The 65,491-nt window shown below is 47.1% G+C and overlaps 2 protein-coding genes across 4 annotated transcripts; one reads left to right on the top strand and one right to left on the bottom strand.

The window, feature by feature from the left end:
• Positions 1-8,706: 8,706 nt before the first annotated feature.
• NRM (nurim) lies at positions 8,707-28,328 on the bottom strand. Of its 2 annotated transcripts, none has more exons than XM_069729283.1 (2): positions 28,146-28,328; positions 8,707-10,328 (listed from the first exon to the last, which is right to left on the bottom strand). In XM_069729283.1, the coding sequence occupies exon 2, from the start codon at positions 10,212-10,214 to the stop codon at positions 9,351-9,353; it is 864 nt and encodes a 287-aa protein (XP_069585384.1). In that variant the 5' UTR covers positions 10,215-10,328; positions 28,146-28,328; the 3' UTR covers positions 8,707-9,350. The 2 variants fall into 2 exon arrangements, with proteins under 2 accessions (XP_069585384.1, XP_069585383.1); XM_069729282.1 differs by lacking the exon at positions 28,146-28,328 and adding an exon at positions 14,748-14,823.
• A 10,856-nt stretch (positions 28,329-39,184) lies between these two features.
• Positions 39,185-63,426, top strand: GARS1 (glycyl-tRNA synthetase 1). Of its 2 annotated transcripts, none has more exons than XM_069729280.1 (17): positions 39,185-39,438; positions 49,050-49,151; positions 49,544-49,646; positions 50,855-50,996; positions 51,371-51,459; positions 51,611-51,687; positions 51,781-51,926; positions 52,206-52,355; positions 54,287-54,449; positions 54,527-54,691; positions 55,027-55,135; positions 60,153-60,297; positions 60,478-60,563; positions 61,242-61,351; positions 62,084-62,177; positions 62,840-63,030; positions 63,159-63,426. In XM_069729280.1, exons 1-17 carry the CDS (start codon positions 39,229-39,231, stop codon positions 63,282-63,284), a joined length of 2,208 nt encoding a protein of 735 aa, XP_069585381.1. In that variant the 5' UTR covers positions 39,185-39,228; the 3' UTR covers positions 63,285-63,426. The 2 variants fall into 2 exon arrangements, with proteins under 2 accessions (XP_069585381.1, XP_069585382.1); XM_069729281.1 differs by having other exon boundaries at positions 55,027-55,139; positions 60,157-60,297.
• The last annotated feature ends 2,065 nt before the right edge of the window (positions 63,427-65,491 follow it).

Below are 65,491 nucleotides of genomic sequence, written 5' to 3'. Positions count from 1 at the left end.
CCTGTCCCCCCGCTATTCCCCAGCCTCTCCCCTATGTCAAGCCCTTCACTGGCTTCCTATCGCCCAGAGACTCCAGTTCAAAACCCTCACACTGACATACAAAGCCATCCACAACCTGTCTCCTCCATACATCTGTGACATGGTCTCCCGGTACCTACCTACACGCAACCTCCGATCCTCCCAAGATCTCCTTCTCTACTCCCCTCTTATCTCCTCTTCCCACAACGGCATCCAAGATTTCTCCCGTGATTCCCCCATACTCTGGAACTCTCTACCCCAACACATCAGACTCTCGCCTACCATAGAAACCTTCAAAAAGAACCTGAAGACTCATCTCTTCCGACAAGCCTACAGCCTGCAGTGATCCTCAACCTACTGAACCGCCGCACAACCTGCCCTACCCTCTCCTAGTGTATCCTCACCCACCCCCTGCAGATTGTGAGCCCTCGCGGGCAGGGTCCTCCCTCCTTATGTACTCGTGTGCCTTGTTATCTGCTCATGTTTAATGTATTTGTCTATATTTGCCCCTTATCCACATGTAAAGCGCCATGGAATAAATAGCCCTATAAAAATGTATAATAATAATAATATACAGCTCTGGCAAAAATTAAGAGACCACTGCAAAATGTTCAGTTTGTCTGATTTTTCTCTTTATAGGTATATTTTTGAGTAAATTGTTCTTTTATTCTATAAACTTCTGACATTATGTCTCTGAAGTTCCAAGAAATAAATTTTGTATTTATTTTCTGAAAAGGAGAAATGGTCAAAATAAAAAAAAACCCGATGCTTTCAGACCTCAAATAATGCAAAGAAAATAAGTTCATAATCATTTAGAAACAACAATACTAATGTTATAACTCGGGAAGAGTTCAGGAATCAATATTTTGTGGAATAACCATGATTATTAATCCCAGCTTTCCTGCGTCTTGGCAGCTTTCCTCCAGTCTCTCACACTTCTCCTGGTACAATAATGTCAGCAGTTCTTTGTGTGGTGGCTTGTGACTATCATCATCCTCCTGATTACATTCCAGAGGTTTTCAGTGGGGTCCAGGTCTGGAGATTGGGCGGCCATGACAGTGATGTGGTGGTCCTTCATCCACACGTTGATTGACCTAGCTGTGTGGCATGGCGCATTGTCCTGCTGGAACAACCAGTCCTCAGAGTTGGGGAACATTGCCTGAGCCGAAGGAATCCGCTGTTTTTCCAGGATAACCTTATATGCGGCTTGATTCATACGTCCTTCACAAAGAACAACCTGCCCAATTCCTGCCTTGCTGAAGCCTCCCCAGATCATCACCTGGTTGTCTAATGGTTAGACGGAGACCTGTACAAGCCGCAGTGTCTGCCCCCACTGTGAGATTTGGTGGAGGATCGGTGATGATCTGAGGAGGCTTCCGCAAGGCTGGAATGGGGCAGGTTTATCTTTGCGAAGGACGTCAGTCAGTATAATAAAACGTATCACTCTTATCTTTCAGGTGGGATTGAGGGCAGATATTCAGCATTATAGAATCCGGGAAAGAAGCCCTGAGAGACCGCATCTTATAGCGGCCAAAACAGGTGACAGGTTCGCTTTAACGTTGGTAAATCTCTGTTTTTAGAACATCACAACCTATCGTGTTCATTAACTCTGATGTCGGACATTTTAGAGGGGTCGACAATCATCACACACCACAGATTACATTAGAATGAATGAATTCTTGCGACCCCTGAACATAATTTTTATAAATCTGATTTAAGCTTTTACAGTAAAGAACCAGAATAAAAGCCTTTTTCTAGTACTGAAGAGAAGGAGCTCTTATTATGTAGGAACATTTCGCTAGACCCTTAGGGAACAATAAAGCTTCTTCTCTGTACGGAAACATCTGTTGTCTTCTAATAGTAAAATCAGCATGAAAACGTTTTTATTTAGAGATAAATCTTTTTCTGCAGAGAACCAGCAATAATACTTCATACACAAACAGCACTGACGCTTTTCCTGTAAAGAATCAATTCCTATTTTGATACCGCTTTTTGCTTTCCTTTCGTAGACATCCAGTACTAACACATTTACTGCGGAGAACCAAGACCAGCGTCCTTCTATTTGATAACGCTTTTCCTGGAAAGAACCAGAACACAGTTTTGTGGGTAAACACCATAAAAAAGCCTTTTCTAGAGAGATCCAATACGGAAGCTCACTTGGTAGAGGACCAGCAATGCTTTTTCTGCAGAGAATCAGAAAGAATACTCTTAAGTATAGATAAAACAATGTTTCCTGTGAAGAACTAAGTCCAACAACGTTTTCTATGTAAAACCTACACTAAAACCTTTTTTGTTGAGAACTAATAGTAAAGCTTCTGTTGTGTAGCAGTGCAAATCTAAAGCTTTTACTGCGAGGAACCAGCACTTTTACCTTTCCAGGCTTATTTTCTGCAAATAAATTTAGGAATTTAACATTTTTTTCTTTAGATATTTAACAGTAAAGTTTATTCTCCAATGTATGAGCACTAAATTATTTCCCATAAAAGGACAGCCACTATTCCGTAGAAAGTCAGCACTAATGCTGATCCACTCCCGCCTGGACTACTGCAACGCTCTATTAATTGGCCTCCCCCTCACTCGACTTTCCCCTCTCCAGTCCATCCTTAATGCAGCAGCCAGGGTCGTCCATCTAGCTAATCGTTATTCGGAAGCGTCCGTTCTTCACCAGTCGTTACACTGGCTGCCCATTCATTACAGGATACAATTCAAAGTACTTGTTCTCCCCCACAAAGCTCTCCACAGTGCGGCCCCCCCCATACAGCTCCTCCCTCATTTCTGTCTATCAGCCTAACAGACCACTGCGCTCTGCAAATTACTTTCGATTAACCTCTGCACTAATCCGTACCTCCCACTCCCGACTCCAAGACTTATCCCGCGCTGCACCAATCCTCTGGAATGCTCTACCCCAAGATATTAGGACCATCCATAATTTGCATAGTTTTAGGCGCTCGCTCAAAACACATTTGTTCAGAGCAGCCTATCATGTTCCCTAATCAAAGTTATGTTAGTGTGTGTGTGTGTAGCCCATTCACTATCTCCATCTATCCCCCACCCCCTGAAGATGGCTGGACCATCACTGTAAATACACACCTGTACTTTGTATCTCCCCCACCTCATTGTAGATTGTAAGCTCTCACGAGCAGGGGCGGCTTATTTTGCTTTAATTATTGTATTGTTAACGTTGTTACTTATGACTTTTGTGTTTGAAACTGTTAAACTGTAAAGCGCTGCGGAATATGTTGGCGCTATATAAAGATTATTATTAATGCTTTTTCTATAAAGAACCAGCAGTAGATTATTTTGTAGAAACCCAGCACCAGTGCATCATCTGTCTCCTTCCCCACCATCCACAACCTGTCTCCTCCATAGGTCTCTGAACTAATCTCCCCTCACGTGATCTCCGGTCCTCCCAAGACCTCCTTCTCGCCTCCACACTTATTCGCTCCTCATCCAACCGCCTCCAAGACTTCTCCCGAATATCCCCCATCCTCTGGAACTCTCTGCCCCAACACGTCCGACTATCAACCACATTCGGATCCTTCAGACGGAACCTGAAAACTCATCTCTTCAGGAAAGCCTACAGCCTGCACTGACACCGCTGCTGCCTCATCACTACCGAAGCTACCGCCTCACCGACACCGGAGCTACCGCCTCACCAACACCGGAGCTACCGCCTCACCAACACCGGAGCTACCGCAACCCTCAACCTACTGTCTCCTTCCCCATAATCCTGTAGAATGTAAGCCCCCAAGGGCAGGGTCCTCGCCCCTCTGTATCAGTCCGTCATTGTTAGTTTACTGTAAGTGATATCTGTAACTTGTATGTAACCCCTTCTCATGTACAGCACCATGGAATCAATGGTGCTATATAAATAAATAAATAATAATAATACTCCAGAGCTGCACTCACTATTCTGCTGGTGCAGTCACTGTGTACATACATTACATTACTGATCCTGAGTTACATCCTGTATTATACTCCAGAGCTGCACTCACTATTCTGCAGGTGCAGTCACTGTGTACATACATTACATTACTGATCCTGAGTTACATCCTGTATTATACACCAGAGCTGCACTCACTATTCTGCTGGTGCAGTCACTGTGTACATACATTACTGATCCTGAGTTACATCCTGTATTATACTCCAGAGCTGCACTCACTATTCTGCTGGTGCAGTCACTGTGTACATACATTACATTACTGTTCCTGAGTTACATCCTGTATTATACTCCAGAGCTGCACTCACTATTCTGCTGGTGCAGTCACTGTGTACATACATTACTGATCCTGAGTTACATCCTGTATTATACCCCAGAGCTGCACTCACTATTCTGCTGGTGCAGTCACTGTGTACATCCATTACATTACTGATCCTGAGTTACATCCTGCATTATACTCCAGAGCTGCACTCACTATTCTGCTGGTGCAGTCACTGTGTACATACATTACTGATTCTGAGTTATCCCCTGTATTATACTCCAGAGCTGCACTCACTATTCTGCTGGTGCAGTCACTGTGTACATACATTACATTACTGATCCTGAGTTACCCCCTGTATTATACTCCAGAGCTGCACTCACTATTCTGCTGGTGCAGTCACTGTGTACATACATTACTGATCCTGAGTTACCCCCTGTATTATACTCCAGAGCTGCACTCACTATTCTGCTGGTGCAGTCACTGTGTACATACATTACTGATTCTGAGTTACCTCCTTTATTATACTCCAGAGCTGCACTCACTATTCTGCTGGTGCAGTCACTCTGTACATACATTACTGATTCTGAGTTACCTCCTTTATTATACTCCAGAGCTGCACTCACTATTCTGCTGGTGCAGTCACTCTGTACATACATTACTGATTCTGAGTTACATCCTGTATTATACCCCAGAGCTGCACTCAATATTCTGCTGGTGCAGTCACTCTGTACATACATTACTGATTCTGAGTTACATCCTGTATTATACCCCAGAGCTGCACTCACTATTCTGCTGGTGTAGTCACTGTGTACATACACTACATTACTGATCCCGAGTTACATCCTGTATTATACCCCAGAGCTGCACTCACTATTCTGCTGGTGCAGTCACTGTGTATATAAGGAGGGTCCTCGCCCTTCCGTCTTGCCCATTTGTTCAGTCTGATCCGTCTGCGCCTCTAAAGGTACCGTCACACTAGACGATATCGCTAGCGATCCGTGACGTTGCAGCGTCCTCGCTAGCGATATCGTCCAGTGTGACACGCAGCAGCGATCAGGCCCCTGCTGTGCTGTCGCTGGTCGGGGAAGAAAGTCCAGAACTTTATTTCGTCGCTGGACTCCCCGCAGACATCGCTGGATCGGCGTGTGTGACACCGATTCAGCGATGTCTTCACTGGTAACCAGGGTAAACATCGGGTAACTAAGCGCAGGGTCGCACTTAGTAACCCGATGTTTACCCTGGTTACCATCCTAAAAGTAAAAAAAACAAACAGTACATACTTACCTACCGCTGTCTGTCCTCCAGCGCTGTGCTCTGCACTCCTCCTGTACTGGCTGTGAGCGTCGGTCAGCCGGAAAGCAGAGCGGTGACGTCACCGCTCTGCTTTCCGGCTCACAGCCAGTACAGGAGGAGTGCAGAGCACAGCGCTGGAGGACAGACAGCGGTAGGTAAGTATGTAGTGTTTGTTTTTTTTACTTTTAGGATGGTAACCAGGGTAAACATCGGGTTACTAAGCGCGGCCCTGCGCTTAGTTACCCGATGTTTACCCTGGTTACCGGCATCGTTGGTCGCTGGAGAGCGGTCTGTGTGACAGCTCTCCAGCGACCAAACAGCGACGCTGCAGCGATCCGGATCGTTGTCGGTATCGCTGCAGCGTCGCTAAATGTGAAGGGGCCTTAAGATCATTGTGAGGGAAGAATATAATGAGATTGTCACAGGTCTGATCTGAGGCCGCCATTGTTATGTATCTGTCTGTGCAGCAAGTCACAAGTAATCAAGTGATGGAAAAACATAGCGACATGAGAGCTGTATACAGAAAACGGTGTTTGTAGAAATGAAGCAGAAATTATGGTGGGGACACTGGCCGCCAATGATCGGAGTCTTACATAATCTGCTGCTCGCTTGGTTGGCGGCTGCGCAACAAAGCTAAAATTATAGAGGAATTCCACTATAAGGCCGCAGACGCTACAACTTGCAGCTGGGTCCCATTATTGTGCACGGCTTCCATTAACTCTTTTCTGCTCTCGTTTTTTTTGTGCCTTCATTTGTTTTTTTCATCCCTTTTTTTTTTTTAAATTCCAACTGCAGTGAAAAAGATTTATAAAAAACAAAACAAAAACAAGTGCGTTTTATGGTTTTCCCCACACGATGATAACGAGGCGGCGATGTTTCTCCAGGTGAGCGCGTCAGTGGCGATATTCCTTATAGATGCATCTCTATAGCACAGGATTAAAAAAAACAAAAAATACAAAACATATTACAAATTTGTTACAATAAAGTTTGACTTGTATCTCCATTTAAATTTTTCCGTCAAGCGGGATGGGTGAGGGCTTTTTTTTTTTTTTCGTGGGCAGTTGTGATTTTTTTTGGTGTTATTTTGGGATACACATGACAGTTTGATCACTTATGTATTTTTTGGTGCGGCATGCAGAGGGTCCTCCCAAGACCTCCTTCTCGCCTCCACACTTATTCGCTCCTCATCCAACCGCCTCCAAGACTTCTCCCGAATATCCCCCATCCTCTGGAACTCTCTGCCCCAACACGTCCGACTATCAACCACATTCGGATCCTTCAGACGGAACCTGAAAACTCATCTCTTCAGGAAAGCCTACAGCCTGCACTGACCCCTCTGCTGCCTCATCACTACCGAAGCTACCGCCTCACCGACACCGGAGCTACCGCCTCACCAACTCCGGAGCTACCGCCTCACCAACACCGGTGACATTTTCTCTACCGGTTGAATCATTTTTGACAGGCCGGACTTTGGCGATACTGAATCTGTTTTTTTTATTTTTGTATTGGGGAGGGTGTAAGGAAGTTGAAACTTAATTGATTTGTTATTGTTGCTCACCTGGAGGTCTTGGCTCTTGGAAGAAGAAAAAGCGAAAGGTCAATAACAAGTGTTGAGCGAATCCTTAAGGGGTTAAAGTGATCCTATAGATGTGTCCTGCCGTTATGACCACACATACGTGACCGCTGCAGCCAATCACCGGCCTCAGCAGTGATATCTTGACAATCTACTATATAATTGTCTAAGGGTCACTTCCGTCTTTCTGTCTGTCTTTCCTTCTGTCTGTCACGGATATTCATTGGTCGCGGCCTCTGTCTATCAAGGAAATCCAAGTCACTGATTGGTCGTGGCTGTTTTGCCACGACCAATCAGCGACGGGCACAGTCCGAAAGAAAATGGCCGCTCCTTCCTCCCCGCAGTCACTGCCCGGCGCCAGCATACTCCCCTCCGGTAACGCACTCCATTACCGCTGCTATTAACCCTGTGTGACCAACTTTTTACTATTGATGCTGCCTATGCGGCATCAATAGTAAAAAAATGTCATGTTAAAAATAATTTAAAAAAAAAAAAAAAAAACCTGCTATACTCACCCTCCGTTGTCCGCTGAGCCACGCGCGGCCTCCGCCATCTTCCGTTCTCATAGATGCATTGTGAAATTACCTAGAATACTTAGCGGTCTCGCGAGACCGCAAAGTCATCTGGGTAATTTCGCAATGCATCCTGGGAACGGAAGATGGCAGCAGCCGTGCGCGTATCGCCGGAGCTTCAGTGGAATTAACTATTTTTTTATTTGCTTATTTTTTAACAGGGATATGGTGCCCACACTGCTGTATACTACGTGGGCTGTGTGATATACTCCGTGACTGTGCTGTATACTACGTGGCTGGGCAATATACTACGTGGCTGGGCAATATACTACGTGGCTGGGCAATATACTACGTGGCTGGGCAATATACTACGTGGCTGGGCAATATACTACGTGGCTGGGCAATATATCATGTGGCTGGGCAATATACTACGTGGCTGGGCAATATACCACGTGGCTGGGCAATATGCCACGTGGCTGGGCAATATGCCACGTGGCTGGGCAATATACTACGTGGCTGGGCAATATACTACGTGGCTGGGCAATATATTACGTGGCTGGGCAATATATTACGTGGCTGGGCAATATACTACGTGACTGGGCAATATACTACGTCACTGGGCAATATACTACGTGGCTGGGCAATATACTACGTGGCGGGGCAATATACTACGTGGCTGGGCAATATACTACGTGGCTGGGCAATATACTACATGGCTGGGCAATATACTACGTGGCTGGGCAATATATTACGTGGCTGGGCAATATATTACGTGGCTGGGCAATATACTACGTCACTGGGCAATATACTACGTCACTGGGCAATATACTACGTGGACATGCAAATTCTAGAATACCCGATGCGTTAGAATCGGGCCACCATCTAGTGCTTATATAACCAGGCCAGCAATTGGCTGCAGCGGTCACGTGCTCAAAATCATTTCTTCAGGACTGTTCACACAGACCCGAGGAATCACCGTAGCAGCGAGTGCTGGCGATGTACCATAAATGAAACACTGTCACCCATCTGCCATGTCGTATAGCTAATACCGTTCTTTATCACGCTCCTCTGCAGCCGCCGCATTTCCACAAATAAGCCAAACTACATGTTAAAAGTTTTTTTTTTAAATTTACTATAAGATCAAAGCAGATATAGGAGCTGGGGGGGGTTCGGCTATAATTGGTTTAAAAGAAAACTTTAAAAAAAAAAACAAAAAAAAACGTGTTCGAAAATACAAATTTTCCCTCCCCAGCGTCAGGCTGCTGCAGAAAGCCAGAAATTACCAAATCGAAAAATATAAAAATATGTCTCTAGTTTTATCTAAAAGTCCATAGAAGTGGATGGAGGGCGCCGTCCCAGCTGCACTATAGCCCGCAAGTGTCCGCAGTTCTTCCCACAATGCACTTGGTCTCCATTCCTGCACTTTTCCCATTGGTAAGTTGATCGATTACTTTTGGCCTGGGGTCCGGAAAGCTCCCAAGTGAAGATCCCCTTAAAAATATGACTATATTTGCCTCTGCAAACACTGCACCAGCAGGAGCAGCCGGGATAGGCGAGCTCAGAACGGGGCAGCTGGCAGAATTATGATTTCTGCTCTGGATCGGGCTAGAGATCTTGAATCTAGGCGATTGTCGTGACTGAGCAAGGAAAGAGTCATCAATCCCAAATATCTTGGTCTTAATTTAGCCCCCAGTAAAGCGGTCCGGATCCCTCGCCCTCCGTGCCGCCCGCTGGTACACCCGCTCTCCCAGTTCAGTCTTTTTTCCACAATCCGCCATGCTGGGCGCTCGCTTCCTCTCGCGAGAACAGCGTAAACTTCTTTTCCAGCTGGGAGCGGAGGTAGCTGTAATCCTGCACATCCAGGCGGTGCACCAAGGACAGGTACAGGGTGAGAGCGGAGGAGAGGAGCAGGCGATCGGGGGGTAGGGAGGGCACCGCCCAGAGGATGACCAGTAACTCCAGGTAGATGGGGTGCCGGAGGTGGGCATAGAGCCGGGCAGCCCGGGGTGACTTGTGAGACAGGGGGTCCCCCATTCCCAGGCAGTGGTAATACACCTGCTTGACCCCCATCAGTTCTGCGTAATCGAAGATCAGGAGGACGCTGAATATCAGGAGCCATGATACGGTATGGAGGAGGGCGCAGAGCAGGGGCAGCCAGGCGCTCCAAGGGGCCGTGGTGACGTTCCACAGGTAGGGTCCTCGCGGGAAGGGCTGCCAGTAGCGCATCAAGATCTGGAGCGACGCAGCGGTGCACAGTATGTACACAGATCTCTGCAGCACCCCGAAAACTTTCACAACCGCCTCTTTTACAGCCGGCCAGGCCATGAGACTGTGCTGGACGACGAATATGATCAGCAGCGCAACGTTCAACCCAAGAGAGCGCAGGAACGAGGCGTCGCCAACGGCATCTCGCCACAGCAGGGGCCGCTCGTCCTCCAGTCCGCCGCTGATGTTCTTAAATATGGCGCCAAAGGAGAGAAAACGCACAAACTCGGCCCCAGTGCCAAAGCCGGCCACGAAGCAGAGGAAGGAGGCTATGCCCAGGGCTACACAGGTCGGCCTCGAGGGCACCGGGGAACCAGGGTGAGACGCTTGGGAGTCCGCCGACATCCTCATATTTCCTGTAGACTCCAAAGAACGTGGCGGGACTTCATCAGGGTTTATTCCTCAGTGCCGTGCGCGCAGCCTCGGGGGCGGAGACCCTCCTTACTGGGAGACGGGGTCTGCAGACTAGGAAACAGGAAGCAAGAAGGAATGCAATTAACACAGAGTGAGATTTGTGCTTTTGCCTCGAGTCATGGCAGCCGCCCCTGCAAAAGTTGCTGCTCCTTAGACCTCCCATCATCCTATTTCTAGGCAGCAGGTGGCCCACCGCACCGCCTGTCGCCCACCGCACCGCCTGTCGCCCACCGCACCGCCTGTCGCCCACCGCACCGCCTGTCGCCCACCGCACCGCCTGTCGCCCACCGCACCGCCTGTCGCCCACCGCACCGCCTGTCGGTCCACAGTGTGATCCCTGGTCTGCGGAAATGTGGCAATGATCAGCCAAGAAACAAGCAAAATGTAGACAGTCAGCCACAGCCCCCAGCCCGCCACCACAGCCCCCAGCCCGCCACCACAGACCCCAGCCCGCCACCACAGACCCCAGCGTGGTGGGTATACGGCTCAGCAGCGCAGCCGGCACGCGAGTCACTGCTGCGATAAGACCAATCTCCGATCCCAGCAGCTTTAACTTCTTAGTTGCCGCATCTCGGAGGTTGGAAATGAAAGCTCATATCACGCAGACACAAAAAGATTAAAAAATAATTAAAATAACATATTTTCCATCACCGCGTGCCGGAGCGTCCAAACTAATAAAATACTAGCATATATATCCCATACGATGAACGTCAGAACAATAAAAAAATATTGGAAAAAAAAAAATTTAAATGGCAGAATTGTTGTTTTTTTGGTCACGTCAAAAATGGTAAAAAATACAGATGGTAACAGGAAAAAACAAACCCCTCTCCCAGATACAACTGTACAGATCAAAAGATTAAAAATTGGAAAGGAAATGAATGAGAAGCAAAGAGGAGCCCTGCTGGGACCCTAAAACGCCCCCTGATCCGGGGGTTGGATGGTTCTTGTGTCCACATCGCCGGGGAGAGAGGAGGCCGGACGCCGGCACTAATGACTGACCGTCTCCTTACATCGGGCGCCGCTCGTTACATCTCCGCTCGATACATCTCCGCTCGATACATCTCCGCTCGTTACATCTCCGCTCGTTACATCTCCGCTCGTTACATCTCCGCTCGTTACATCTCCGCTCGTTACATCTCCGCTCGATACATCTCCGCTCGATACATCTCCGCTCGATACATCTCCGCTCGATACATCTCCGCTCGATACATCTCCGCTCGTTACATCTCCGCTCGATACATCTCCGCTCGTTACATCTCCGCTCGTTACATCTCCGCTCGTTACATCTCCGCTCGATACATCTCCGCTCGATACATCTCCGCTCGATACATCTCCGCTCGTTACATCTCCGCTCGTTACATCTCCGCTCGATACATCTCCGCTCGATACATCTCCGCTCGTTACATCTCCGCTCGATACATCTCCGCTCGATACATCTCCGCTCGTTACATCTCCGCTCGATACATCTCCGCTCGATACATCTCCGCTCGATACATCTCCGCTCGTTACATCTCCGCTCGTTACATCTCCGCTCGTTACATCTCCGCTCGTTACATCTCCGCTCGTTACATCTCCGCTCGATACATCTCCGCTCGATACATCTCCGCTCGTTACATCTCCGCTCGTTACATCTCCGCTCGATACATCTCCGCTCGATACATCTCCGCTCGATACATCTCCGCTCGTTACATCTCCGCTCGTTACATCTCCGCTCGTTACATCTCCGCTCGTTACATCTCCGCTCGATACATCTCCGCTCGATACATCTCCGCTCGTTACATCTCCGCTCGTTACATCTCCGCTCGTTACATCTCCGCTCGTTACATCTCCGCTCGATACATCTCCGCTCGATACATCTCCGCTCGTTACATCTCCGCTCGTTACATCTCCGCTCGATACATCTCCGCTCGTTACATCTCCGCTCGTTACATCTCCGCTCGTTACATTTCCGCTCGTTACATCTCCGCTCGTTACGGCCACAAATACCCAGAGGCGACTCACGACCGTTCCACCGACTACTACCGCTACCTAGAGAAGACGGCGGGGATCTCTGGAGCGTCAGCTCTTGTGTCCGGCAACTTTTCAGGATAGTTGGAGGCTGCAACTTCTCGTCAGACAAAAGATTCATTGTCCACAGACAAAGATTATAAAAGACATCAATATATTAAGGAATTTCTGCTCCATCTGCAAGGTACACCGGGCCCCATGCTCCAGTCACCACCAGAGCTGCAGTCAGGATTGTCAGCACCGGTCACATGCTGACCACAGAACTCTCCGTGCAGAACAAAGCGGAAGCTGGCAGAATTCTGAATGCAGCTCTGGAGCCGACTGCACATCACAGGTATACATTGTATGAATAGCAAAATAATGATGGCAGAGACCCCCGGGGTGACAGCAGCGCCGTATCCATCCCCAACATCACACCACGGAGCGCACTTCACTCCGATCAAATACAGAATTACTTCAAGAACTTCACAATCACACAGAGATCTCATATATAGAGGTGTGTGTGAGTGTGAGTGAGTGTGTACGCTCATCTACGCCCGGGACACAACTCCATCTACTCTTATCCCCCGATACGGTGTGATGAGCGAGGAACCATGGGCAGCGCCCAGCAACGCATGCAGGAAAGTACGACCATCAGGTACGACCACCCTGCACCATCACATGATCAATAACCAAAACAGACAGACCCGGGACTGGGGGGCATCAGATCAGCGAGACAGTGCAGACTAGCCGCGTATCTAATCCTATCCTGTGTGATACTGTCTGCTGAGCCGCGTATCTAATCCTATCCTGTGTGATAGTCTGCTGAGCTGTGTATCTAATCCTCTGCTGTGTGATACTGTCTGCTGAGCCGTGTATCTAATCCTCTCCTGTGTGATACTGTCTGCTGAGCCGTGTATCTAATCCTCTCCTGTGTGAGTCTGCTGAGCCGTATATCTAATCCTCTGCTGTGTGATACTGTCTGCTGAGCCGTGTATCTAATCCTCTGCTGTGTGATACTGTCTGCTGAGCTGTGTATCTAATCCTCTCCTGTGTGATACTGTCTGCTGAGCCGTGTATCTAATCCTCTCCTGTGTGATACTGTCTGCTGAGCCGTGTATCTAATCCTCTCCTGTGTGATACTGTCTGCTGAGCCGCGTATCTAATCCTCTCCTATGTGATACTGTCTGCTGAGCTGTGTATCTAATCCTCTCCTGTGTGATACTGACTGCTGAGCTGTGTATCTAATCCTATCCTGTGTGATACTGTCTGCTGAGCTGTGTATCTAATCCTATCCTGTGTGATACTGTCTGCTGAGCCGCGTATCTAATCCTCTCCTGTGTGATAGTCTGCTGAGCTGTGTATCTAATCCTCTGCTGTGTGATACTGTCTGCTGAGGCGTGTATCTAATCCTCTCCTGTGTGATACTGTCTGCTGAGCCGTGTATCTAATCCTCTCCTGTGTGAGTCTGCTGAGCTGTATATCTAATCCTCTGCTGTGTGATACTGTCTGCTGAGCCGTGTATCTAATCCTCTGCTGTGTGATACTGTCTGCTGAGCTGTGTATCTAATCCTCTCCTGTGTGATACTGTCTGCTGAGCCGTGTTTCTAATCCTCTCCTGTGTGATACTGTCTGCTGAGCCGCGTATCTAATCCTCTCCTATGTGATACTGTCTGCTGAGCTGTGTATCTAATCCTCTCCTGTGTGATACTGTCTGCTGAGCTGTGTATCTAATCCTCTCCTGTGTGATACTGACTGCTGAGCTGTGTATCTAATCCTATCCTGTGTGATACTGTCTGCTGAGCTGTGTATCTAATCCTATCCTGTGTGATACTGTCTGCTGAGCTGTGTATCTAATCCTATCCTGTGTGATACTGTCTGCTGAGCCGCGTATCTAATCCTCTCCTGTGTGATACTGTCTGCTGAGCTGTGTATCTAATCCTATCCTGTGTGATACTGTCTGCTGAGCTGTGTATCTAATCCTATCCTGTGTGATACTGTCTGCTGAGCTGTGTATCTAATCCTATCCTGTGTGATACTGTCTGCTGAGCTGTGTATCTAATCCTCTCCTGTGTGATACTGTCTGCTGAGCGTGTATCTAATCCTATCCTGTGTGATACTGACTGCTGAGCTGTGTATCTAATCCTGTCCTGTGTGATGCTGACTGCTGAGCTGTGTATCTAATCCTGTCCTGTGTGATACTGTCTGCTGAGCTGTGTATCTAATCCTATCCTGTGTGATACTGTCTGCTGAGCTGTGTATCTAATCCTGTCCTGTGTGATACTGACTGCTGAGCCGTGTATCTAATCCTCTCCTGTGTGATGCTGACTGCTGAGCTGTGTATCTAATCCTCACCTGTGTGATACTGTCTGCTGAGCCGTGCATCTACTCCCATCATATCATCCTGCCCCAGAGTGATTCCGCACTACGACCCCCATCCTCCTCCCGGTACTATATAACATGGTGACTCTCGCTCCTTCTTACCTGCTCTGGGAGAACTAGAGGAGACCTCTCCCGCCCAAAGAAATCTGCAAAATGAGGCTGCCCCCTCCCACAATGCACTGGGGCCCTGGAACCAGAGGAAGTATGGAGGCTGCAGAGGGACAAAAATACCTGAGCGGCCTCTAGAGGGAGCTCCTGCTACAGCAAGGATGGAAAGAAATGTGGAGCTGTGCACCTAATACAGTATCACACTGGAGAGGATTAGATACACAGCTCAGCAGACAGTATCGCACAGGAGAGGATTAGATACACAGCTCAGCAGACTGTATCACACTGGAGAGGATTAGATACACCGCTCAGCAGACAGTATCACACGGGAGAGGATTAGATACACAGCTCAGCAGACAGTATCGCACAGGATAGGATTAGATACACAGCTCAGCAGACAGTATCGCACAGGATAGGATTAGATACACCGCTCAGCAGACAGTATCACACAGGATAGGATTAGATACACGGCTCAGCAGACAGTATCACACAGGAGAGGATTAGATACACCGCTCAGCAGACAGTATCACACAGGATAGGATTAGATACACGGCTCAGCAGACAGTATCACACAGGAGAGGATTAGATATACAGCTCAGCAGACAGTATCACATAGGATAGGATTAGATACATGGCTCAGCAGACAGTATCACACAGGAGAGGATTAGATACACGTCTCAGCAGACAGTATCACACATGAGAGGATTAGATACACAGCTCAGCAGACAGTATCACACATGAGAGGATTAGATACACGGCTCAGCAGACAGTATCACACAGGATAGGATTAGATACACGGCTCAGCAGTCAGTATCACACAGGACAGGAATAGATACACGGCTCAGCAGTCAGTATCACACAGGACAGGATTAGATACACGGCTCAGCAGACAGTATCACACAGGAGAGGATTAGATACATGGCTCAGCAGACAGTATCACACAGGATAGGATTAGATACACAGCTCAGCAGACAGTATCACACAGGATAGGATTAGATACACGGCTCAGCAGACAGTATCACACAGGTGAGGATTAGATACACAGCTCAGCAGACAGTATCACACAGGATAGGATTAGATACACAGCTCAGCAGTCAGTATCACACAGGAGAGGATTAGATACACGGCTCAGCAGACTGTATCACACAGGAGAGGATTAGATACACGGCTCAGCAGACAGTATCACACAGGAGAGGATTAGATACACGGCTCAGCAGACTGTATCACACAGGAGAGGATTAGATACACGGCTCAGCAGTCAGTACCACACCGGAGAGGATTAGATACACAGCTCAGCAGACAGTATCACACAGGAGAGGATTAGATACACAGCTCAGCAGACAGTATCACACAGGAGAGGATTAGATACATGGCTCAGCAGACAGTATCACACATGAGAGGATTAGATACACGTCTCAGCAGACAGTATCACACATGAGAGGATTAGATACACAGCTCAGCAGACAGTATCACACAGGAGAGGATTAGATACATGGCTCAGCAGACAGTATCACACAGGATAGGATTAGATACACAGCTCAGCAGACAGTATCACACAGGATAGGATTAGATACACGGCTCAGCAGACAGTATCACACAGGTGAGGATTAGATACACAGCTCAGCAGACTGTATCACACAGGAGAGGATTAGATACACAGCTCAGCAGACAGTATCACACAGGAGAGGATTAGATACATGGCTCAGCAGACAGTATCACACAGGAGAGGATTAGATACACAGCTCAGCAGACAGTATCACACAGGATAGGATTAGATACACAGCTCAGCAGACAGTATCACACAGGATAGGATTAGATACGTGGCTCAGCAGACAGTATCGCACAGGATAGGATTAGATACACGGCTCAGCAGACAGTATCACACAGGATAGGATTAGATACACGGCTCAGCAGACAGTATCACACAGGATAGGATTAGATACAAGGCTCAGCAGACAGTATCGCACAGGATAGGATTAGATACACGGCTCAGCAGACAGTATCACACAGGATAGGATTAGATACACGGCTCAGCAGACAGTATCACACAGGATAGGATTAGATACAAGGCTCAGCAGACAGTACCACACAGGAGAGGATTAGATACACAGCTCAGCAGTCAGTATCACACAGGACAGGATTAGATACACAGCTCAGCAGACAGTATCACACAGGAGAGGATTAGATACACAGCTCAGCAGACAGTATCACACAGGAGAGGATTAGATACACAGCTCAGCAGACAGTATCACACAGGAGAGGATTAGATACACAGCTCAGCAGACAGTATCACACGGGAGAGGATTAGATACACAGCTCAGCAGACAGTATCACACAGGAGAGGATTAGATACACAGCTCAGCAGACTGTATCACACAGGATAGGATTAGATACATGGCTCAGCAGACAGTATCACACAGGAGAGGATTAGATACATGGCACAGCAGTCAGTATCACACAGGAGAGGATTAGATACACAGCTCAGCAGACAGTATCACACAGGACAGGATTAGATACGCAGCTCAGCAGACTGTATCACACAGGATAGGATTAGATACATGGCTCAGCAGACAGTATCACACAGGAGAGGATTAGATACATGGCACAGCAGTCAGTATCACACAGGAGAGGATTAGATACACAGCTCAGCAGACAGTATCACACAGGATAGGATTAGATACATGGCACAGCAGTCAGTATCACACAGGAGAGGATTAGATACACAGCTCAGCAGACAGTATCACACAGGACAGGATTAGATACACGGCTCAGCAGACAGTATCACACAGGACAGGATTAGATACACAGCTCTGCAGTCAGTATCACACAGGAGAGGATTAGATACACGGCTCAGCAGACAGTATCACACAGGACAGGATTAGATACACAGCTCAGCAGTCAGTATCACACAGGAGAGGATTAGATACACAGCTCAGCAGACAGTATCACACAGGATAGGATTAGATACATGGCACAGCAGACAGTATCACACAGGACAGGATTAGATACACAGCTCAGCAGACATTATCACACAGGATAGGATTAGATACACGGCTCAGCAGTCAGTATCGCACAGGATAGGATTAGATACACGGCTCAGCAGTCAGTATCACACAGTACAGGATTAGATACACAGCTCAGCAAACATTATCACACAGGATAGGATTAGATACACAGCTCAGCAGTCAGTATCACACAGGAGAGGATTAGATACACGGCTCAGCAGTCAGTATTACGCAGGATAGGATTAGATACACAGCTCAGCAGACAGTATCACAGGACAGGATTAGATACACAGCTCAGCAGTCAGTATCACAGGACAGGATTAGATACACAGCTCAGCAGACATTATCACACAGGATAGATTAGATACACAGCTCAGCAGTCAGTATCACACAGGATAGGATTAGATACACAGCTCAGCAGTCAGTATCACACAGTACAGGATTAGATACACAGCTCAGCAGACAGTATCACACAGGATAGGATTAGATACACAGCTCAGCAGACAGTATCACACAGGATAGGATTAGATACACGGCTCAGCAGTCAGTATCACACAGTACAGGATTAGATACACAGCTCAGCAGACAGTATCACACAGGATAGGATTAGATACACAGCTCTGCAGACAGTATCACACAGAAGAGGATTAGATACACAGCTCAGCAGACTGTATCACACAGGATAGGATTAGATGCACGGCTCAGCAGTCAGTATCACACAGTACAGGATTAGATGCACGGCTCAGCAGACAGTATCACACAGGAGAGAATTAGATACACAGCTCAGCAGACTGTATCACACAGGATAGGATTAGATACACAGCTCAGCAGTCAGTATCACACAGGATGGGATTAGATACAAAGCTCAGCAGACAGTATCACACAGGAGAGGATTAGATACACATCTCAGCAGTCAGTATCACACAGGATGGGATTAGATACAAAGCTCAGCAGACAGTATCACACAGGATAGGATTAGATACACAGCTCAGCAGTCAGTATCACACAGGATGGGATTAGATACAAAGCTCAGCAGACAGTATCACACAGGACAGGATTAGATACACGGCTCAGCAGACAGTATCACACAGGATAGGATTAGATACACAGCTCAGCAGACAGTATCACACAGAAGAGGATTAGATACACGGCTCAGCAGACAGTATCACACGGGAGAGGATTAGATACACAGCTCAGCAGACTGTATCACACAGGATAGGATTAGATACACGTCTCAGCAGTCAGTATCACACAGGATGGGATTAGATACTCAGCTCAGCAGACAGTATCACAATGGATAAGATTAGATACACGGCTCAGCAGACAGTATCACACGGGAGAGGATTAGATACACAGCTCAGCAGTCAGTATCACACAGGAGAGGATTAGATACACAGCTCAGCAGACAGTATCACACAGGAGAGGATTAGATATACAGCTCAGCAGACAGTATCACACAGGATAGGATTAGATACATGGCTCAGCAGACAGTATCACACAGGAGAGGATTAGATACACAGCTCAGCAGACAGTATCACACAGGAGAGGATTAGATACACGTCTCAGCAGACAGTATCACACATGAGAGGATTAGATACACAGCTCAGCAGACAGTATCACACAGGAGAGGATTAGATACACAGCTCAGCAGTCAGTATCACACAGGAGAGGATTAGATACATGGCTCAGCAGACAGTATCACACAGAAGAGGATTAGATACACAGCTCAGCAGACAGTATCACACAGGAGAGGAATAGATACACAGCTCAGCAGTCAGTATCACACAGGATAGGATTAGATACACGGCTCAGCAGACAGTATCACACAGGTGAGGATTAGATACACAGCTCAGCAGACTGTATCACACAGGAGAGGATTAGATACACAGCTCAGCAGACAGTATCACACAGGAGAGGATTAGATACATGGCTCAGCAGACAGTATCACACAGGAGAGTATTAGATACACAGCTCAGCAGACAGTATCACACAGGAGAGGATTAGATACACAGCTCAGCAGACAGTTTCACACAGGATAGGATTAGATACACAGCTCAGCAGACAGTATCACACAGGATAGGATTAGATACACGGCTCAGCAGATAGTATCACACAGGATAGGATTAGATACACGGCTCAGCAGACAGTATCACACAGGATAGGATTAGATACACGGCTCAGCAGATAGTATCACACAGGATAGGATTAGATACAAGGCTCAGCAGACAGTATCGCACAGGATAGGATTAGATACACGGCTCAGCAGACAGTATCACACAGGATAGGATTAGATACACGGCTCAGCAGACAGTATCACACAGGATAGGATTAGATACAAGGCTCAGCAGACAGTATCACACAGGATAGGATTAGATACACAGCTCAGCAGTCAGTATCACACAGGACAGGATTAGATACACAGCTCAGCAGACAGTATCACACAGGAGAGGATTAGATACACAGCTCAGCAGACAGTATCACACAGGATAGGATTAGATACACAGCTCAGCAGTCAGTATCACACAGGACAGGATTAGATACACAGCTCAGCAGACAGTATCACACAGGATAGGATTAGATACACAGCTCAGCAGTCAGTATCACACAGGACAGGATTAGATACACAGCTCAGCAGACAGTATCACGCAGGAGAGGATTAGATACACGGCTCAGCAGACAGTACCACACAGGAGAGGATTAGATACACAGCTCAGCAGTCAGTATCACACAGGACAGGATTAGATACACAGCTCAGCAGACAGTATCACACAGGAGAGGATTAGATACACAGCTCAGCAGTCAGTATCACACAGGACAGGATTAGATACACAGCTCAGCAGACAGTATCACACAGGAGAGGATTAGATACACAGCTCAGCAGACAGTATCACACAGGAGAGGATTAGATACACAGCTCAGCAGACAGTATCACACAGGAGAGGATTAGATACACAGCTCAGCAGACAGTATCACACGGGAGAGGATTAGATACACAGCTCAGCAGACAGTATCACACAGGAGAGGATTAGATACACAGCTCAGCAGACTGTATCACACAGGATAGGATTAGATACATGGCTCAGCAGACAGTATCACACAGGAGAGGATTAGATACATGGCACAGCAGTCAGTATCACACAGGAGAGGATTAGATACACAGCTCAGCAGACAGTATCACACAGGAGAGGATTAGATACATGGCACAGCAGTCAGTATCACACAGGAGAGGATTAGATACACAGCTCAGCAGACAGTATCACACAGGACAGGATTAGATACACGGCTCAGCAGACAGTATCACACAGGACAGGATTAGATACACAGCTCTGCAGTCAGTATCACACAGGAGAGGATTAGATACACGGCTCAGCAGACAGTATCACACAGGACAGGATTAGATACACAGCTCAGCAGTCAGTATCACACAGGAGAGGATTAGATACACAGCTCAGCAGACAGTATCACACAGGATAGGATTAGATACATGGCACAGCAGACAGTATCACACAGGACAGGATTAGATACACGGCTCAGCAGTCAGTATCACACAGGACAGGATTAGATACACGGCTCAGCAGTCAGTATCACACAGGACAGGATTAGATACACGGCTCAGCAGTCAGTATCACACAGGAGAGGATTAGATACACGGCTCAGCAGACAGTATCACACAGGAGAGGATTAGATACACGGCTCAGCAGACAGTATCACACAGGTGAGGATTAGATGCACAGCTCAGCAGACAGTATCACACAGGATAGGATTAGACGTATCTTCTATCTATCATATTCATACATCGGGCGTCAATCGATCGGTTACATCTCCGCTCGTTACGGCCACAGTATCACACAGGAGAGGATTAGATACACAGCTCAGCAGACAGTATCACACGGGAGAGGATTAGATACACAGCTCAGCAGACAGTATCATACAGGAGAGGATTAGATACACAGCTCAGCAGACTGTATCACACAGGATAGGATTAGATACATGGCTCAGCAGACAGTATCACACAGGAGAGGATTAGATACATGGCACAGCAGTCAGTATCACACAGGAGAGGATTAGATACACAGCTCAGCAGACAGTATCACACAGGACAGGATTAGATACGCAGCTCAGCAGACTGTATCACACAGGATAGGATTAGATACATGGCTCAGCAGACAGTATCACACAGGAGAGGATTAGATACATGGCACAGCAGTCAGTATCACACAGGACAGGATTAGATACACAGCTCAGCAGACAGTACCACACAGGACAGGATTAGATACACAGCTCAGCAAACAGTATCACACAGGATAGGATTAGATACACAGCTCAGCAGTCAGTATCACACAGGACAGGATTAGATACACAGTTCAGCAGACAGTATCACGCAGGAGAGGATTAGATACACGGCTCAGCAGACAGTATCGCACAGGATAGGATTAGATACACGGCTCAGCAGACAGTATCACACAGGATAGGATTAGATACAAGGCTCAGCAGACAGTACCACACAGGAGAGGATTAGATACACAGCTCAGCAGTCAGTATCACACAGGACAGGATTAGATACACAGCTCAGCAGACAGTATCACACAGGAGAGGATTAGATACACAGCTCAGCAGACAGTATCACACAGGAGAGGATTAGATACACAGCTCAGCAGACAGTATCACACAGGAGAGGATTAGATACACAGCTCAGCAGACAGTATCACACGGGAGAGGATTAGATACACAGCTCAGCAGACTGTATCACACAGGATAGGATTAGATACATGGCTCAGCAGACAGTATCACGCAGGAGAGGATTAGATACATGGCACAGCAGTCAGTATCACACAGGAGAGGATTAGATACACAGCTCAGCAGACAGTATCACACAGGACAGGATTAGATACGCAGCTCAGCAGACTGTATCACACAGGATAGGATTAGATACACAGCTCAGCAGACAGCATCACACAGGAGAGGATTAGATACATGACACAGCAGTCAGTATCACACAGGAGAGGATTAGATACACAGCTCAGCAGACAGTATCACACAGGATAGGATTAGATACATGGCACAGCAGTCAGTATCACACAGGAGAGGATTAGATACACAGCTCAGCAGACAGTATCACACAGGACAGGATTAGATACACGGCTCAGCAGACAGTATCACACAGGACAGGATTAGATACACAGCTCTGCAGTCAGTATCACACAGGAGATGATTAGATACACGGCTCAGCAGACAGTATCACACAGGACAGGATTAGATACACAGCTCAGCAGTCAGTATCACACAGGAGAGGATTAGATACACAGCTCAGCAGACAGTATCACACAGGATAGGATTAGATACATGGCACAGCAGACAGTATCACACAGGACAGGATTAGATACACAGCTCAGCAGACATTATCACACAGGATAGGATTAGATACACGGCTCAGCAGTCAGTATCGCACAGGATAGGATTAGATACACGGCTCAGCAGTCAGTATCACACAGTACAGGATTAGATACACAGCTCAGCAGACATTATCACACAGGATAGGATTAGATACACAGCTCAGCAGTCAGTATCACACAGGAGAGGATTAGATACACGGCTCAGCAATCAGTATTACGCAGGATAGGATTAGATACACAGCTCAGCAGACAGTATCACAGGACAAGATTAGATACACAGCTCAGCAGTCAGTATCACAGGACAGGATTAGATACACAGCTCAGCAGACATTATCACACAGGATAGGATTAGATACACAGCTCAGCAGTCAGTATCACACAGGATAGGATTAGATACACAGCTCAGCAGTCAGTATCACACAGTACAGGATTAGATACACAGCTCAGCAGACAGTATCAGACAGGATAGGATTAGATACACAGCTCAGCAGACAGTATCACACAGGATAGGATTAGATACACGGCTCAGCAGTCAGTATCACACAGTACAGGATTAGATACACAGCTCAGCAGACAGTATCACACAGGATAGGATTAGATACACAGCTCAGCAGACTGTATCACACAGGATAGGATTAGATGCACGGCTCAGCAGTCAGTATCACACAGTACAGGATTAGATGCACGGCTCAGCAGACAGTATCACACAGGAGAGAATTAGATACACAGCTCAGCAGACTGTATCACACAGGATAGGATTAGATACACAGCTCAGCAGTCAGTATCACACAGGATGGGATTAGATACAAAGCTCAGCAGACAGTATCACACAGGAGAGGATTAGATACACATCTCAGCAGTCAGTATCACACAGGATGGGATTAGATACAAAGCTCAGCAGACAGTATCACACAGGATAGGATTAGATACACAGCTCAGCAGTCAGTATCACACAGGATGGGATTAGATACAAAGCTCAGCAGACAGTATCACACAGGACAGGATTAGATACACGGCTCAGCAGACAGTATCACACAGGATAGGATTAGATACACAGCTCAGCAGACAGTATCACACAGAAGAGGATTAGATACACGGCTCAGCAGACAGTATCACACGGGAGAGGATTAGATACACAGCTCAGCAGACATTATCACACAGGATAGGATTAGATACACAGCTCAGCAGTCAGTATCACACAGGATAGGATTAGATACACAGATCAGCAGTCAGTATCACACAGTACAGGATTAGATACACAGCTCAGCAGACAGTATCAGACAGGATAGGATTAGATACACAGCTCAGCAGACAGTATCACACAGGATAGGATTAGATACACGGCTCAGCAGTCAGTATCACACAGTACAGGATTAGTTACACAGCTCAGCAGACAGTATCACACAGGATAGGATTAGATACACAGCTCAGCAGACAGTATCACACAGAAGAGGATTAGATACACAGCTCAGCAGACTGTATCACACAGGATAGGATTAGATGCACGGCTCAGCAGTCAGTATCACACAGTACAGGATTAGATGCACGGCTCAGCAGACAGTATCACACAGGAGAGAATTAGATACACAGCTCAGCAGACTGTATCACACAGGATAGGATTAGATACACAGCTCAGCAGTCAGTATCACACAGGATGGGATTAGATACAAAGCTCAGCAGACAGTATCACACAGGAGAGGATTAGATACACATCTCAGCAGTCAGTATCACACAGGATGGGATTAGATACAAAGCTCAGCAGACAGTATCACACAGGATAGGATTAGATACACAGCTCAGCAGTCAGTATCACACAGGATGGGATTAGATACAAAGCTCAGCAGACAGTATCACACAGGACAGGATTAGATACACGGCTCAGCAGACAGTATCACACAGGATAGGATTAGATACACAGCTCAGCAGACAGTATCACACAGAAGAGGATTAGATACACGGCTCAGCAGACAGTATCACACGGGAGAGGATTAGATACACAGCTCAGCAGACTGTATCACACAGGATAGGATTAGATACACGGCTCAGCAGTCAGTATCACACAGGATGGGATTAGATACTCAGCTCAGCAGACAGTATCACAATGGATAAGATTAGATACACGGCTCAGCAGACAGTATCACACGGGAGAGGATTAGATACACAGCTCAGCAGTCAGTATCACACAGGAGAGGATTAGATACACGGCTCAGCAGACAGTATCAAGCAGGAGAGGATTAGATACACAGCTCAGCAGACAGTATCACACAGGAGAGGATTAGATATACAGCTCAGCAGACAGTATCACACAGGATAGGATTAGATACATGGCTCAGCAGACAGTATCACACAGGAGAGGATTAGATACACAGCTCAGCAGACAGTATCACACAGGAGAGGATTAGATACACGTCTCAGCAGACAGTATCACACATGAGAGGATTAGATACACAGCTCAGCAGACAGTATCACACAGGAGAGGATTAGATACACAGCTCAGCAGTCAGTATCACACAGGAGAGGATTAGATACATGGCTCAGCAGACAGTATCACACAGAAGAGGATTAGATACACAGCTCAGCAGACAGTATCACACAGGAGAGGAATAGATACACAGCTCAGCAGTCAGTATCACACAGGATAGGATTAGATACACGGCTCAGCAGACAGTATCACACAGGTGAGGATTAGATACACAGCTCAGCAGACTGTATCACACAGGAGAGGATTAGATACACAGCTCAGCAGACAGTATCACACAGGAGAGGATTAGATACATGGCTCAGCAGACAGTATCACACAGGAGAGTATTAGATACACAGCTCAGCAGACAGTATCACACAGGAGAGGATTAGATACACAGCTCAGCAGACAGTATCACACAGGATAGGATTAGATACACAGCTCAGCAGACAGTATCACACAGGATAGGATTAGATACGTGGCTCAGCAGACAGTATTGCACAGGATAGGATTAGATACACGGCTCAGCAGACAGTATCACACAGGATAGGATTAGATACACGGCTCAGCAGATAGTATCATACAGGATAGGATTAGATACAAGGCTCAGCAGACAGTATCGCACAGGATAGGATTAGATACACGGCTCAGCAGACAGTATCACACAGGATAGGATTAGATACACGGCTCAGCAGACAGTATCACACAAGATAGGATTAGATACAAGGCTCAGCAGACAGTATCACACAGGATAGGATTAGATACACAGCTCAGCAGTCAGTATCACACAGGACAGGATTAGATACACAGCTCAGCAGACAGTATCACACAGGAGAGGATTAGATACACAGCTCAGCAGACAGTATCACACAGGATAGGATTAGATACACAGCTCAGCAGTCAGTATCACACAGGACAGGATTAGATACACAGCTCAGCAGACAGTATCACACAGGATAGGATTAGATACACAGCTCAGCAGTCAGTATCACACAGGACAGGATTAGATACACAGCTCAGCAGACAGTATCACGCAGGAGAGGATTAGATACACGGCTCAGCAGACAGTATCGCACAGGATAGGATTAGATACACGGCTCAGCAGACAGTATCACACAGGATAGGATTAGATACAAGGCTCAGCAGACAGTACCACACAGGAGAGGATTAGATACACAGCTCAGCAGTCAGTATCACACAGGACAGGATTAGATACACAGCTCAGCAGACAGTATCACACAGGAGAGGATTAGATACACAGCTCAGCAGTCAGTATCACACAGGACAGGATTAGATACACAGCTCAGCAGACAGTATCACACAGGAGAGGATTAGATACACAGCTCAGCAGACAGTATCACACAGGAGAGGATTAGATACACAGCTCAGCAGACAGTATCACACAGGAGAGGATTAGATACACAGCTCAGCAGACAGTATCACACGGGAGAGGATTAGATACACAGCTCAGCAGACAGTATCACACAGGAGAGGATTAGATACACAGCTCAGCAGACTGTATCACACAGGATAGGATTAGATACATGGCTCAGCAGACAGTATCACACAGGAGAGGATTAGATACATGGCACAGCAGTCAGTATCACACAGGAGAGGATTAGATACACAGCTCAGCAGACAGTATCACACAGGAGAGGATTAGATACACAGCTCAGCAGTCAGTATCACACAGGAGAGGATTAGATACACGGCTCAGCAGACAGTATCACACAGGACAGGATTAGATACACAGCTCAGCAGTCAGTATCACACAGGAGAGGATTAGATACACAGCCCAGCAGACAGTATCACACAGGATAGGATTAGATACATGGCACAGCAGACAGTATCACACAGGACAGGATTAGATACACGGCTCAGCAGTCAGTATCACACAGGACAGGAATAGATACACGGCTCAGCAGTCAGTATCACACAGGACAGGATTAGATACACGGCTCAGCAGTCAGTATCACACAGGAGAGGATTAGATACACGGCTCAGCAGACAGTATCACACAGGAGAGGATTAGATGCACAGCTCAGCAGACAGTATCACACAGGATAGGATTAGATACACGGCTCAGCAGACAGTATCACACAGGTGAGGATTAGATGCACAGCTCAGCAGACAGTATCACACAGGATAGGATTAGACGTATCTTCTATCTATCATAGTCATACATCGGGCGTCAATCGATCGGTTACATCTCCGCTCGTTACGGCCACAAATACCCAGAGGCGAGTCACGACCGTTCCACCGACTACTACCGCTACCTAGAGAAGATGGCGAGGGATCTCTGGAGCGTCAGCTCTTGTGTCCGGCAACTTTTCAGGATATTTGGAGGCTGCGACTTCTCCTGGGGCAAAAGATTCATTGTCCACAGACAAAGTTGCTAAAAGACATCAGTATATTAAAGGGAACCTGTCACCCCCAAAATCGAAGATGAGCTGCGGCCACCGGCATCAGAATGCTGTAGATAAGCCCCCAATGTATCCTGAAAGATGAGAAAAACAGGTTAGATTATACTCACCCAGAGGCGGTGTTGCGGTCCGGTCCAGGGCCTCCCATCTTCTGATCATGACGTCCTCTCCTTGTCTTCATGCTGTGGCTCCGGTGCAGGCGTACTTTATCTCCCCTGTTGAGGGCAGAGCAAAGTACTGCAGTGCGCAGGCGCCGGGTCTCTCTGACCTTTCCCAGCTCCTGCGTTCTGCAGTAGTTTGCTCTGTCCTCAACAGGGGAGATAAAGTAAGCCTGCACCGGAGCCGCAGCATGAAGAAGAGGACGTCATCGTAAGAAGATGGGAGGCCCTGGACCGGACCGCGACACCGCCCCTGGGTGAGTATAATCTAACCTCTTTTTCTCATCTTTCAGGATACATCAGGGGCTTATCTACAGCATTACAGAATGCATTACCGAATGCTGTAGATAAGCCCCTGATGCCGGTGGGCTTGGCTCACCTTCGATTTGGGGGTGACAGGTTCCCTTTAAGGAATTTCTGCTCCATCTACAAGTTATACTGGGTCTCCTGCTCAAGTCACCACCAGAGCTGCAGTCAGGATTGTCAGCACCGGTCACATGCTGATCATAGAAGTCTCCGTGCAGAACAAAGCTGAAGCTGGCAGAATTTTGAATGCAGCTCTGGAGCTGACAGCACATTATAAGGTATGGATCGGCGATATTATCTATCTATTTTCTATCTATTATCTATCTATCTTTATTATCTCTCTATATCGTTATCTTTAGGTTATACACATGGGAAGAAGGAATCAATATCACCATTACACACTGAACGGGAAACCACTGGGTAAATCTGACAGGGAGAAGGACTTGGGGATCCTAGTTAATGATAATCTTACCTGGAGCAGCCAGTGCCAGGCAGCAGCTGCCAAGGCAAACAGGATCATGGGGTGCATTAAAAGAGGTCTGGATACACATGATGAGAGCATTATACTGCCTCTGTACAAATCCCTAGTTAGACCGCACATGGAGTACTGTGTCCAGTTTTGGGCACCGGTGCTCAGGAAGGATATAATGGAACTAGAGAGAGTACAAAGGAGGGCAACAAAATTAATAAAGGGGATGGGGGAACTACAATACCCAGATAGATTAGCGAAATTAGGATTATTTAGTCTAGAAAAAAGACGACTGAGGGGCGATCTAATAACCATGTATAAGTATATAAGGGGACAATACAAATATCTCGCTGAGGATCTGTTTATACCAAGGAAGGTGACGGGCACAAGGGGGCATTCTTTGCGTCTGGAGGAGAGAAGGTTTTTCCACCAACATAGAAGAGGATTCTTTACTGTTAGGGCAGTGAGAATCTGGAATTGCTTGCCTGAGGAGGTGGTGATGGCGAACTCAGTCGAGGGGTTCAAGAGAGGCCTGGATGTCTTCCTGGAGCAGAACAATATTGTATCATACAATTATTAGGTTCTGTAGAAGGACGTAGATCTGGGGATTTATTATGATGGAATATAAGCTGAACTGGATGGACAAATGTCTTTTTTCAGCCTTACTATGTTACTATATATATTATCTATTATCTATCTATCTATCTATCTATCTATCTATCTATCTATCTATCTATCATCTATTATCTATCTATCTATCTATCTATCTATCTATCTATCTATCTATCTATCTATTATCTATCCATCTATGCTAACTGTGTTACTATATATATTCTCTATCTATCTATCTATCTATCTATCTATTATCTATCTATTATCCATCTATCTATTATCTATCTATCTATCTATCTATCTATCTATCTATCTATCTATCTATTATCTATCCATCTATGTTAACTATGTTACTATATATATTCTCTATCTATCTATCTATCTATCTATCTATCTATCTATCTATCTATCTATCTATCTATTATCTATCCATCTATGCTAACTGTGTTACTATATATATTCTCTATCTATCTATCTATCTATCTATCTATTATCTATCTATTATCCATCTATCTATCTATCTATCTATCTATCTATCTATCTATCTATTATCCATCTATCTATTATCTATCTATCTATCTATCTATTATCTATTCATCTATGTTAACTATGTTACTATATATATTATCTATCTATCATCTATCTATCTATCTATCTATCTATCTGTTATCTATCTATTATCTATCTATCTATATATCTATCCATCTATGCTAACTATGTTACTATATATATTCTCTATCTATCTACTATCTATCTGTTATCTATTTATCTATTATCTATCTATTATCTATATATTAATCTATCTATCTATCTATTATCTATCATCTATCTATTATCTATCTATTATCCTTCTATTTATTATCTATCTATTATCTATTATCTATCTATCTATCATCTATCAATTATCTATCTATCTATTTATCTACTATCTATCTATCTCTCTTTCCTGACTTTGAAAGTTGGGAGTTTAATGTTTTATATCGAAAAACAAAAATAAAAACACCACCACAAAAATGTAAGAAAATATGTAAAAAAAAAGACCCAGCTGGCGATTTCCTGAATCGTCCAAAATTTTCCTCATATGATGGAAAAATAAACGTTAGGGCGTCTGAATTGTGAAGACAAAATAATGGAGGAAACCGCTGCGCCATAATGTGCCGCACTCAGTGGTCCCGGCCCCTGTGACGTCCGGTTATGGCTCCGGTACTGGCGATACAGGAGGTGGCGATGCCGGCATAGATTGGCATGTCAGGTGCCACACGGCTCATGTAACAGAAGCGTCCATCTAGAACAGTGACGAGTCACCATTAAATAACCATCAGTCACCGGACGATTCCGGGCTGGAAGTTTTATGTTTGGAGCTTTTCCCCTTTTTGCAGATAAAATACAGACAATATCAGGTGATAACGTGACGGCGGTATATGTGATAACTCCGTTGTGCATCGATAACATGGATGTAAGACACCACGGGAATATGGGGGTGAAATAGAAGTGTGAACGGGGCCGATATCCTCATTATCCACAGTCATTAGTGCACTAGTCGGAGATTCAATATAATCCCGTAGAAGAGCAATTGTCTCAATGTCCCATCAGCTAATAACAGAAAGTAGAATATTGCAAAACACCAGCAAACGTTTGGGATTTTTACTGATTTACCGATTTTTTTTTTTTGTCACTTAAAAAAAAAAAAAAAAATTAGTATCACCATAATCGTACTGACCTGGAGAATCATTCTGCTTGATGATTTATAGCAAATAATGAACGCTGTAATTGCAGAATTGTACTTTTTGTGCTGTTTCATCTAATTTTTTTCCCCACTATTTTCCAGTCCACTAAAGAGAAAAAAAAAAGAACCGATGCCATTCAAAACTGCAACTTGTCTTGCAAAGAACAAGCCCTCTTACGGCAAAGGAGATGGAACAAAATAAAAAAAGTTATGGTTCTTTGAAGAAAGGGAGGAATAAAGAAAAACTGAAAATTGCTATGTTGTCTTCTACTATTATTGACAACTTATCCTAAGTATAGGGCATCATTATCATAGTAGCGGACGGCACCTTTAAGGGACGTTTAACAATTGCAGATATTGTCCATCATTGTTTATTGTAAGTTGATTTGGGCTTATTTACATTCATTGTGATTGTAACAATGATACATTGTTTCCCTCTTTTTATGCATTTGTTTTATTATTAAATCATCCTCTTATTCCACATGGGGAGTGCTGCTTGTATAAATCATGCCATCAGTGACAAATTACCAATGTTTTATTGTCTGTCATTGGATGTTTACACTGTGAAATGATGGCGAATGAAAATTAATACAATTGATTTCCAACCATCTCCCCACGTAAATGACACTTTAGTCTGTTGACAATAGAACTTTGCTACATTCCTTGCCCCCTGATGAAGCTTGGATGAAACGTGCGTAGAGGCTTGGTAAATACACTATACATATCCCTATTTGGTGCATCACTTGATGTATTTTATTTGTAACTAGTTTTGAATACTATTTTCATTGGAATAATCACGGATTCATTTGGATCCGTTTTTTTTCTTCATATATATATATATATATATATATATATATATATATATATATATATACAGTATATATATCTATTTGTCCATGTATGTGTGTCGTCCAATTTTCAGCACTCTGCATTTACTGTATTAATATTTTTTTCATTATTGTTTTAACATTTTCAATAAAATGTATGTTTTATCGGACTTATTAGAACCTTTTTTTCGCTTGCTGGTAATTTGTATGGAATTCTTCTATTTTTTTATATTTATATAAATATATTGTTGACAGTAAATATTATTCAAAACTCGTAACATCAGTTTTATTTATGGCAGATTACCAGCAGCTCAGAAGGAAATATGAGATCTTCCAATTTTAAATCAAATGATTCTTCAAAAAAAAAAAAAAAGTACAATCTCTTGTTTCAACACAAAATGTTAAACAAAATTAAAGTCACAAAAGAAGGGTGGAAGAACAAAGACATCCCCGGAAGAGAGAAACCGTTTTCACATTCAGAAAGTGAGAAATGTTTTACATCTTATCAAATATGACAGAAATCACACAAGAGAGAAGCCATATTCATGTTCACAATGTGGGAAATGTTTTGCTCGGAAATCACATCTTTTTACACACGAAAGAAATCACACAAGAGAGAAGCCATATTCATGTTATTACACACGAGAGAATTCACACAGGAGAGACGCTATATTCATGTTCAGAATGTAAAAAAAATGTTTTATAGATACATTTCATCTTATCAAACATGACAGAATTCACACGAGAAGCCATTTTCCTGTTCCTGTTCCTGTTTGGGAAATATTTTGCTGAGAAATAACATCTTATTAGACATAAAAGAATTCACACAGGGAGAAGCCATATTTACGTTCAGAATGTGGGTAATGTTTTACTGGGAAAGCACACCTTGTTATAGACATGACAGATCTGACACAGGAGAGAAGCCATATTCCTGTTCAAATTGTGTGAAATGTTTTCTTCAGAACTAGATCTTTCTACACACGAGAGAATTCACACAGGAGAGAAGCCATATTCCTGTTCAGAATGTGAAAAATGTTTTGCTTGGAGATTTCATCTTATTACACACGAGAGAATTCACACAGGAGAAAAATCATATTCCTGTTCAGAAAGTGAGAAATGTTTTACAGATAAATGAAGTCTTGTTACACATGAGATAATTGTGTATAGCACTGCTCGTATTCTGATTGTATTCCTTTCTTGACGCGGCCAGGTTTTGTATTTTTCCTCCCTCTTTTCCAAAAGCCATAACTTTTTCTATTTTTCTGTCACCATAGCCTTACGAGGGCTTCTTTTTTTGTGGTACGAGTTGGAATTTGGAAGGATGCCATTCATGTTACCACATTTTGATATGTCAATAAAAAAAACCCAGAAAGCTCAGTACGCCCCTGCACCAGACTGCATGACTGAGCTGTCAATCACGGCATTCAAAACAACAAAAATGTAATAAAAATAACGCTGAGGCCGTGTTCACTTGTAGCGTAAATGCTGCATATTTCCTGCTGTTTTTTTTAATAGAAATCCTGCTGTGTGTAACTGACCAAGCAAAGTGGATGTGATTTCCTGAAAATTGCACTGTACGGTTTTGGTGGTTTTTTTTTTCCCTCTGGAGGCTTCTATGTGGAGCCTGAAAAAAAACGCATGTAAAATACTGCAGTTTCTTTTTTAAGTGCAGAATCAAAGCTTTTCTGTCCTAAAAAATGCACATTAGAAACATGACTTCACATCTGTACCAAAAAGGCATCAAATAAGGGGAAAAAAGCCTAAAAAAATGCAGCCGTAATCCAATAACCAGAGAAGATTGTCACTGCGTACTTTGGTGCGCACACCTGCACGAAACAAAAAATATAGTATTTCTGCAATGTGTGAATGGAAGGCTATATTCACAGGTTGCTGCATTTTTGCTGGAGTTTTTTTTAATGCAAATTTTAAGCTGCGTTTTACAGCACCACCAAAGTAGTTTTTGTTTCCTAACTGATTTGGAAAACTGCTGCATTTTTTTTTTAACTTCAGCATGTCACTTCTTTCAGCTTTTTTGCAGCATTTTTTCACCCATAGAAAGAAAACGCAAAAACAGAGGTATCAGGTTTTGCTGCGTTTTTGGTGTAAAATCCTTAAGGAAGTTGCAATTTGGTTTTGGGGGGGGGGGGGGGGGCACTAAACTTTATCAGCATGCATAAGGCTACTTTCACACTAGCGTTAACTGCAATCTGTCACAATGCGTCGTTTTGCAGAAAAAACGCATCCTGCAAAAGTGTTTGCAGGATGCGTTTTTTCCCCATAGACTTGTATTGACGACGCATTGCGACGGATTGCCACACGTCGCATCTGTTGTGCGATGGATGCGTCGTGCTTTGGCGGACCGTCGGCACAAAAAAACGCTACATGTAACGTTTTTTGCTGCCGACGGACCGCTTTTTCTGACCGCGCATGCGCGGCCGGAACTCCTCCCCCACCTCCCCGCACCTCACAATGGGGCAGCGGATGCGATGAAAATCTGCATCCGCTGCACCCGTTGTGCGGTGCTAACATCGCTAGCGTCGGTAACCTCGGCCCGACGCACTGCGATGGGCCGAGCCCGAAGCTAGTGTGAAAGAAGCCTAAGAGATAACAAAAACGCAGCAAAACCTACTTTTGTAAGCAGCTTCTTTACTGTCACGAGAGCAGGTTTTGCCTGGGAAAAAAAAGGCGAAAACGCAACGTAACGTGTGAACATAGCCTAAAGAAGTGGACAAGAGAAAATATGAGCATAGTTGATGCCTAGCTGACTAGCTGCAAGCGAACACCGCTGTCTGCTGGCAAAAAGTGAAAGTAAACGTAAAGAAAGAATTACAGATGTAGGAACCTAATTGTGGGAACCTACGTGAGATCATAGAATCCTAGAATGTTAGAGTTGGAAGGGATCTCCAGGGTCATCGTGTCCAACCCCCTGCTCAATGAAGAATTTACTAAATCTCAGGGAGATGTCTGTCCAGTCTCTGTTTGAAGATTTCCATTGTAGGAGAACTCACAACTAGGGTTGAGCGACCTTTACTTTTATAGGATCGGGTCGGGTTTCACGAAACCCGACTTTTTCAAAAGTCGGGTCGAGCGAAATCGGCCGATCCTATAAAAAAGTCGGGGTCGGGGTAGGCCGAAACCTGAAACCCAATGCAGTGCATTGGGTTTCCATGGTTCCCAGGGTCTGAAGGAGCGGAAACTCTCCTTCAGGCCCTGCGATCCATATTTTAGTGTAAAATAAAGAATTAAAATACAAAATATTGCAATACTTACCCTCTGACGCGCCCTGGTACTAACCGGGAACCTTCCTTCCTTAGAATCAGCCTTCCAGGACCCTGCGGTGACGTCGCGGTGACGTCGCGGCTTGTGATTGGCCGTGCGGCCGCCCATGTGACCGCTCGCACGGCCAATCACAAGCCGCGACGTCACCGCGACGTCACCGAAGGTCCTGGAAGGGCTGATTCTTAGGAAGGAAGGCTGCCGGAAAGAAGCAGGGCGCGTCCGAGGGTGAGTATATTCCTATTAGGTATATACTCACCCTCGGACGCTCCGGTGACCGCTCCATGCCAGCGGCAGGTTCCTGTGGCAAGGATGGTATGCGACAAGGACCTGCCATGACGTCACGGTCATGTTACCGCGACGTCATCACAGGTCATGCACCCATATCATCCCTGGGACCGGAAGCTGCCACGTGCACCGCACACAGGGCCAAGACTTCAACGGAGGGTGAGTATATGTTTTTTATTTTAAGTCTGTATACTACATGGCTCTGTGCTGTATACTCCGTCGCTGTGCAATATACTATGTGACTGGGCAATATACTATGTGGCTGGGCAATATACTATGTGACTGGGCAATATACTATGTGACTGGGCAATATACTATGTGGCTGGGCAATATACTACGTGACTGGGCAATATACTATGTGGCTGGGCAATATACTACGTGACTGGGCAATATACTACGTGGCTGGGCAATATACTATGTGGCTGGGCAATATACTACGTGGCTGGGCAATATACTATGTGGCTGGGCAATATACTACGTGGCTGGGCAATATACTACGTGGCTGGGCAATATACTACGTGGCTGGGCAATATACTATGTGGCTGGGCAATATACTACGTGGCTGGGCAATATACTACGTGACTGGGCAATATACTATGTGGCTGGGCAATATACTACGTGACTGGGCAATATACTACGTGGCTGGGCAATATACTACGTGGCTGGGCAATATACTATGTGGCTGGGCAATATACTACGTGGCTGGGCAATATACTACGTGGCTGGGCAATATACTACGTGGCTGGGCAATATACTATGTGGCTGGGCAATATACTACGTGGCTGGGCAATATACTACGTGGACATGCATATTCTAGAATACCCGATGTGTTAGAATCAGGCCACCATCTAGTTCTTGATAACCAGCCTTCATAAAGCTAGCAGCTGAGTGTTGCAGTTAGCAGCTGTCAGTTTTGCCTGGCTGGTTATAAAAAGTAAAAAGACCCCATGTCATTTGTTGTTTTATTTATAGCACAGTCGCCGGCTTATGAATACTCCCATCAGCTGATGCCTGCTCTCGCTGTCATCAGCAACAGCAGATATAGGCTGATTGGAGTAGTACTCTACCATCAGCCAACGCCTGTTACCAGAGGTAAACTATTTTTAGCCGCTCACAGCTGTGAGTTCACGCTGTCATGTGACAGCAGTGGTAATGATTTTACCGCCAATCAAAGCCGCCAATGTTTATCGTGGCATCATATAGATGACAGCGTGGGAAACACCCAGTGGTTTGGGGTGCCGAACCCGAACATTAACACGGACTTTCTGGAGAAGTCCGTGTTTGGGTCCGTGCATGGACACTAGGTGTTCGGTACGGACCCTGAACTTTGCTGTTCGGGTTCGCCCATCTCCACTTTTTACAATTTACACACAGTTTCTATATATCACCACGATAGGTCACTCACTGCACATGAGGATTGATTAGTGCAATCTATTTTGGTTAGTTGATAACTATTTATGAGGTCGGTCGTTTATGTGCTATTTGTAAATTCACCTGTAGCTATATTATCCTAATATATTCAAAGTTATATTTTAGCACTTCTACCCTGTTGAATCTGAGAGAAAAAAACCAAAACCGCAGAGTCCAGCAGAATCTTTAGATGCACCGAGGGCAGAGATTTCATGGAATCACATCCACTTTGTTTGGACATTTAGGCCATGTTCACATGTAGCAAAAATGCCCCCGGATACAGCGGAGAGCCCCGGGTACAGCGGACAGTCCCGGGTACAGCGGACAGTCCCTGGATAAAGTAGACAGTCCCCGAGTACAGCAGACAGCCCCTGGGTACAGCAAACAGCCCCCCGATACAGCAAACAGCCCCCCGATACGGCGGACAGTCCCCGGATACAGCGGAGAGCCCCCGGATACAGCAGACAGCCCTCGGATACTGCGGACAGCCCCCAGATACAGCGGACAGCTCCCGGATAATGCGGACAGCCCCCAGATACAGCGGACAGCTCCCGGATACAGCGAACAACCCCCGGATACAGCAGACAGTCACCGGATACAGCGAACAACCCCCGCATACAGCAGACAGTCACCGGATACAGCGGAGAGCCACTGGATATAGCAGACAGCCCCCGGATACAGCGGACAGCTACTGGATATAGCCGACAGCCCCCAGACACCGCGAACAACCCCTAAGATACAGCAGTCACCGGATACAGTGGAAAACCCCTGGATACAGCGGACAGCCCCCGGATACGGCGGACATCCCCTGGATACGGCAGACAGCCCCCGAATATGGCGGACAACCCCCGCATACAGCGGATAGCCTCCAATACAGCAGACAGTACCCGGGTACAGCGGACAGCCCCCGAGTACAGCAGACGGCTCCCGGATACAGCCCCACAAATACGACAGACAGCCCCTGGATACAGCGGACAGCCCCCGGATACAGCAGACAGCCCCCGGATACAGCAGACAGCCCCCGGATACGGCAGACAGCCCCCGGATACGGCGGACAGTCCCCGGATACAGCAGATAGCCTTCGGATATGGCACACAGCCCCCAGACACGGCAGACAGCCCCCAGATATGGCAGACAGCCCCCGGACACAGCAGACAGTCCCTGGATACAGCGGACAGCCTCCGGATACTGCGGACAGCCCCCAGATACAGCAGACAGCCCCCGGATACGACAGACAGCCCCCGGATACAGCGGACAGCCCCCGGATACAGCGGACAGCCCCCGGATACGGCAGACAGTCCCTGGATACAGCAGACAGCCCCCGGATACAGCAGATAGCCCCCGGATACGGCGGACAGTCCCTGGATACAGCGGACAGTCCCTGGATACAGCAGATAGCCCCCGGATACGGCGGACAGTCCCTGGATACGGCGGACAGTCCCCGGATACAGAAGATAGCCTTCGGATATGGCCCACAGCCCCCAGACACGGCAGACAGCCCCCGGATACAGCAGACAGCCCCCGGATACAGCAGACAGCCCACGGATACAGCAAACAGCCCCCGGATACGGCGGACAGTCCCCGGATACAGCAGATAGCCTTTGGATATGGCACACAGCCCCCAGATACAGCAGACAGCCACCGGATACAGCAGACAGCCCCCGAAGTTGGGTCTACACACTGTAGTGTCCGGTGTCTGCTGAATGTCCCTCACTACCACGGCCCCTCTGACAACTCCTCCTGCCAGGGGAGAAACAAGTGACAAATGGGTGTGGCTATGGCAGTGGCCAGAACTTGCGGTGGTCTGCTTAGCAGCACATGTATTATACTTAGTTCCTCTTTCTGTTCTTCAAAAGTTGGGAGGTATTTTACAATGAGAGATTATGTGAAGATATAATTTTCTGAAAGCTATCATTAGATTGAGCCCACGCTTCATCATTGTCAAAGAGCACTACAACCCCCAGCATACCCCTCTCCCCAGCCTGCAGAAGGTCAGGTTATTGTGCCCACAGCCAAGATGGCTGACGGTGCACTTCCGGGCCGTAGAGCGCGGCGGCGGCCGGCGGTGTCGCTTTCCGGCGGTGGTTGCGGCAGAGATTTCATCATGCAGTGAGGAGGGTGATGCTCGTGCTGAGGTCCCTCCCCGCTCTGCTGCTGCTGCTGCGCCGTCTGCCCGGCTCCCTGTCCCCGCACACCCGGCACGCCCGAGCTCCAGTCACCAAGTACCGACCCCCGGCGCCCCCCAGAGTCCCCCCAGCCATGGAGGTGAATGTGGAGGAGGTGAATGTGGAGGAGCTGCTGGCGCCGCTGAGGCTGGCGGTGAGAGAGCAGGTGAGCCGGGAAGAGAGGAGTAATGTGGGGGTGCTCTGTATATAATGGGATCCATTCCTGTATATAATGGGATCCGGTCCTGTATAATCTGGGGGTGCGCTGCATATAATGGGATCCGGTCCTGTATAATCTGGGGGTGCGCTGCATATAATGGGATCCGGTCCTGTATAATCTGGGGGTGCGCTGTATATAATGGGATCCGGTCCTGTATAATCTGGGGGTGCGCTGTATATAATGGGATCCGGTACTGTATAATCTGGGGGTGCGCTGCATATAATGGGATCCGGTACTGTATAATCTGGGGGTGCGCTGCATATAATGGGATCCGGTCCTGTATAATCTGGGGGTGCGCTGTATATAATGGGATCCGGTCCTGTATAATCTGGGGGTGCGCTGTATATAATGGGATCCGGTCCTGTATAATCTGAGGGTGCGCTGTATATAATGGGATCCGGTCCTGTATAATCTGGGGGTGCGCTGTATATAATGGGATCCGGTCCTGTATAATCTGGGGGTGCGCTGCATATAATGGGATCCGGTCCTGTATAATCTGGGGGTGCGCTGTATATAATGGGATCCGGTACTGTATAATCTGGGGGTGCGCTGCATATAATGGGATCCGGTCCTGTATAATCTGGGGGTGCGCTGCATATAATGGGATCCGGTCCTGTATAATCTGAGGGTGCGCTGTATATAATGGGATCCGGTCCTGTATAATCTGGGGGTGCGCTGTATATAATGGGATCCGGTCCTGTATAATCTGGGGGTGCGCTGTATATAATGGGATCCGGTCCTGTATAATCTGGGGATGCGCTGCATATAATGGGATCCGGTCCTGTATAATCTGGGGGTGCGCTGTATATAATGGGATCCGGTCCTGTATAATCTGGGGGTGCGCTGTATATAATGGGATCCGGTACTGTATAATCTGGGGGTGCGCTGCATATAATGGGATCCGGTACTGTATAATCTGTGGGTGCGCTGTATATAATGGGATCCGGTACTGTATAATCTGGGGGTGCGCTGTATATAATGGGATCCGGTCCTGTATAATCTGGGGGTGCGCTGTATATAATGGGATCCGGTCCTGTACAATCTGGGGGTGCGCTGTATATAATGGGATCCGGTCCTGTATAATCTGGGGGTGCGCTGTATATAATGGGATCCGGTCCTGTATAATCTGGGGGTGCGCTGTATATAATGGGATCCGGTCCTGTATAATCTGGGGGTGCGCTGTATATAATGGGATCCGGTCCTGTATAATCTGGGGGTGCCCTGTTTATAATGGGATCCGGTCCTGTATAATCTGGGGGTGCCCTGTATATAATGGGATCTGGTCCTGTATATAATGGGATCTGGTCCTGTATATAATGGGATCCGGTCCTGTATAATCTGGGGGTGCCCTGTATATAATGGCATCCGGTCCTGTACAATCTGGGGGTGCCCTGTATATAATGGGATCTGGTCCTGTATATAATGGGATCCGGTCCTGTATAATCTGGGGGTGCTCTGTATATAGTGGGATCCGGTCCTGTATAATCTGGGGGTGCTCCGTATGTAATGGGATCTGGTCCTGTATAATCTGGGGGTGCGCTGTATATAATGGGACCCGGTCCTGTATAATCTGGGGGTGCGCTGTATATAATGGGATCCGGTCCTGTATAATCTGGGGGTGCCCTGTTTATAATGGGATCCGGTCCTGTATAATCTGGGGGTGCCCTGTATATAATGGGATCTGGTCCTGTATATAATGGGATCCGGTCCTGTATAATCTGGGGGTGCCCTGTATATAATGGGATCCGGTCCTGTATAATCTGGGGGTGCCCTGTTTATAATGGGATCCGGTCCTGTATAATCTGGGGGTGCCCTGTATATAATGGGATCTGGTCCTGTATATAATGGGATCTGGTCCTGTATAATCTTGGGGTGCGCTGTATATAATGGGATCCGGTCCTGTATAATCTGGGGGTGCCCTGTATATAATGGGATCCGGTCCTGTATAATCTGGGGGTGTCCTGTATATAATGGGATCCGGTCCTGTATAATCTGGGGGTGCTCTGTATATAGTTGGATCCGGTCCTGTATAATCTGGGGGTGCGCTGTATATAATGGGATCCGGTCCTGTATAATCTGGGGGTGCGCTGTATATAATGGGATCCGGTCCTGTATAATCTGGGGGTGCCCTGTATATAATGGGATCCGGTCCTGTATAATCTGGGGGTGCTCTGTATATAGTGGGATCCGGTCCTGTATAATCTGGGGGTGCGCTGTATATAATGGGATCCGGTCCTGTATAATCTGGGGGTGCCCTGTATATAATGGGATCTGGTCCTGTATATAATGGGATCCGGTCCTGTATAATCTGGGGGTGCTCTGTATATAGTGGGATCCGGTCCTGTATAATCTGGGGGTGCGCTGTATATAATGGGATCCGGTCCTGTATAATCTGGGGGTGCCCTGTATATAATGGGATCCGGTCCTGTATAATCTGGGGGTGCCCTGTATATAATGGGATCTGGTCCTGTATATAATGGGATCCGGTCCTGTATAATCTGGGGGTGCTCTGTATATAGTGGTATCCGGTCCTGTATAATCTGGGGGTGCGCTGTATATAATGGGATCCGGTCCTGTATAATCTGGGGGTGCGCTGTATATAATGGGATCCGGTCCTGTATAATCTGGGGGTGCGCTGTATATAATGGGATCCGGTCCTGTATAATCTGGGGGTGCCCTGTATATAATGGGATCCGGTCCTGTATAATCTGGGGGTGCCCTGTATATAATGGGATCTGGTCCTGTATATAATGGGATCCGGTCCTGTATAATCTGGGGGTGCTCTGTATATAGTGGGATCCGGTCCTGTATAATCTGGGGGTGCTCTGTATGTAATGGGATCTGGTCCTGTATGATCTGTGGGGTGCTCTGTATATAATGGGATCCGGTCCTGTATAATCTGGGGGTGCTCTGTATATAATGGGATCCGGTCCTGTATAATCTGGGGGTGCACTGTATATAATGGGATCCGGTCCTGTATAATCTGGGGGTGCGCTGTATGTAATGGGATCTGGTCCTGTATATAATGGGATCCAGTCCTGTATAATCTGGGGGTGCGCTGTATATAATGGGATCCGGTCCTGTATAATCTGGGGGTGCACTGTATATAATGGGATCCAGTCCTGTATAATCTGGGGGTGCGCTGTATATAATGGGATCCGGTCCTGTATAATCTGGGGGTGCACTGTATATAATCGGATCCAGTCCTGTATAATCTGGGGGTGTGCTGTATATAATGGGATCCGGTCCTGTATAATCTGGGGGTGCACTGTATATAATGGGATCCAGTCCTGTATAATCTGGGGGTGCACTGTATATAATGGGATCCAGTCCTGTATAATCTGGGGGTGCGCTGTATATAGTGGGATCCGGTCCTGTATAATCTGGGGGTGCTCTGTATGTAATGGGATCTGGTCCTGTATATAATGGGATCCGGTCCTGTATAATCTGGGGGTGCTCTGTATATAGTGGGATCCGGTCCTGTATAATCTGGGGGTGCTCTGTATGTAATGGGATCTGGTCCTGTATAATCTGGGGGTGTGCTGTATATAATGGGATCCGGTCCTGTATATAATGGGATCCGGTCCTGTATAATCTGGGGGTGCTCTGTATATAGTGGGATCCTGTCCTGTATACCTAATCTGGGGGTGCTCTGTATGTAATGGGATCTGGTCCTGTATAATCTGGGGGTGCGCTGTATATAATGGGATCCGGTCCTGTATAATCTGGGGGTGCACTGTATATAATCGGATCCAGTCCTGTATAATCTGGGGGTGTGCTGTATATAATGGGATCCGGTCCTGTATAATCTGGGGGTGCACTGTATATAATGGGATCCAGTCCTGTATAATCTGGGGGTGCACTGTATATAATGGGATCCAGTCCTGTATAATCTGGGGGTGCGCTGTATATAGTGGGATCCGGTCCTGTATAATCTGGGGGTGCTCTGTATGTAATGGGATCTGGTCCTGTATATAATGGGATCCGGTCCTGTATAATCTGGGGGTGCTCTGTATATAGTGGGATCCGGTCCTGTATAATCTGGGGGTGCTCTGTATGTAATGGGATCTGGTCCTGTATAATCTGGGGGTGTGCTGTATATAATGGGATCCGGTCCTGTATATAATGGGATCCGGTCCTGTATAATCTGGGGGTGCTCTGTATATAGTGGGATCCTGTCCTGTATACCTAATCTGGGGGTGCTCTGTATGTAATGGGATCTGGTCCTGTATAATCTGGGGGTGCGCTGTATATAATGGGATCCAGTCCTGTATAATCTGGGGGTGCTCTGTATATAGTGGGATCCAGTCCTGTATATAATGGGATCCGGTCCTGTATAATCTGGGGGTGCGCTGTATATAATGGGATCCGGTCCTGTATAATCTGGGGGTGCGCTGTATATAGTGGGATCCTGTGCTGTATAATCTGGGGGTGCGCTTTATATGATGGGATCCGGTCCTGTATAATCTGGGGGCGCGCTGTATATAATGGGATCCGCTCCTGTATAATCTGGGGGTGCGCTGTATATAATGGGATCCAGTCCTGTATATAATGGGATCCAGTCCTGTATAATCTGGGCGTGCGCTGTATATAATGGGATCCAGTCCTGTATATAGTGGGATCCGGTCCTGTATAATCTGGGGGTGCGCTGTATGTAATGGGATCCGGTCCTGTATAATCTGGGGGTGCTCTGTATATAATGGGATCCGGTCCTGTATAATCTGGGGGTGCGCTGTATATAGTGGGATCCGGTCCTGTATAATCTGGGGGTGCGCTGTATGTAATGGGATCCGGTCCTGTATAATCTGGGGGTGTGCTGTATATAGTGGGATCCGGTCCTGTATAATCTGGGGGTGCGCTGTATGTAATGGGATCCGGTCCTGTATAATCTGGGGGTGCGCTGTATATAGTGGGATCCGGTCCTGTATAATCTAGGGGTGCGCTGTATATAATGGGATCCGGTCCTGTATAATCTGGGGGTGCGCTGTATATAATGGGATCCGGTCCTGTATAATCTGGGGGTGCGCTGTATATAGTGGGATCCGGTCCTGTATAATTTGGGGGTGCTCTACATGTAATGGGATCCGGTCCTGTATAATCTGGGGGTGCACTGTATAATGGGATCCGGTCCTGTATAATCTGGGGGTGCTCTGTATATAATGGAGGTCGGTCCTGTATAATCTGGGGTGCACTGTATAATGGGATCCGGTCCTGTATAATCTGGGGGTGCTCTGTATATAATGGAGGTCGGTCCTGTATAATCTGGGGGTGCTCTGTATATAATGGAGGTCGGTCCTGTATAATCTGGGGGTGCTCTGTATATAATGGGATCCGGTCCTGTATAATCTGGGGGTGCTCTGTATATAATGGAGGTCGGTCCTGTATAATCTGGGGGTGCTCTGTATATAATGGGATCCGGTCCTGTATAATCTGGGGGTGCGCTGTATATAATGGAGGTCGGTCCTGTATAATCTGGGGGTGCGCTGTGTATAATCGGATCTGGTCCTGTATAATCTGGGGGTGCACCGTATAATGGGATCCGGTCCTGTATAATCTGGGGGTGCTCTGTATATAATGGGATCCGGTCCTGTATAATCTGGGGGTGCTCTGTATATAATGGAGGTCGGTCCTGTATAATCTGGGGGTGCTCTGTATATAATGGGATCCGGTCCTGTATAATCTGGGGGTGCACCGTATAATGGGATCCGGTTCTGTATAATTTGGGGGTGCTCTATATGTAATGGGATCCGGTCCTGTATAATCTGGGGGTGCGCTGTATATAATGGGATCCGGTCCTGTATAATCTGGGGGTGCTCTGTATATAATGGGATCCGGTCCTGTATAATCTGGGGGTGCTCTGTATATAATGGGATCCGGTCCTGTATAATCTGGGGGTGCTCTGTATATAATGGGATCCGGTCCTGTATAATCTGGGGGTGCTCTGTATATAATGGGATCCGGTCCTGTATAATCTGGGGGTGCTCTGTATATAATGGAGGTCTGTCCTGTATAATCTGGGGGTGCTCTGTATATAATGGGATCCGGTCCTGTATAATCTGGGGGTGCTCTGTATATAATGGAGGTCGGTCCTGTATAATCTAGGGGTGCTCTGTATATAATGGGATCCGGTCCTGTATAATCTGGGGGAGCATTGTATATAGTGGGATCCGGTCCTGTATAATTTGGGGGTGCGCTGTATAGTGGGATCCGGTCCTGTATAATCTGGGGGTGCATTTTACATATTGTGACTCCTGTGCTGTAACATGGGCCTCCACTTTACCCCTCGGTGGCTGATAACAGAAAGCAATATATCGCGATGTGGAAGCACTTGGACTTTTGCTGAGTGACTGCACTTTGGGTCCAGGGGGCGGAGACAGAAGCAGCTACAATGTATCCTCAGTGGGCGGAGCCCCATCAACCTGCCATCCAGGTGCAGGAGGCCTCATGTTGGCTCTTTACTGTTAGGTAACCTGACCTGACCTGTTGACCTTTGCAGTGTGAGTGGCATTAACCCTTCCAGTCCTGCAGCTGCACACAGACTGGTGAGCCCGGAGGACAGACAGACACCAGCGGCCATTGTGGGTCCTCAGTGGCTGAATACAGTCGCCCGCAGATGCAACTGAACGGGGTTCTAGTAGGTTTATGGGGGAACATGCTGTAACTTACTGACCTCTGGGGTCCCATTACTTAAAGGGGCAATCCTTCCTCTACAGTGATGGCCGAGATCTGGAGATCAGGCCACCTCCGGACAGGAGGGGCCCAGACTCGCCCCCCTTAGGGAATGAGTGCAGCGGTGGTCGAGCCCGTGCACTGCTGCATTCTTACCGGGCAATTATGGGGCCCCCATTCTGGCGATCAGTGGGGGTCTCTGTGGTCCAGATGGATGATAACTTTTAATGATTTTGATCGCTGGGATTCTCCAGAACTTACTGACCTGTGTGGTCCGACGGTGATAATTTACAATAACTATTGATCGTCACTCGCCGGGGTCCGACTTCTGGACGGATCATAAGATAAAGGGGTTTTCTGGTTTTGGAAATCTATTGTTCCCAGCTGCAGTTTATTCTAAACCAATAGGCACAAATTGTGCTTTACTCACCCTCCCCGGGTCCAGCGCTGAGATTTTTTTTACCACTGCTCCTGATGTCTGTTATTGTCTGCAGCGGTGACCTCACGTCTGCAGCGCTGCAGCCAATTACTGAGCGCAGCGGCTCTGCCCGAGTAGACGGCACATACAAGCACAATATTCGGGCTGATTTCTGCGCCCCCGGCGGAGCACCCCCCCATTCTTGGCTGGATATCGTACAGAACACGATGGGGGTGATGATTTGCAGAGGATTTGGTGCAGACTGAAGACGTGTCCACTTCTAGGATTTCCATATGTTGCTGCAGCGCGCGGAGGATGAGGGTTTCCCCCAGGCGCCTCCTCCTGCCACGTTTTCTCCATGAAAGAAGAGAATCCAAAGTGTCTGTGTCTGCGCTGGGAGATGAGGGATATTACATTTATAGGACACTGGCCCTTTAAATTGAAGATCCCAGTCAAAATGATCCCCCAGGTTGTCCTCTCCTGTGTATTTTTTATTTTTTTTACATTATTTTTGACTGATCCCTATTTTTTATCTGTCTTTGAGCCCTGTAAAACAGTCGCCTGACATTCCCACATCTTGGATGACGAGTCCGGGGATGAAAGTTATTGTTTTTTTTTTTTGCTCCTTTATTTTAGTTTCTAAAGGTTTTTTTATTTATTTTCCTTAGATTTTTTTTATTTTTCAGTATTTAATCTTTGTTTTTATTCTTTTTTTTAATCTTTTATTTTCTTTAGTTTTTTTTTTTTTTTTAGCTGTTAGCTTTTTCCTTTTATTTTTTTAAGGGGGCCGTTTTTGGAGGCTGGAGCTATTCTATGTGGTCTTTATCAAATGGAGGGGGACGTGCTCATAGAGGACCATTAACCCTCACGTTACCACTAGAGATGGTCACGAAGGTTCGCAGCCATCCAGGGGATTTGTGGCCCCCAGACCTGAGACCAGCGGCCCTCCTCCTCCCACCATCTGCCGTCTCGTCTCGTCATCACCCTGCAGGTAGGAGGAGGCTCACTGGTCTCGGGTCTGGTGGCCCCTGACTACCCACAGGGCCACAAATCCAGGCTCCTACAAATCTGACTAGGCTAGATCAGCGGGGGTCTGACTGCTGGGACCCCCTACTAAGTCCATTGCTCAGCTATTGCCGGCAGTCGCATAGGCTTTAATGGAGTGTCGGCGCACATTTGTGACCGCCACTGGGGCATGACCCCCGCACCGATGATCAGACCTATGGGACCCCCGGAGAAAATGAAGGGGGCGGAGGTCGAGCATGCCTCTGCAGAGGGATTCCCAGCAATTGGACCCCCAGCCCAGCGATCAGTGAGCTATCCCCTATCCTCTGCATAACTTTACATTTTAGAAATATCCCTTTTAAAGGGATTGTCCAGCATTGGAATAACATGGCTGCTTTCTTTCAGAAATGGCGCCTCACCTGTGCGTGTGGTCGTGACCAGCATTGCAGCTCGGTTCCATTAACGTGAATGGGTCTGAGGTGCAATACCACATGCCGCCTGCGTTCAGGTGTGGCGCTATTTTGGGAAGAAAGCAGCCGAGTTTTTCTAAAAGTTTCGCATTTCTCATTTCTCATTTTTATGAAAAATAAAAGTTTAATAACGTGAAAATATTTTAATCTGGAATCTGCTAATCCAGAAAGTCTGGCAATCCGACACCTGTTTCATAACATAATGAGAAGTTTAGTGTCAGCAGCCGCATAATTTGTATTTGTTTTTTTTTGTTTGTTTGTTTTTTTATGCATTTCTACAAACATCCATTAATCCAGAATATCTGATGATCCGACGTTTCTTTGCTCCGTTTATGCCAATTTAAAGGAACATTAAACCCCTTTTATTTTTCTGATCTACGTTGTTTCTGTTCGTCGTCATTTTTCTCTGTTGCTGTCGATAGGTTTCAACGTTCTTTTTGACACCCACAAGATGAAATCCTGGAGGTTCCCGGTTCTGCTCACACAGCTGAGCGTTTGTTGCAATGTATCAGTGCAGAATTACAAATCCTTATGGTTTTGGGCCGGAGACTTGTTGCTCTTCCTTCCACGGATACATTGTAACAAACCTTCAGCTGTGGCCAGCAGGGCTGCGTCGCTTTGTTGGAGCCTCTGTTTGTGTAATGCCATCGGATTAGGATGTAAAATGTCTGGATTTGTAGATCTGGGGCCGCTGGCCCCGATCCCAGGACAGGTCACCCAGCAGGGGGCGTCACGGGTTGATTAGGAAACTAAACCACAAGGTTGAGCTGTTGGACTTGACACTTATTTTGCATGGTTTTGTGAGTGCAGCCTGCAGTGTAAAGCATGGCGGTTATAATCCTGTGTAGAGCTGTGATATAAACCCTCTGAGCCCCGGACATGTGCGATCCTCCATGCTTTACACTGCAGGCTGCATTCATCTAACTGCAGACATTGCCTTTAAGAATCATTTCAATGATGGAGCGAGGCTCTGACCTTCTCTTCTCGCTCCGCAGGGGGACGTCGTCCGGAAGCTGAAGGAGGAGAAGGCTCCTCAGGTGGATGTGGACCGGGCGGTGGCAGAACTGAAGGCCCGAAAAAGAACCCTGGAAGCCCGGGTAAGAGTCGCCCTTCCAGGACATGTCTGGCTCCCCGCGAACCTGCTTTACACTGCAGCGCTGCTTCCTCTGAGAAGGATCTTTCACAGCTCAGCAGCAGGTCGGGCCAGTGAGTCACGTTCACAGAATTGAGTCACTATTAACCTGGCAGAATTATGAATGCTGCTCTGGATGTTGCTAAGGATCATCACTAGATGATAATTCTGCTAGGAGCTGAAATCTCCCAGCATTCCCTGCTTGTTAAGTGTCTGTGTCTGGTGTTCTATATTCTTCTGGGTGGGGAGGGATCTGTCTGACAAGCTTGCTGACTGTTTCTACTTAAACCCAGCAGAATTGTGAGTGCAGCTCCTGAGGCTGTAAGTGCACACTGTAACCTTGTGTCGTGTCTGTAGGAACTGTCTCTGCAGCCCAAGGACGACATCGTGGACCGGACCAAGATGGAGGACACCCTGAAAAGACGCTTCTTTTACGACCAGGCCTTCGCTATATACGGAGGTGCGTGCTGCCGGGGCGGCCTAGCTCTGCTTGCTGTCACTGAATAGGGGCTGAAACCACCTGTACTTTCCTAATAACTTCTCACAGCTGAGGGTTTGTTACTTTTGCATCTAGTCTAGACTGAGCGAAGAAGCCCATAAGTAGCACAGATCTTCCATCAAGCTGTGAGTTTGTTACAATGTATCAGCACAGAAGAATCTGAATCCTTCAGCCTGAAGGCTCGTCTAGACTGGATTCAAGTGTAACAAACCCTCAGCTGTGAGAAGCCTTAGGTTTGTAACTGTAAACGTCTGACATTGCGTCCCCTTCTGAATATTCCCTGCCCATCTGCAGCACAGAGGATTTGCAGCACAGCTCCGTTTACTTGCAGGGAAAAAACAGTAAAGGGGGACGCAGCATTAGAAATAGCACTGCAGCCTCTTTGGCCTCCAGATGGGTCGGACCCCCGCAGATGGCGTAGATTAGCGACGTCCCTTTAATTGCACCTCTCGCCCTCTAGTGTCCACCACCAGTAACTGCAGCTTATGATCAGGCTGCGGAGGCCGGGACCTCCCTGGGTGTGATCCCTCTATAATTAGCTTTTTATGCGGTTTCTGGCCGCTGCCGCAGCTTCATTTGCATCCATAAACCCCGATTACGCCACATTCTTCTTCCTGACGCCAAGACTTTTATTTTCTTTAATTAGTTTTCTAGTTGTAAACTTTAATTAAAAAAAAAGATAAATGGACTCTGCCGGAAAAATGTGTCCGCCCTGGAGACGGCTGAATGTCTCCTAGCTGCCAAGGCATGCTGGTAATTGTAGTTACTCCTCATAGCTGAGGATTTGCTGCAATTGCATCCAGTCTTAATACTCCTCGGAGATGGAAGCTTACAATGTACGAGTCTGCATCCAAAGGGTCGTAAAAAACAATGTTTGCACCCAGGTCGGGGCCGCCATCAAGCTGCGGAATAGTAAAAAAAGAATGAAGCGCCTTTAATTTCGTATCGTTTGGTGTATACAGCTCCCGTACGGAATGTGTCACCGTGGTAACAGACTACAAATGAAGCCCAATGTAGTCGGAGGCTGTAGGCACAGGGGGAAATGGGAGGAAATACAAGGCGGTCAGGATGTAGGATAGCGCCACGCGGAGTCCATGTTGTGTGTTACCACGATGACCCCGTTCTTGGGTCGGCCTGTAATCGCCCCGTGTCCTCCGCTCTGGCTGCAGGCGTCAGCGGACTCTACGACTTCGGACCCGTCGGCTGCGCTTTAAAGAACAACATCATCCAGACGTGGAGACAGCACTTCATCCAAGAGGAGCAGATCCTGGAGATCGACTGCACCATGCTCACCCCTGAGCCCGTCCTCAAGTAAGAACCCGCGCACGGCTCCCAGCATCTTCTCTTCTGCTTTAGGGTGTGCAGACTTCTGCAACATTTCCTATTGCTTACATAGGAAAGAAAAAACTTTGCAGATAGCTGCAGTGTTTCTAGTATGCGGACCCCTGTGTCCGGGGCTGGGTGACATGCTTTACTAACTTACACAGTAACGGACTGCAGCCACGGACGTGTCCACACGTTGCAGTTCTCTCGCCGTCTGCAGCATTTACACTGTGAAGCCTTATTTTTATTCTCGCCGTGTTCTGATTTTCAGCCCTACCTTCATCTTTTTCATAAGATTGGGGCGGGTTTTCGCTTCCTTCCACATTTGTTGCATTAAGTCCTCACACTCTCGTCTTCCTCAGGACGTCCGGACACGTGGACAAGTTTGCAGATTTCATGGTTAAAGACGTTAAGAACGGAGAATGCTTCCGAGCCGACCATCTTCTAAAAGGCAAGTGATCCTTCCCCCGGCCGTCGGTCCACGTGCCGCCGTATACTGTCTGCACCTAGCGCCGCCTAGTGCCGGGATGCGGCGGTGCATTCTGCAGATGTGGCGGCCCTTGAGGATCTCGCTTTATGGCGGCATTTTCTTGTCCCTGCAGCTCATCTTCAGAAGCTGATGTCGGACAAGAAGTGCACGGTGGAGAAGAAGGCGGAGATGGAGAGCGTGCTGACACAGGTGGGGCAGATACTCGGACCCCCGGCTCGCCGGCGTATGTATACATATACATGTCCAGGTTTCTGGATAATCGGCATTTTTCTTGTTGCACAGATGGACAATTACGGTCAGCAAGAACTGGCGGAGCTCTTCATCAAGTACAACGTGAAATCTCCCATCACCCAAAATGACCTCTCCCCTCCGGTGTCATTCAATCTGATGTTCCAGACGTCCATCGGTCCTGGGGGCAACATGACGGGGTACGTGGCCTCCGTCCTACAGCCTGGAAGCAGCCGCCTACCCTCGTCATCCTCACTGCGTCTCGTGTACCTGCTCTTGTCCCTCCCTTAGCTCTTCCTGGCAGACAATCGCCTGTATAGATGCATGCGCCATGGAGTATTTGTATCTAGAGGATAACAAGGTCGTGACCATGGAGGAACGAGACGACTTCTCCTATAGAAATGATTGTACCTACGATCTGAGACGCGTCAGGGAATGTTCAATATCAAAATTAATTTTTTTTCCTTCTCCCATTACAGGTACCTGAGACCGGAAACTGCACAAGGAATCTTCCTCAACTTCAAGCGCCTCCTGGAATTTAATCAGGGAAAGCTGCCATTCGCTGCTGCTCAGATAGGGAACTCTTTCAGAAACGAGATCTCCCCCCGCTCCGGCCTCATCCGAGTGCGGTACGTCCACGTGGGGGGCCGTCTACTAATATCAGAGTCCCTGCATGAACATAACTGGTTACATGCCAGAATTCTCACTACCTGCAGCCACCACTAGAGGGAGCACTGCTCTGCATACATTGCACTCCATAGTACAGATAGCTCCCCCTAGTGGCGGCTGCAGGAAGACCATTTTATAGCTCACCTAAGCAGAAGATCTGGAGCTCTGTATTAGTAAGAACTAAAGAATATTACAGAAAATGGTGTACAACGTAGGTTTCATCTGGAGTGAAGGATGTGGACACTTTCAGCTATCAGGCAAGCATCACTTATGGACTCACCAGTAACTTATTCTGCAGCTTGATATGTGTGATGGTACATAGAGGCTGTAGGAGCTAAAGGGTGCAACATTTTACATGAAACTTAAGCCAAAAACACATTCAGTAATGTAAAATAAAACTATGCAAGGCAAAGGTGACATTGGACATAAGAAATCCTGCACCCTCTGGTGTCTGTATGTAGAATTGCACTTTCAATTGGTCTGACTGGTTAGAGTGGAAAGCTATCTGGCCGACTCTCGTATGTGATATCTGGGCGACTCTCCGTGGTGTATGTGATAATATCTGGGCGACTCTCCAGGGTGTATGTGATTGTATCTGGGTGTTCCTCCCGGGTGTATGTGATTATATCTGGGTGACTCTCCGGGGTGTATGTGATTACATCTGTGCCACTCTCTGGGCTGTATGTGATTACATCTGGCCAACTCTCCGGGGTGTATGTGATTACATCTGTGCCACTCTCTGGGGTGTATGTGATTACATCTGGCCAACTCTCCGGGGTGTATGTGATTACATCTGGGCAGCTCTCCGGGGTGTATGTGATTATATCTGGGTAACTCTCTGGGGTGTATGTGATTACATCTGTGCCACTCTCTGGGGTGTATGTGATTGCATCTGGGCAACTCTCCGGGGTGTATGTGATTACATCTGGCCGACTCTCCGGGGTGTATGTGATTACTTCTGGGCGACTCTCCAGGGTATATGTGATTACATCTGGCCGACTCTCCAGGGTATATGTGATTACTTCTGGGCGACTCTCCAGGGTATATGTGATTTATATCTGGGCGACTCTCCGGGGTGTATGTGATTACTTCTGGGCGACTCTCCGGGGTGTATGTGATTATATCCGGGTAACTCTCCGGGGTGTATGTGATTACTTCTGGGCAACTCTCCAGGGTGTATGTGATTACATCTGGGCAACTCTCCGGGGTGTATGTGATTACATCTGGGCAGCTCTCCGGGGTGTATGTGATTATATCTGGGTAACTCTCTGGGGTGTATGTGATTACATCTGTGCCACTCTCTGGGCTGTATGTGATTGCATCTGGGCAACTCTCCGGGGTGTATGTGATTACATCTGGCCGACTCTCCGGGGTGTATGTGATTACTTCTGGGCGACTCTCCAGGGTATATGTGATTACATCTGGCCGACTCTCCAGGGTATATGTGATTACTTCTGGGCGACTCTCCAGGGTATATGTGATTTATATCTGGGCGACTCTCCGGGGTGTATGTGATTACTTCTGGGCGACTCTCCGGGGTGTATGTGATTATATCCGGGTAACTCTCCGGGGTGTATGTGATTACTTCTGGGCAACTCTCCAGGGTGTATGTGATTACATCTGGGCAACTCTCCGGGGTGTATGTGATTGTAATCAGTGTTTTACGATCAGGTTGATCTGCGGTTAACCCTTCCTGTTCTTCACCCTGCAGAGGGTAGATTTCGGCTTGTGACACCAAGCGACTTCTCCCCCCCCCCGTTTTGAGATGTGACCCCAAGCTTTGCTCGCTCCGGCTACGAGGAGCTCCGCTCTGTAGTCACACCCAAAGCTGCATCCCGTTTCTGAACAGCGATAGTTTCTCATTTTTCTGTCCTTTTTTTTTTTCCCGCAGGGAATTCACAATGGCAGAAATCGAGCACTTCGTGGACCCCAGCGAGAAGGTTCACCCCAGATTCGAGAACGTGGCCGACCTGAATATTCTGCTGTATTCATCCAAAGCCCAACTCAGCGGGGAGTCGGCGAAGAAGATGAGGCTGGGGGACGCCGTGGAGCAGGTGAGCGTCGGCCCCCCTTTATTACCGCCGTCTTCTCTGCGCTGCCCCCTGTAATGCGGACTGTGCTGTGACCGCAGGGCGTCATCAATAACTCGGTCCTGGGATACTTCATCGGAAGGATCTATCTGTACCTCACTAAAGTCGGGATCTCTCCGGAGAAGCTGCGATTCCGGCAGCACATGGAGAACGAGATGGCGCACTACGCCTGCGACTGCTGGGACGCCGAGTCCAAAACCTCCTATGTGAGTAGCCGAAAAAACAGCTGGACCCACATAGGATTAGGAAAGTGAGTGCCTGGCCCTGTCCCACAACCCTGTCCCCACACTCCCCGTCCTCCCGTCCCCACTGTCCCCGTCCTCCCATCCCCACTGTCCCCGTCCTCCCGTCCCCACTATCCCCGTCCTCCCGTCCCCTGGCCTCCTGAGTTGTCCCAGTGGTAAACTTTACAGTTTTCTTTGGCAATGGCGCCATCTAGTGGCCAGAGCTTTGAACTACACTGTACATTTAATTTACTTTTTATTCTTTTTTTTTTTCCCTGTGCCATCTTACTGACTGTCTCCTTTTTTTGGTATCTTAGGGATGGATAGAAATCGTTGGCTGTGCCGATCGTTCATGTTATGATCTTTCTTGCCACGCCAGAGCTACAAAAGTGCCACTTGTGGCTGAGAAACCTCTTAAGGAACCAATATCCTTATTAAGATGTATGCACTTTTTTAAACAATGTCTGTAAACATCAACACCAATAAGTGAACTTAATAATAAATACCAGCATAAGACAAAAATTTACAAATATTCACCAAAACTAACGCCCATAACGCTGGTTTAGATAATATAAATTTTATTATCAAATATATGACAGTATAATAAGAACACAAACGAATAAAAAGAATCAAGTACAGGAAGTGCGGGTGGGTATGGCTACAAAGTGGCTACAAATTTATATCAAATACACCCCTGGACGAAGCTTTCCATAGCGAAACGCGCGTCGGGGTGGTGGGTCCATGGCTTTTATTGGGTAAGCACCTGTTATACTTTACATATGGGCTTTATTTGCGATATATGCCAAATACTGCGGGCAGTTGTGCTCTGGCACTCTCCTACTTGTGTTTCTATATTACAGAGTGTAGTTTGCCTACTTATACTATGGTAATGCACTTTATATTATGTGATGCTCGATTGCTACTGCCTGCAGTTTGAATTGATATACTATATATAAATTATGTGTGAGGTGTGTAATTGTGTGAAGAGGCAATAATTCAGTCGCGTTATGTATTTGATATAAATTATGCCACTTTGTAGCCATACCCGCCGGTCTCTTTCTGTACTTGATCCTTTTTTATTCGTTTGTGTTTTTATTATACTGTCAAATGTCTCTTCAGAGAGGAAGAGGACTAGAACTCTAGCGCCACCTATTGGAAGTAGCAATCCTAACAGTCAGTGTCGACCCTTTAACGAGCCTTGTCACATGACTTGGGCTACTTTCACACTAGTCCGTCGGTACGGGCCGTCGCAAACCGTCGGCTCAACGGACAGTGTGGTTGATTAGCACAACGGGGGCAGCGGATGCAGTTTTACAACGCATCCACTGCCCATTGTGAGTTCCGGGGAGGAGGGGGCGGCGTTTCAGCCGCGCATGCACGGTCGAAAATGGCAGACCCGACGCACAACAAAAGTTACATTGAACGTTTTTTGTGCGTTGCGGCCGCCAAAAACACGACGGATGCGACGTGTGGTAATGCAAGTCTATAAAGAAAAAACAAAGTTGCCCGCAGGATGCGTTTTATTTTCTGCAAAACGACGCATTGTGACAGACGTCACACGACGCTAGTGTGAAAGTAGCCTAAGGATAATAGCCAAACCAGAATCTCAATTTGCAGACACTGTGTTTCGGGGTACTGCCCCTCGTCAGTCTCCGCAAGGAGAAAGGATACTTGGATCCTGGTCAGACGCCTCTCAATCAGCCAAACCAGATCTCACACTTTGCACTGACGAGGGGCAGTTCCCCGAAACACAGTGTCTGCAAATTGAGATTCTGGTTTGGCTCTTATCCTAAGTCATGTGACAAGGCTCGATAAAGGGTCGACATTAACTGTTAGGATTGCTGCTTCCAATAGGTGGCACTAGAGTTCTAGTCCTCTTCCTCTCTGAAGAGACAATTTGCATATTTCCCAGAGGAGCATTGCAGCTTTAGGTCTCCTCACCTCGACATGCTTAACATGTCACTCTCCGCAAGGAGAAACAATACTAATTATACTGTCATATATTTGATAATAAAACTTATATTATCTAACGATATGGACGTTAGTTTTGGTGAATATAATGTTTATAAACAGCAGAACAGTGAGTGCAGCTCTGGAGTATAATACATGATGTAACTCAGGATCAGTAATGTAATGTATGTACACAGTGACTGCACCAGCAGAATAGTGAGTGCAGCTCTGGAGTATAATACAGGAGGTAACTCCGGATCAGTAATGTAATGTATGTACACAGTGACTGCACCAGGAGAATAGTGAGTGCAGCTCTGGAGTATAATACAGGATGTAACTCAGGATCAGTAATGTAATATATGTACACAGTGACTGCACCAGCAGAATAGTGAGTGCAGCTCTGGGGTATAATACAGGATGTAACTCAGGATCAGTAATGTAATGTATGTACACAGTGACTGCACCAGCAGAATAGTGAGTGCAGCTCTGGGGTATAATACAGGGTGTAACTCAGGATCAGAAATGTAATGTATGTACACAGTGACTGCACCAGCAGAATAGTGAGTGCAGCTCTGGAGTATAATACAGGATGTAACTCAGGATCAGTAATGTAATGTATGTACACAGTGACTGCACCAGCAGAATAGTGAGTGCAGCTCTGGGGTATAATACAGGGTGTAACTCAGGATCAGTAATGTAATGTATGTACACAGTGACTGCACCAGCAGAATAGTGAGTGCAGCTCTGGAGTATAATACAGGATGTAACTCAGGATCAGTAATGTAATGTATGTACACAGTGACTGCACCAGCAGAATAGTGAGTGCAGCTCTGGAGTATAATACAGGAGGTAACTCAGGATCAGTAATGTAATGTATGTACACAGTGACTGCACCAGCAGAATAGTGAGTGCAGCTCTGGGGTATAATACAGGATGTAACTCAGGATCAGTAATGTAATGTATGTATACAGTGACTGCACCAGCAGAATAGTGAGTGCAGCTCTGGGGTATAATACTGGATGTAACTCAGGATCAGTAATGTAATGTATGTATACAGTGACTGCACCAGCAGAATAGTGAGTGCAGCTCTGGGGTATAATACTGGATGTAACTCAGGATCAGTAATGTAATGTATGTACACAGTGACTGCACCAGCAGAATAGTGAGTGCAGCTCTGGAGTATAATACAGGATGTAACTCAGGATCAGTAATGTAATGTATGTACACAGTGACTGCACCAGCAGAATAGTGAGTGCATCTCTGGGGTATAATACAGGATGTAACTCAGGATCAGTAATGTAATGTATGTACACAGTGACTGCACCAGCAGAATAGTGAGTGCAGCTCTGGGGTATAATACAGGATGTAACTCAGGATCAGTAATGTATGTACACAGTGACTGCACCAGCAATATAGTGAGTGCAGCTCTGGAGTATAATACAGGAGGTAACTCAGGATCAGTAATGTAATGTATGTACACAGTGACTGCACCAGCAGAATAGTGAGTGCAGCTCTGGGGTATAATACAGGGTGTAACTCAGGATCAGTAATGTAATGTATGTACACAGTGACTGCACCAGCAGAATAGTGAGTGCAGCTCTGGAGTATAATACAGGATGTAACTCAGGATCAGTAATGTAATGTATGTACACAGTGACTGCACCAGCAGAATAGTGAGTGCAGCTCTGGAGTATAATACAGGAGGTAACTCAGGATCAGTAATGTAATGTATGTACACAGTGACTGCACCAGCAGAATAGTGAGTGCAGCTCTGGGGTATAATACAGGATGTAACTCAGGATCAGTAATGTAATGTATGTATACAGTGACTGCACCAGCAGAATAGTGAGTGCAGCTCTGGGGTATAATACTGGATGTAACTCAGGATCAGTAATGTAATGTATGTATACAGTGACTGCACCAGCAGAATAGTGAGTGCAGCTCTGGGGTATAATACTGGATGTAACTCAGGATCAGTAATGTAATGTATGTACACAGTGACTGCACCAGCAGAATAGTGAGTGCAGCTCTGGAGTATAATACAGGATGTAACTCAGGATCAGTAATGTAATGTATGTACACAGTGACTGCACCAGCAGAATAGTGAGTGCATCTCTGGGGTATAATACAGGATGTAACTCAGGATCAGTAATGTAATGTATGTACACAGTGACTGCACCAGCAGAATAGTGAGTGCAGCTCTGGGGTATAATACAGGATGTAACTCAGGATCAGTAATGTATGTACACAGTGACTGCACCAGCAATATAGTGAGTGCAGCTCTGGAGTATAATACAGGATGTAACTCAGGATCAGTAATGTAATGTATGTACACAGTGACTGCACCAGCAGAATAGTGAGTGCAGCTCTGGAGTATAATACAGGATGTAACTCAGGATCAGTAATGTATGTACACAGTGACTGCACCAGCAGAATAGTGAGTGCAGCTCTGGAGTATAATACAGGATGTAACTCAGGATCAGTAATGTATGTACACAGTGACTGCACCAGCAGAATAGTGAGTGCAGCTCTGGAGTATAATACAGGATGTAACTCAGGATCAGTAATGTAATGTATGTACACAGTGACTGCACCAGCAGAATAGTGAGTGCAGCTCTGGAGTATAATACAGGATGTAACTCAGGATCAGTAATGTATGTACACAGTGACTGCACCAGCAGAATAGTGAGTGCAGCTCTGGAGTATAATACAGGATGTAACTCAGGATCAGTAATGTAATGTATGTACACAGTGACTGCACCAGCAGAATAGTGAGTGCAGCTCTGGAGTATAATACAGGATGTAACTCAGGATCAGTAATGTATGTACACAGTGACTGCACCAGCAATATAGTGAGTGCAGCTCTGGGGTATAATACAGGATGTAACTCAGGATCAGTAATGTAATGTATGTACACAGTGACTGCACCAGCAGAATAGTGAGTGCAGCTCTGGAGTATATTACAGGATGTAACTCAGGATCAGTAATGTAATGTATGTACACAGTGACTGCACCAGCAGAATAGTGAGTGCAGCTCTGGAGTATAATACAGGATGTAACTCAGGATCAGTAATGTATGTACACAGTGACTGCACCAGCAATATAGTGAGTGCAGCTCTGGGGTATAATACAGGATGTAACTCAGGATCAGTAATGTAATGTATGTACACAGTGACTGCACCAGCAGAATAGTGAGTGCAGCTCTGGAGTATATTACAGGATGTAACTCAGGATCAGTAATGTATGTACACAGTGACTGCACCAGCAGAATAGTGAGTGCAGCTCTGGAGTATAATGCAGGATTTAACTCCGGGTCAGTAGTGTATGTTCAGTGACTGCATTGGTCACTGCACTGTATTAATACCATGTTTTTCCTGCCGGTGGCGCTCTACCACCATTATCTTTGCCTTCCTGGAGTCACTTCTGCTCTTGTGATTTGTCTTTGATCTTTTTTGCTGCCTTTTTTTCTGTTTTTTCTTAACTCCGTTGCACAAAACCATAAACGTCGTCCAGTTTGAGGCCAATAAGGGAGCGATCGGTAAGACGTACAAGAAGGACGCCAAGCTGGCCATGGAATACCTCGCCATCTGTGACGCCTGCTACGTCTCCGAAATGGAGAAGCTTCTGGAAGAAAAAGGGTGAGTGTGTCCGGCGGGGGAGGGGGCGACACGTAGGACCCCGGTATTCTGGTGACAGGCGATTTCTGCTTCCAGACCATCATAAGCTGGATAAAGGGGTCTTTTGCCGAATTAGGGGACTGTGAGTCAGGTTGTTGCTTTCTTCGTGCCGTGACTTTCTCTTTTTTTTTTTTTTTTCAGGGAATTCACTATTGAAACAGAAGGGAAAACGTTTCAGCTGACGAAGGACATGGTCAGCGTAAAGAAGTTTCAGAAGACAATACATGGTACAGTAACGGACCCCCACTGTGCTGAAATACTCTGTGCTTCTGGGCCGCAATAATTTTCCCAACTTGTAACTCTGCCCGTGACCTTCCTGCAGATCAGCGGTTTGTGTTACAGCTCCTCATGTGCTGATCACTTTTGATAAAGGCATTAAGATCTGCTCAATCAGAGCTCACTGATGGTTCTCAGTTAACTCCATTTTGCTTTTGCATACCTAGAAAGACAAGGCTGTAAAAGCGAAACTGTTTAATGGAAACGCATTGCAAAAAAGTAGAGCCCAAAATACATGAGCTTTAATAGTAAGGAAAAAGTTTTACCAAACCTGTACAGTAAAGGACGTAGGTATCAAGAATCTGCAGCGATGAAAACACTGCGGTCCATCAGTCCATGTCACTGGGGGTCCCAGCATTCGGACCCCTCGTTTTAGCATTTCTCCTGTATTCAGTAGGGAAAACGATCCCTTCCTGAGTGTACGGTTGTCACCAAATGGTTAACCCCCGCTCTCCTCACACAGGCGGGCCCTGGCCGTCCTCGTGTCCCCCACCCCCGGGTCACTGGGCTCCTGGCATTGAGTGCCAGATTGGGAGAAGAGAAGGCCTGTGATTGCCTCTGACCCCTCTTACTCTTGTGCAGCTTCGTTAACTCTCCCTGATAATTAATATTTAGATTTTTGTTTTCAGTGGAGGAAATTGTACCAAATGTAATTGAGCCCTCATTTGGTCTGGGGAGAATCATGTACACCGTTTTCGAGCACACATTCCAGATCCGACAAGGGGACGAGCAGAGGACGGTAAGGACTCAACACATGGGACTGTAGCCATTCCTGCGTAACCCTGGGGTGTTTTGCCAACTTTCTCTTTTGCCAACTTTCTCTTTTGCCAACTTTCTCTTTTGCCAACTTTCTCTTTTGCCAACTTTCTCTTTTGCTTGCCAACTTTCTCTTTTGCTTGCCAACTTTCTCTTTTGCTTGCCAACTTTCTCTTTTGCTTGCCAACTTTCTCTTTTGCTTGCCAACTTTCTCTTTTGCTTGCCAACTTTCTCTTTTGCTTGCCAACTTTCTCTTTTGCTTGCCAACTTTCTCTTTTGCTTGCCAACTTTCTCTTTTGCTTGCCAACTTTCTCTTTTGCTTGCCAACTTTCTCTTTTGCTTGCCAACTTTCTCTTTTGCTTGCCAACTTTCTCTTTTGCTTGCCAACTTTCTCTTTTGCTTGCCAACTTTCTCTTTTGCTTGCCAACTTTCTCTTTTGCTTTCCAACTTTCTCTTTTGCTTGCCAACTTTCTCTTTTGCTTGCCAACTTTCTCTTTTGCTTGCCAACTTTCTCTTTTGCTTGCCAACTTTCTCTTTTGCTTGCCAACTTTCTCTTTTGCTTGCCAACTTTCTCTTTCGCTAGCTTTTTTTCTCTTTCGCTAACTTTTTCTTGTTCCCATGTTTTTTATGATGGAGATCCAGGCAATTATAATGGCAGCTTTTGACCTATCAGTACAGTCAGTAACCAAATCTTATTTTCTCTTTTTTTTTATAGTATTTTAGTTTTCCACCCATTGTAGCCCCGTACAAGTGTTCGGTGCTGCCACTAAGCCAAAATCAGGAGTTTATACGTTTCGTCAAGGAATTATGTAAGTACCGTATCTGTCATTAAAGTCGCCACCGGGGGGCGATCAGTGCGCGTTTCTCCCATTCGCCTGCATGTGAGCTGCAGACCGTTGTCTCCACTATTGGGTGATATGAATGGTTGGATATGAATGGAAGCTGCAGACACGTATCACTCTCTTGTGGAAATGGGAACATTTAGATTTTTCCGAAGTTTGATATTTTTTTTTGTTTGTTTTTTAGAAGAGTAACTTGTAATTAAAGTGTTTTTGTTAAGCAACGTTTATGCGCTTGAATTTCCTATTGTAGAGCAAGATAGTGGTCTTCAGCCTGTAGTGACTCTCGGCATACCCCGATCACTGCATGGCTTAGGATGGAGATCACTGGAAACTGCTTAAAGGGGAAGATCAGTCTTGTATCAAAAATAATACAGTGACCAGCCGGATTAGTAATGGTCACATCACAGGATTGCAGCACTGCATTGCTTTACATGTCAGATGTAATGATGCTTTTCTGCACGTTTTTTAATTTTTTTTTAATTTTAAATGTGTTCATGAGGTCCCTGCTGTAATGCTAAAATGTTTGGCAGCAGACGTGCCGTCCTGATTGGCCTCTGATCTGTAAACAAGCAGAATTGCAAATGCAGCTCTGGATTCCAGATCCGCAATGATATTTTCTTTTTCTGCAGCCGAAGCTTTAACCAGAAACGGGGTGTCGCACAAAGTGGACGACTCGTCTGGATCCATCGGGAGGCGCTACGCCCGGACGGATGAGATCGGTGTTGCCTTCGGTATCACAATAGACTTCGACACAGTGAACCGCACCCCACACACGGCCACGCTCCGAGACCGCGACACCATGCGGCAGATCAGGGCCGAGGTAAAGGCTTGTAATTAAGACGAAGGTGCATCCAAACCCCACCTGCACGAGAAGGCGCTGCGGGGGCGGAGGGGTGACTAATTATTGGGACCTTGGTGATTTTATCATTGTTCCCTATCGTATTCCAGATCTCTGAGCTCCCGGTGATCGTCCGAGACTTGGCCAACGGTTTCCTCACTTGGACGGAGGTGGAGAATAAATATCCCGTGTTCGAAGGACAGGAGACAGGAAAGAAGGAGACGACAGAAGAGTGACGGGCGCAGCCGCTTTATACTGTTAATATTCTGCCTTTTATCTAATTGACACTTAAGGGAACGGGCGACGTCCGCTGCTTCCGGGGCGCCCCCTGACCGGCACCGCATTCCCAATCTGTCATTAAACCGTGTACAATGCTCACTGCTCTGTGCCGTCCATGGTCGCCAGCGGAAAACCAAGAACATGACCAGATGCGGATAGGGAAGAGGCGCGAGTGGTGCGCAGAGGGAGAAGGTGCTGGTGGGGCGGCACGCAGAGGGAGGAGGTGATAATGGTGGTGGGGCGGCGCGCAGAGGGAGAAGGTGCTGGTGGGGTGGTGCGCAGAGGGAGGAGGTGCTTGTGGTGGGGCGCCGAGGGAGAAGGTGCTGGTGGGGTGGTGCGCAGAGGGAGAAGGTGCTGGTGGGGTGGTGCGCAGAGGGAGAAGGTGCTGGTGGGGCGGTGCGCAGAGGGAGGAGGAGATGGTGAGGCGGTGCGCAGAGGGAGGAGGCGATGGTGGGGTGGTGCGCAGAGGGAGAAGGTGCTGGTGGGGTGGTGCGCAGAGGGAGGAGGTGCTTGTGGTGGGGCGCCTAGGGAGGAGGAGATGGTGGGGGGTGGTGCGCAGAGGGAGAAGGTGCTGGTGGGGCAGCGCTGAGAGGGAGGAGGTGCTTGTGGTGGGGCGCCGAGGGAGGAGGAGATGGTGGGGCAGCGCACTGAGGGAGGAGGTGATGGTGGGGTGGTGCACCGAGGGAGGAGGTGGTTGTGGGGCGCCGAGGGAGGAGGAGATGGTGAAGGAGGAGATGGTGGGGCAGCGCACGGAGGGAGGAGGTGATGGTGGGGTGGTGCTCAGTTTGATGAGGGAGAAGGTGCTGGTGGGGCGGTGCGCAGATTGACGAAGTGATGGTGGGGCGGCGTGCCGAGGGAGGAGGATGTGTGCACAAAATGGGGGTATGTAGCCCTTAAAAGGAGGGGATGGGGGAGGCGTGGAGGTTGGGGGCTTGATGCTGAAGTAGGTTGGTGGATGCGTGCAGTTTAACTAAGTGGGGGAGGGTACCGTCTAGAGCAGTGTTCCCCAACTCCGGTCCTCAAGAGCCACCATCAGGTCATGTTTTTAGGATTTCCTTAGTATTGCCCAGGTGATAACTACATCACCTGCACAGGCAATAATTCCATCACCTGTGCAATACTAAGGAAATCCTAAAAACATGACCTGTTGGTGGCTCTTGAGGACCGGAGTTGGGGAACACTGGTCTAGAGGAAGAAGGTGATAGAGGTGGGGGGTAAAGGGAGGAGTCATAGGTTCTAGGGTGTCGGACGAATATGTGCGGATGAGCAGTGCACATGGGGGGGAGACCACACAGGAGAGAGGCGGATGAGCGAGATACAAAGATGGGGGAGGCTGACATCTCCACAGTCGGGGGGAGGTGTGTGGGATCTCCTGTGGAAATGGTTCATGTGTGTGATGTGGCCCCTCTTCTCCTGCCGTCTGTGGGGCCCGGATCGGACCCTGCTGGGTTCAGGCCTCGGCTTTTCTCACCCTCTGAGTCCAGGCCCCTGCAGTTTTCCAAGGATTCCTGTCTGCTCCACCTGTCACGTTGTTTCTGGAGTTAAAGGGGTCATTCCGGAGAACATAAAGGCGGCTGCTTTTTCCTTTCCTGTCTGCTATTTATTGGCGTCTCTCACTTTAGTGTTGAATGAGGACGTACAGAACGGCTCAATGTTTCCCTCTAGCAGTGAAAGCAGAGCTGCCTCCCCCCGTACAATGCAAAGACCCCACAAGAGATCTCCCCATATTTAACCTTCTAAAACCTGAGCCCCAATGGCCATTGTGCTGAATCCTGAGCTGCCAGACTTCGGGTGCAGTTGTCCTGAAGCCTGATGTTACCTTGCACTTAGCCACCAGGTGGCGCTCTCGTTCTTTGCTCCGTTGCCTCTGTTCACATTTGCAGTAATCAGGAATATGCTGCATCGTTTCACAATGATTACCGGAAAGCGAGCGCTGATCCAGGCGCTTGATCGGCAGCTCTGTTCCCCCGGGGGGCTCTCCCTGTAATTAGATTCATTACCTATTGATGCGTTTGTGCGTCGGCGCCTTGTTAGTACATTATTCATCTGGTGTAGAAATCGCGCTGAACTGAAATCCATTTAGACATTTCCATATAAATCCCGAGTGGTTATATCTTAAGATGAGGCGTCGCTGGGCCGACACCCCCCACAGGTAGGGTCAGGT

The sequence above is a fragment of the Ranitomeya imitator genome, chromosome 6, assembly GCF_032444005.1.
Source record: "Ranitomeya imitator isolate aRanImi1 chromosome 6, aRanImi1.pri, whole genome shotgun sequence".
In the NCBI taxonomy this organism is placed as follows: Eukaryota; Metazoa; Chordata; class Amphibia; order Anura; family Dendrobatidae; genus Ranitomeya; species Ranitomeya imitator.
This window is presented reverse-complemented; position numbering and strand designations above follow the sequence as displayed.

Excerpts from the sequence above, each read along its gene's own strand:
- GARS1 (XM_069729280.1), top strand. The coding sequence starts at position 39,229 with ATGCTCGTGCTGAGGTCCCTCCCCGCTCTGCTGCTGCTGCTGCGCCGT. Across the intron at positions 51,927-52,205 it reads CCTGGGGGCAACATGACGGG|GTACCTGAGACCGGAAACTG; the intron begins GTACGTGGCCTC and ends CTCCCATTACAG. Across the intron at positions 61,352-62,083 it reads AAGGGGACGAGCAGAGGACG|TATTTTAGTTTTCCACCCAT; the intron begins GTAAGGACTCAA and ends TTTTTTTTATAG.
- NRM (XM_069729283.1), bottom strand. The coding sequence starts at position 10,214 with ATGAGGATGTCGGCGGACTCCCAAGCGTCTCACCCTGGTTCCCCGGTG.